Source organism: Hypanus sabinus (genome assembly GCF_030144855.1).
Source record: "Hypanus sabinus isolate sHypSab1 chromosome 1 unlocalized genomic scaffold, sHypSab1.hap1 SUPER_1_unloc_1, whole genome shotgun sequence".
In the NCBI taxonomy this organism is placed as follows: Eukaryota; Metazoa; Chordata; class Chondrichthyes; order Myliobatiformes; family Dasyatidae; genus Hypanus; species Hypanus sabinus.
In genome coordinates this window covers 839,315-905,556 of record NW_026778903.1, presented here as the reverse complement: position 1 = coordinate 905,556, position 66,242 = coordinate 839,315, and the positions used below count along the sequence as shown (strand labels likewise).

Genomic DNA, 66,242 nt, shown 5'->3' with positions numbered 1-66,242 from the left:
TTTTGCTATCTTCCTTTATGTTCCTGGCTAGCTTGCATTCGTACCTCATTTTTTCTCCCCGTATTGTCTTTTTAGTTAAGTTCTGTTGTTCCTTAAAAACTTCCCAATCATCTGTCCTCCCACTCACCTTAGCTCTGTCATATTTCCTTTTTCTTAACCAATCTCTGACTCCCTGATGAGGGGGTGGAACAAACGTTCCATGAATACGATGACTCATGAAGGTGACTTGAAGGTGCGTAGGCCGGATGCTGTGATCCAGCGATTAGGATGCCCTCTGCTGTGCATCTGTAGAAACAGAATCAGGTTTCGTATCAACGGCACGTGGCATGAAATTTGTTAACTTTACAGTACAATGCAAAACAAGTATTAGAAAAGAACTCAATTACACAAAGTGTATATATAGGCATTAAACAGTTAAGTTAAATAAATAGTAAAAGAACAAATAAAAAAGGTAGTTAGGTACTGTTTCTGGGTTCAATGTAAATTCACAAATCTGATGGCAGAGGGGAAGAAGCTGTTCCTGAATCACTGAGTGTGTGACTTCAGTCTTCTGGACCTCCTTCCTGATGGTAACAATGAGAAGAGGGCATGTCCTGGGTGGTGGGGATCCTTAACGGTGGACACAAACCTTTTTGAGTCACCGCTGCTTGAAGATGTATTGGATATTACAAAGGCTGGTGTCCATGACTAACTTTACAACTCTCTGCAGCTCACTTCCATCCTGTGCAGTGGCACTCCAGCCCACCCCCCTCCAGACCAGACGCTGATGCAACCAGTCTGAATGCTCTCCACGGAACATCCGTGTATAGTAATCCTTTGTAGTAATCGTAGTAATCCTTTAGTCTTCCAAGCTGAATAAGCTTGGTCTATAATAGAAGGATAAAAAAAGCAATCGGATATAATAGGAATATTGAAAACAAACTGAGTCAACCCAAAAAATTTCCAAAATTGAAACCATATACGTAAAGTATGTTTAACTATCGGGTTGTCGATTCGTTTCGGCAATTTAGAAAGAGCAAAGGGAAGAGAAGCCCTAAAATAGAACCCAATGCAAATTCTTTCCAGGTTCCAGGTTCCAGGTTCTTTAATTTCCAGGTTCACCCAATGAGGGCTAAAAGATCCATCCCAATCCTTTAACCAACATATCAAGTATCAGATATTAACTGCCCAATAATAAAATCTAAAATTAGGCAATGCCAATCCACCTTCCTTCCTTGCCTTCTGTAAATATATTTTACCTAACCTAGGATTTTTATTCTGCCATATATATGAGGAAATTTTTGAATCAACATTAGCAAAAAAAGATTTTGGAATAAAAATTGGGTAAAATAACCATTTTAATAGCATTAATTTTAATAGCATTAATTTTTTAATAGCATTTTAATAGCATTAATTTTTAATAGCATTAATTTTGGAATAAAAATTGGGTAAAATAACCATTTTAATAGCATTAATCCGACCTATCAGAGATAAAGGTAGTGGTGACCACTTAGTAAACAAACATTTAATTTGATCGATTAAGGGTAAAAAATTAACCTTAAATAAGTCTTTATAGCTTTTTGTGATTTTAATCCCTAAGTAAATAAAAGAGTCATTAACTAATTTAAAAGGTAAATTTCCATAAATTGGAACCTGTCTATTTAAAGGAAACAATTCACTCTTATTAAGATTTAATTTATACCCAGAAAAATCACTAAATTGAGCCAACAATGATAAAACTGCAGGAATGGGTTTCTCAGGATCAGAAATAAATAATAATAAATCATCTGCATATGATAATTTATGTATATCTGTCCCACAATTAATGCCAAAAATGTTCTGTGATTCTCTGATAGCAATTGCCAAGGGTTCTAAAGCAATATCAAATAATAATGGACTAAGAGGACAGCCTTGTCTAGTACCCCGAAATAAACGAAAAAAGGGAGATCTTTGATTGTTAGTAAGCATCGAGGCTACTGGAGTATGATATATCAGTTTAATCCAGGAAATAAATGTCGGACTAAAATTCAACTTCTCAAGCTCATTGAATAAGTATGGCCATTCAACTCTATCAAATGCTTTCTCTGCATCTAATGAAATAACACATTCTGAAGTGGTATGCGAAGGAGTATAAACAATATTCAATAATCTCCTAACATTGATAAAAGAGTAGCGATTTTTAATAAAACCGGTTTGATCTTCCGAAATAATTTGGGGTAATACCTTCTCCAGCCTGGATGCCAGTAACTTGGAAAAGATCTTGGAATCTATATTCAATAAGGATATTGGTTATAGGATGCACAGTCAGTAGGGTCTTTATCTTTCTTCAATATTAAAGAAATGGAAGCTCTATAAAAAGATTGTGGCAGATTGCCCAATCTAATTGCTTCTTCAAAACCCTGCATAACCAAGGAGAAAGAGTAGCGGAAAAACATTTAAAAAATTCTACTGTATACCCATCTGGACCTGGTGCTTTTCCAGAATTCATAGAGGAAATAACCCCTTTAATTTCTGCATCCATAATAGGAGTTTATAATATTGAAAGATCATCTGATGATAATTTTGGAAAATTCAATTTCCCAAGAAAATCACACATGGTATTACAATCATGAGGGAATTCGGAATGATACAGGGAGGTATAAAAATCTTGAAATGATTTATTTATCTCATCGTGGTTAACTGTCAGATCCCTGTTCTGCTGACGGATCTTAGTAATTTGACGTTTAACCGAAGCATTCTTCAATTGATTATCTAACAGTTTACCCGATTTATCACTATGTATATAAAAATCAGATCTGGTTTTCATTAATTGATTTTCAATCGAAGATGTAAGTAATAAACTATGTTCTGTTTGAAGTTCAACCCTTTGTTTGTAAAGCTCCTTACTAGGAGTAATTGAATATTTCTTGTCACTCTCTTTAATTTTATCAACCAATGAAAGAGTTTCCACCTTAATGCGTTTTCTCAGACCAGCAGAGTAGGAGATAATCTGTCCACGTATATATGCTTTAAAAGTGTCCCAAAGTGTCCCAAAGTGTTCCGCAAGAAATATCATCCATGGAATTAGTTGAAAAGAAGAAATCGATCTGTTCCTTCATAAATTTAATAAAATCCGGATCTTGCAGTAAGGTAGAATCAAATTGCCATTGTCTAGCACTAGAAGCTGTATCTGTAAATGTAATAGAAAGTTTTAATGGAGCATGGTCAGAGATGGCTATAATATCATAATTACAACCAATTACCGATGGAATAAAACAAGAGTCAATAAAAAAATAATCAATTCTCGAGTAGGAATGATAAACATGTGAGAAAAATGAAAACTCTTTGTCCTTAGAATGCCAAAATCTTCAAATATCAATAATTCCATTATCAGTCAAATCCATCAGTCAATTCCATTATCTGGGTTTCCTTAGTTTCCGTTCTGGCTGCTGATTCTCTTTCAGTTGGTAGATTTCAGAAAACCTGAAAAACTAAGGGGGGGGGAGAGAGGGAGAGGGAGAGGGAGAGGGAGAGGGAGAGGGAGAGGGAGAGGGAGAGGGAGAGGGAGAGGGAGAGAGAGAGAGAGAGAGAGAGAGAGAGAGAGAGAGAGAGAGAGAGAACAGGGTTTTAAGCTTTCAGTAGATAAACCACTAATTGTATGTTTTACTAAGAGGATGAATAGACGAGCACACAATTTAAAATGTTTGCTGTGCCACAAGCTCAGGCTTTAAGACTGTGTTGTGGTTACAGTAAAGTCATTTCCTGTTTCAGCTTCACTGGTTGAAATGGGACAATTACCCTTACAGTTGCGGAGTTTGTAGTTATTGTTATCACAGTGGGTTAAATTGAGGGGGCAGAGTCATAATAATCCTGTTAAAAGTGTGTTGGAAGACTGTTGGGAACATGAAGGGTATTTTTAGTTTTCAGTGGTTGGATTCTCATCATGCTGGGTCTATGGGTTTGCTGGGTCATGCAGTATGTCCCATGGTAACTTTTTGGTAACCCCACCATGTTTTTTCCCAATGCCTATAGTTGATTTTTGGTTGCAAGATTTAATGGTCCAAGGATCCTGATATGCCCAAAAGACATTTGGTTCATCAATATGTTAAGGAAAATTATTGTGATATGTTAACTATTTGTACTGATGGGTCCAAAGATAGATTAACTGGGAATGTCTGGATTACAGGAACAATACACAAACAGCTCACTGATCATCTATCAGTGTATACAGCAGAATTAGTTGCCATCATTTTAGGTTTACAGTTAGAACCATAGAACCATAGAATATTACAGCACAGAAACAGGCCTTTTGGCCCTTCTTGGCTGTGCTGAAACTTTTTATTTGCCTAGTCCCACTGACCTGCATCTGGACCATATCCCTCCAAATCCCTTTCATCCGTGTCTTTCTTAAATGTTAAAAATGAGCCCACATTTACCACTTTATCTAGCAGCTCATTCCACACTCCCACCATTCTCTCTGTGAAGAAGCCGCCCAATATTCCCTTTAAACTTAACCCCCTTCACCCTTAACCCCTCCATGTTCCCTTTAAACTTAACCCCCTTCACCCTTAACCCCTCCATGTTCCCTTTAAACTTAACCCCCTTCACCCTTAACCCATGTCCTCTTTTTTTTTTCTCCCCTAGCCTCAGTGGAAAAATCCTGCTTGCATTCACTCTATCTATGCCCATCATAATTTTATAGACCTCTATCAAATCTCCCCTCATTCTCCTACACTCCAGGGAATAAAGTCCTAACCTATTCAACCTTTCTCTGTAACTCAGTTTCTCAAGTCCCAGCAACATCCTTGTAAACCTTCTTTCAACCTTATTACTATCCTTACTGTAATTTGGTGACCAAAACTGCACACAATACTACAAATTCGGCCTCACCAATGCCTTATACAACCTCACCATAACATTTCAACTCTTATACTCAATACTTTGATTTACAAAGCCCAATGTACCAAAAGCTCTCTTTCTGACCCTATCCACCTGTGATGCCACTTTTAGGGAATTTTGTATCTGTATCCCAGATCCCTCTGTTCTACTGCACTCCTCAGTGTCCTACCATTTACCTTGTATGTTCTACCTTGGTTTGACCTTCCGAAGTGCAATACCTCACACTTGTCTGTATTAAACTCCATCTGCCATTTTTCAGCCCATTCCTCCAACTGGTCCAGATCCCTCTGCAAGCTTTGAAAACCTTCCTCACTGTCCACTACACCTCCAATCTTTGTATCATCAACAAATTTACTGATCCAATTTGCCACATTGTCATCCAGATCATTGATATAGATGACAAATAACAATGGACCCAGCACTGATCCCTGTGGCACACACACCACTAGTCACAGGCCTCCACTCAGAGAATCAATCCTCCACTATCACCTCTGACTTCTCCCATTCAGCCAATGTCTAATTGGTGAAAGAAATTTGTCCTTCTAAAGTTGTAATTTGTTCAGATTATTTTTTGGCCTTGACTAGTCTTAAAAAAGGTCATTCTAGCAGTCGGTCAGATTTATTGCAGGAAGTTCCTCAAACTTCACTTCATATTCAAAGTATTGCTCTACATGTCTCTTCTTATGGGTCCCTGCACACAGAGGTGTTGAGGAGAATGCCCAGGTTGCTTGTCTGGCCAAAATAGCTGTTAAAAGTTCCTACCATTTACCTTGTATGAAACATTTGTATGCATTCTTTTACAACGTAAACCATGTAAGGTTGAAAGAAAGCAAATGCAGGCTGCACTACTAGCTTTGGGAGGTGATGGTTTTCATTTAAACACTTTACCAAATTATGGAAGTGGCTTTAATTTCATTCACAATGTTGTCTTACATTTCTTACCTTTTACAGGGCTTTATGGGGTAATTTAGTCTTCATCTGATAAAAGGAGCAGGTATTTATTTCCCAACTCTCTACAACACACTGCAGTCCAGTTGGTGGTGGTAATGCACCATTAGGTTGGGCTGCAACCGCCAGTAAAATCGGAAGAAGAGGTTCAGTTGGAGGTTCGAGGCTTGGCTGGGAGGTGTGGTGGCTGGTGTTGCTGGGAGATAGTGTGGGTTCAGGTCGGGGCGAGAATCTGGGCAGGGAACTGCAAATGGAGGATTCGAGTGAACGTGGGTTGGTGGAAGGAGGTTGGAATGAAGTTGAATCTAATCTGGAAAACGAAAAAAGGAACATAATATTGGAATATATTTGAAGCGATTGAGAGCAAGGGCGGGGTATATTGAAAAAAATACGGGAAGAAAGCTTCAAAATATTGTTTAAACTTGACCCGGAACGGCCTTCTTCGATCAACTACAGAGTTAAAATCGCCCATCGGGAATACAGATCATGCTCGTGCTTTAGGAGGAAGCGATGTGTTCATCATTTGTAGTGAGAAGGCATTCCGTTTGAAGACATTACTTGCAAAAGGTAGTATCTATGTTGCATAATGAAAATAGAGACATTAGGAGAGTTATCCTGGAGTTCTGGTGGAGATTTCGACAGAAAAGGTTAAATCTCATTTCTCGGGAGGAAAAGAGATTGCAAGTTGTCTGAACTGGGGAAAGGATGGGTAGTTTATCTGTACTGATTTATTTTGATGAGGTGAAGCTCCCTGATAAAGTTAGTTTGGGGTACGTCAGTTATAATGTACGAGTGTGTCCCACTTCCTCTTAAATGTTACAAATGTCACAGGCTCGGGAATGTTGCGGCAGTGTGTCGTGGGAAACTAAGATGCAGTAAGTGTGGCGGCAAAGATAAATATGAAGATTGTGAACGTGTAATGTTAATTGTTATAATTGCAGAGGGGAACATAGTGCAGCTATATCCTCTCTAGTGTGGCCCTTTATTGTTTCATAACATGATGAATGATATTTTCTCTGAGATGGGTGGCTAAATCACTTTTTGCAGATGATGGAGCTATGTGGATTAGAGGTAGAAGTTTAATTGTAACAGTATATGGAATGCAATTAGTGATTAATAAGGTCGAACAGTGTGCAAGTAGATGGGCTGTGAAGATTTTGGTAGCTAAAACACAAGTTATGTGTTTTACAGAGGATCAATATTGGGACCTGCACTTGGTTTGAAATTTGTCAAACTCTGGAAGTGTCAGTGATCAGATTATTTGGAATGTGGCTGTAGAATAACCTGAAGCACCATATCAGTAAAATAATTGATAACTGTAAAGGGGCATTAAATATCCTTGGGTCTATGTGGTAACTCCTGGGGTGCTACACAAAAATCTCTGTGGATCATTTATATCTGTTTAAATTGGTACTTGATTATGGCTGTGTGACTTATGGATCAGCTTCATCTTCAAATTAAAAATGATTGGATGTGATACCAGCTCGGGCTTTAAAACTGTGTTAGACCATAAGACCATAGAAATAGGAGCAGCAGTAGGCCATTCAGCCCATCGAGTCTGCTCCACCATTTAATCATGGGCTGATCCACTTCATCCTGTCATCCCCACTCCCCTGCTTTCAGTCCTTCTCCATTGATGCCCTGGCTAATCAAGAACCTATCTATCTCTGCCTTAAATACATCAATGACTTGGCCTCCACAGCCGCTCGTGGCAACAAATTCCACAGATTTACCACCCTCTGACTAAAGTAATCTCTCCACATCTCTGTTCTAAAAGGACGTCCTTCAATCCTGAAGTCGTGCCCTCTTGTCCTAGAATCCCCGACCATGGGAAATAACTTCCCGATATCTAATTTGTTCAGGCCTTTTAACATTTGGAATATTTCTATAAAATTCCCCCTTCATTCTCATGAACTCCAGGGAATACAGCCCAAGACCATTCCTCATGCAGTAACCCTTTCATTCCTGGAATCATTCTCATGAATCTTCTCTGAACACTCTCAAATGTCAGTATATCCTTTCTAAAATAAGGAGCCCAAAACTGCACACAATACTCCTAGCGTGGCCTCACGAGTGCCTTATAGAGCTTCATCATCCCATCCCAGCTCTTATATTCCAACCGCCAGAAATGAATGGCATTCGCCTTCTTCGCAACCGACTCAACTTGCAGGTTAATCTTTAGGGTATCCTGCACAGGGACTCCCAAATCTCTTTTCATCTCTGCATTTTGAATTCTGTCCCAATCGAAATAATAGTCTGCCCATTTATTTCTTCCACCGAAGTGCATGACCATACACTTTCCAATATTGTATTTCATTTGTCACTTCTTTGCCCATTCCCTTAAACTATCCAAGTCTCTCTGTTTCCTCAACGTTATCGCTCCTCCACCTATCTTTCTATCATCGGCAAATTTTGCCACAAATCCATTAATACCATGGTCCATATCATTGACATACATTGTAAAAAGTAACGTTCCTAACACCGACACCTATTGGTATCCAGCAGTCAGCCAGAATAGGACCCCTTTATCCCCACTCTTCTTTCTGCCGACCAACAATGCTCCACCCCTGCTAGTAACTTCCCTGTAATTCCATGGGCTCTTACCTTGCTACGCAGCTGCATGTGCAGCACCTTGACAAAGGCCGTCTGAAAATCCAAGTGCACCACGTCTACTGCATCTCCTTTGCTTGTAATTTCAGTAGGTTTATCAAGCAGGATCTTTCTTTCAAAAAGCCATGCTGGCTTTGGCCTATGTGCCATAATCTCAAGCCTAACAATCGCTTCCAACAACTTCCCAACCACTGATGTCAGGCTAACAGGTCTATAGTTTCCTTTCTGCTGCTTCCCATCCTTCTTAAATAGCGGAGTAACATCTGCAATTTTCCAGTCACCCGGTACAATGCCAGAATCTATCGATTCTGGAAAGATCACTGCAAGAGAGCTTTCGCAATTTCTGCAGCTGCTTCCTTCTGAACCCAAGGGTGCATTCCATCAGGTCCAGGAGATTTATCCACCCTCAGACCATTAAGCTTCCTGAGCACCTTCTCAGTTGTAATTTTCACTGCACAAACTTCACTTCCCTGACGCTCTTAAATCTCTGGTATATTGAAGACATCTTCAAATGTGAAGACTGATGCAAAATACGCATTCAGTTCCTCTGCCATCTTTGCATCCAGCGTCATTTTGTATTAGTTCTATATCTACCCTCGACCCTCATTTACCCTTTATATACTTAAAAAAAACTTTTAATACCTTCTTTGATATTAGTTGCCAGCTTCCTCTCATAATTCATCTTTTCCTTCCAAATGACCTTAGTTTCCATCTGCAAGTTTTTAAAAGCTCCCCACTGGCTTCCCACTGGCTATCTTTCCCACTGGCTCTGGCTTCCTTGAATGTCTTCTCTTTTGCTTCTACTTTGGCTCTGACTTCACTTGTCAGCAATGGTAGTCTCCTTCTTCCATTCAAAAATTTCTTCTTATTCGAAATATATCTGTCTTGCTCTTCCCTCATTTTTTGCAGAAACTCCAGCCATTGCTGCTCTGCTGTCCTTCCTAGTGTCCCTTTCCAGTCAACTTTGGCCAGTTCCCCTCATGCCATTGTAATTTCATTTATTCCACTGAAATACCAACACATTAGATTTTATTTTTTCCTTCTCAAATTTCAAAGGGAACTCGATCACACTGTGATCACTGTTCCCTAAAGGTTCCTTAAGCTTAAACTCTCTTGTCACTTCCCAACCATTGCACAACACCCAATCCAGCACAGTCGATCCCCTAGTGTTCTAAAAAGCTATCCCTTAGACATTCTACAAATTCTCTCCCTTGAGTTCCAGTACTAGCCTGGTTTTCCCAATCCACCTTTATGTTAAAATCCCTAACGATTATCATGGCATTGCCTTTCTGACATGCCTCTTCTATCTCCTGCTGTAATTTGTAATCCACATCCCGGTTGCTGTTTGGAGACCTGTATACAACTGCCATTAGGGTTCTTTTATGCTTGCCATTTCTTAATCAACCCACAGAGACCTTCTAATCTTATGTCATCTCCTTCCAGTGATTTAATATTATTTCTTATACTCAGAGCCACACCACCCCCTCTGCCAACTAACCTGTCTTTCCGATACACCGTATAGTCTTGGAGGGTCTGCTCCCAATGGCAGCCGTCCTTTCGCCAAGTTTCAGAGATGGCCACAACATCATACTTGCCAATCTGTAGCAGAATTTCAAGATCGTCCATTTTATTTCTCATTCTGCGTGCATTCAAATATAACACTTTCAGTCCAGTACTTGTTGCTTTCTGTTTTAACTGCACCATGTCTCTGTTACCCTGTAATACATCCCACTGGCTGTGATTAAGCCTCAGCATCTGCCAAATTAGTTTAAACCCTCCCTTACAGCTCCATTAAATTTGCCCGCAACAATATTGGACCCCTTTGGGTTCAGGTGTAACCCGTCCTTTTTGAACAGGTTGTACCCCCCCCCCCCCACCCAGAAGTGTTGTGGTGCAGTGAGGTCATCTCCTGTTTCAGCTTTACTGGTTGAAATGGGACCATAACCCTTACAGTTGTGGAGGTCGCAGTTAGTGTTAACATACTGGGTTAACTTGGTGGGGCAGAGGAATGATCACCCAGTTGTTGGAAGACTGTTGGGAACATCACAAGAAGAGTGTTTTCAGTTTTGGGTGGCTGGGATCTCATCTCACTAGGAATATGGGTTTGCTGGATTTTGCAATATGCCCCACTGTCACTTTTTTGGTAACCCCACCCTGGTTTTTCCCCAATCACTTCAGTTGATATTAGGTTGCTTGTTTTAATGAAGTCCAAGGATCCTTGTATGTCTGAGAGTCTGTTGGTTAAGGGAAATTATTGTGATATGTTAATTACTTTTACTGATGGATAAAAATATAATTAAGCTGGGACTGTTTGTGTGGTTATTTTTTGTGCTAGAATTACAGGTAGCCATAAAGAAATGTCTTACTAATCATTTATCAGTATGTACAGCAGAACTGGTTGCCATCATTTTGGGCTTACAATGGATTGAAGAAATTTTTCTTTGCAAAATTGTAACTCTCTACGCCACATTGCAGTTCTGTCAGTGGTGTTAATGCACCTTTGACTTTGCAGTTAAAAGTCAGAAGAAGAAAGATGTTCAGTTGTTCAGACCAAACATCAGAATGGGGAGGGAATGTGATTTAACTGAATCTAGTCGAGGAATGATTGTTGGTGCCAGACGGGCTGGTTTGATTATCTCAAACTGCCGATATCCTGGATTTTCATGCACAAGTCTCTAGAGTTTAAAGAGAAATGTCTGAAAAGCAAAACTACACCTAGTGAGTGACAGTTATATCAGGAGGTTATAACAGGCAGCCTTCATAAATTGTCACAGTCTGTGATTATACGTGTACCTTTCCCAATGTGTAGACTCCAGAAACCATACATCATTAATTGTAACTTTCAGAAATGATGCCAGTAGTTTTCAAATCGTGGCGATCAGAAATCGTAGCATTCTCCAGCAATCCTCCTCCTCCTCCACCACCCACCCCCCGGCATCTTTTTAGTCTGTCATTTTCCCCTTCCTTTTCAGTCCTGAACAAGGGTCTCGGCCCGAAATGTTGACTGTTCGTTCACTTCCAGATGTTGCCTGACCTGCAGAGTTCCTTCAGCATTTTGTATGTGTTGCTTTGGATTTCCAGCATCTGCAGAATTTCTTGTGTTCAGATTGTACCGGTAAGTTTCACAAATTGCAGTCTCTACGAGTGATACATGCAGCTTTCCAAAATTATAAAGTTCACGTTATATATGTAACTTCTCTGAACTGTAGCATCACAAATTGCTGATGTAGCTGTCAGAAATTCTAATATTCATGAAGAATATATATACTGTTTGGAAAATCGTAAACTCAAGGGATTTGTAGAAATGATAGTGGGATAGGTGGCAGGAGCAATGGCAAAGTCTCAGGAATGCAGGTCACTGGAGGAAAAACTGAAATTAACCGGCTCTGTTGCGAAGCGGGAAACAGAACAGAGAACTGAACAACACTGGGACTGGTTTTGGCAAACTTATTAACCTGTGCCCACCAGATAGACACGATCAAAATTTTCAAAACTTCAAAATTGTTTAACATCATTTCCAGTACACAATTGTAAAGGAGAACAAAATAATTGTTACTCTGGATCCGATGCGGCACAGAAAAACAAACAAAAAGTGAACACAATAATACTAAAAAAGCACACACAATACATATAAATGCATAAACAGCTTATAGACTTAGACTGAATGTGACATTAGGCTGTACATAATGTGACTGAAGGCAATAATAAAGTAGTGGTGGTATTAGTGGACATGCTGAAATAATTATCATTGCCCATAACAAAATCATATAAGTACAGTAACTGGGCCCAGAACACTCGGACTCAAGCATTTTATTAATTTTACTTGTAGACAAGGAGTACAACCTAGCCCCTGTCAGTATTCTGAACTCTGAATATTCAAATTGACTTATTAGCTCTGGATATTGATCATTATAAGTTGTATATATGTGAATTCCTTATTTACAAGATCATTCGCCATTCACAATAGACGTGTTAAACCCAACCGAAACTTCAAATGGACAGCCGATGATATTTAAAAAGTCAGTGAGGACAATAGAGCCTTTGTTGTTGGAGATGCTTAACGTCTTTCTGTTATATTGTCACTAGTTTGGATTGAGACTCCGAAAGTGACACTTGTCTACAGCTGCCCTGGGCTAGCATTCTCTTTAACCCTTGCCTTACTGCAACTTCCAGAGGTGAAGACATTGATCAGCCTTACTTCTTGGGGAATGTAACTATTTTTGAGTCTGGCGGTCCTGGCGTGGTTTGTGTTGCCTCCTCCCTGATGGGGGTGGGACAAACAGTCCATGAGCATGGTGAGTCAGAACCTTCATGATGTTATTGGCCCACCTGAGGGTGGGTAGGCCGGATGCTGTGATCCAGCGATTAGGATGCCCTCTGCTGTGCATCTGTAGAAACAGAATCAGGTTTCGTATCAACGGCACGTGGCATGAAATTTGTTAACTTTACAGTACAATGCAAAACAAGTATTAGAAAAGAACTCAATTACACTAAGTGTATATATAGGCATTAAACAGTTAAGTTAAATAAATAGTAAAAGAACAAATAAAAAAGGTAGTTAGGTACTGTTTCTGGGTTCAATGTAAATTCACAAATCTGATGGCAGAGGGGAAGAAGCTGTTCCTGAATCACTGAGTGTGTGACTTCAGTCTTCTGGACCTCCTTCCTGATGGTAACAATGAGAAGAGGGCATGTCCTGGGTGGTGGGGATCCTTAACGGTGGACACAAACCTTTTTGAGTCACTGCTGCTTGAAGATGTATTGGATATTACAAAGGCTGGTGTCCATGACTAACATTACAACTCTCTGCAGCTCACTTCCATCCTGTGCAGTGGCACTCCAGCCCACCCCCCTCCAGACCAGACGCTGATGCAACCAGTCTGAATGCTCTCCACGGAACATCCGTAGGCATTTGCGAGTGCTTTAGGTGACAGACCAAATCTCCTTAAACTCTGAATGAAATACAGACACTGTCTTGCCTTCTTTACAGTTCAATCGATATGTTGGCACCCGGTTATTCCTCAGAGGATATCACTCAGGAACCTGAAATTGCTCACTCTCTCCACTTCTGATCCCACTGAGAATCTCTCGGCCATGTTCCCTCGTCTTATCCTTTCAAATCCGCTCTTTCATCTTGCTGACGTTGAGTGCATCACTCAACTAACTCCTGTACGCCCTCTCGTCACCACCTGAGATTTTGTCAACAGTAGTTGGATCATCAGCAAATTTATAGATGGTATCTGAGCTGTGCCGAGCCTCACATCATGGGTGTAGAGAGAGTAGAGCAGTGGGCTAAGCACCCATCCCTGTGGTACATCAGCATTGATTATCAGTGAGGTGGAGATACTGTTTCCAATCTGAACAGATTGTAGTCTTCCCGTTTGGAAGTCGAGGATCCAGTTGCAGAGGGAGGGACAGAGGCCCAGGTTCTGTAGCTTTTCAGTCAGAACTGTAGAGATGATGGTGTTAAACACTGAGCTATAGTCATTAAACAACACCCTGGCTTAGATACTGTATTATCCAGGTGATCCAAGGCCATGTGGAGAGCCAATAAGGCTATGTCTGCCGTAGACCTATTGTGGCAAGAGGCATATTGCAGTGGGTCCAGATCCTGGCTGAAGCAGGAGTTGATTCCAGTCATAACCAACGTGTCCAAGCACATCGTAGATGTAAATGCTACTGGATGATAGTCACTGAGACATCTCACACTGCTCTTCTTGGGCACTGGTAGAACGGTTGCACTGTTGACGCAGACATGAGTGTAAATGAGCAAGGCTGGGGCACACCAGAAGCCAGTTTCCAGAAGCCAGTTTCATTGATACAACTTTTAGGATGCCCTGTACTGCACATCTCTGGAATAATGTACGTGTAAATATGCAAGACTATTCTTCAATGAGAGTTTGAGATTTGGTAAAGTCACTAAATGCTCTAGCAATGAAGAACAATCTGACTGGTTACATCAGCACCTGGTGTGGAAGCCCCAATGCATGGGATCGCAAGAGGCTGCAGAGGGTCATAGACACAGTCAGATTCATCATGGACACAACCCTCCCCCACCGTCACGGAAACAACCCTCCCCACCATCACCGACACAACCCTCCACTCCGTCACGGAGACAACTCTCCCCTCCATCATTGACACAACCCTCCCCACCGTCACTGACACAACCCTCTCCACCATCACGGACACAACCCTCCCCACCATCACCGACACAACCCTCCCCTCCGTCACGGAGACAGCTCTCCCCTCCGTCACCGACACAACCCTCTCCACCGTCATGGACACAACCCCCCCCCACACCGTCACGGACACAGACACAACCCTCCCCACCATCACCGACACAACCCTCCCCTCCGTCACGGAGACAACTCTCCCCTCCATCATTGACACAACCCTTCCCACCGTCACCGACACAACCCTCCCCACCGTCACCGACACAACCCTCCCCACCGTCACTGACACAACCCCCCCACACCGTCACGGACACAGACATAACCCTCCCCACCGTCACCGACACAACCCTTTCCACCATCATGGACACAACCCTCCCCACCGTCACGGACACAACCCCCCGCTCCATCATGGACACAACCCTCCCCACCGTCATGGACACCACCCTCCCCTCCATCATTGACACAACCCTCCCCTCCATTCAAGAAGGCAGCATCCATTCTCACTCACCATTCGGGACATACCGTCTTCTCATTACTGGCATCTGGAAGCTCACACACAACCTCTTCCCCTCTGACATCAGATTTCTGAACGGTCCATGAACACGGCCCTCATCAACCGTGGGATTGAGTTTAAGAGCGTCTATACAGGACCCTGGTCAGACCCCACTTGGAGTACTCTGCTCGGTTCTGGTCAGCTCACTACAGGAAGGATGTGGGAAGTATAGAAAGGGTGCAGAGGAGATTTACAAGGTTGTTGCCTGGATTGGGGAGCATGCCTTATGAGAGTAGGTTGAGTGAACTTGGCCTTTTCTCCTTGGAACGATGCAGGATGAGAGGTGGTCTGCTGGAGGTGTATAAGATGATGAGAGGCAATAATCATGTGGATCGTCAGATTCCTTTTCCCAGGGCTGAAATGACTATCATGAGAGGCCACAGTTTCAAGGTGCTTGAAAGTAGGTACAGAGGAGATGTCAGTTTTTTACGCAGACAGTGGTGAGTGCGTGGAATGGGCTGCTGGCAATGGTGGTGGAGGTGGATACGATAGGGTCTTTTAAGAGACTCTTGTACAGGTAAATGGAGCTTAGAAAAATAGAGAGCTATGGTAACTTTAGTTAATTTCTAAAGAAAGTGCATGTTTGGCACAACATTGTGGGCCAAAAGCCTGTATTGTGCTCTAGTTTTTTCTATGTTCCATGTATTCTCTACAAATTGAAGTGTGTCTGCCTAAGAGCATCTGAACGGCCTGTATTGTATCTGCCTCCACCAACTCCCTTGGCAGCACACTCTAGGCAGCCACTGCTCTCTACAATTTCCAATATAGTTACCCCTCAATATACCAATTTATGTGGAACGTGTGCCCTCTAGTGTTAGACTGGGGGAAGGACACTGGCTGTCTGCTCTCTCTGCCTCATCATCTCATCACTGGGATGAGATGTCTGCGGGGATGGACGGAGGTAAGGTGCTGGACACCACTACGAGTGCAATCTACAGATGGTAATTCCAGGTGAGGCTTCCCATTCCCTACCTGGAGGCTGAAGAGAGCTTCTGGAGGATGTAGGAGCAGAAGGAGGCCATTTGGCCCATTGACTCTACTGCTCCAATCAGTCAGGAGTTATATTTCTCAATCCCATCCTCCCAGCTCCTCCTCGAGAAGAAAAAGTGGATATCTGTCTGCTGGAATATGATACTGGATGTCTCCAGTTGATGTCATGATGGGAGATTTTGATTTCCCAAATATCAATTGGCATCTCCCTAGAGTGAGGGGTTTAGATGGGGTAGAGTTTGTTAGGTGTGTTCAGGAAGGTTTCTTGACAGAATATGTAGATAAGCCTACAAGAGGACTTGATTCGATATTGGGAAATGAACCTGGTCAGGTGTCAGATCTCTCAGTGAGAGGGCATTTTGGAGATAGTGATCATAATTCTATCCCCTTTACAACAGCACAGGAGAGGGATAGGAACAGACGGGTTAGAAAAGTGTTTCATTGGAGTAAGGGGAATTATGAGGCTACCAGGCAGGAAATTGGAAGCTTCAATTAGGAACAGATGTTCTCAGGGAAAAGCACAGAAGAAATGTGATAAATGTTCAGGGGATATTTGTGTGGAGTTCTGCGTAGCTACGTTCCAGTGAGACAAGGAACTGTTTTCTCCCAGTAGGGAGTAGTTTTTAGTTCCAAGTGCTCCTGTCACGTTTTGTCACCCTGTAACCTTATCCTTCAATCTCTCTGAATTATGGAGGATAGCATGTGTATAAATGTCTCTCTCCAGCAGACCTCATCACATTCATCAGGACTCCAGTATTTCTACTATTTTTTACTGTTTCTTAATTGTACATATGATGTTTTTATGTTCTATCGCTGAGCAGCGTGAACCGTCTGACTAGCCTATCAGAGTTCTCTTTGGGAACGAGTCGACTTCATCAGCATTTGTGATCTGGCTATTGTTCACGATTGCACATAATTAAAAATTGGAGGAAATAGCAGAGGTACTTAATGAATACTTTACTTCAGTATTCACTATGGAAAAGGATCTTGGTGATTGTAGTGATGACTTGCAGCAGACTGAAAAGCTTGAGCATGTAGATATTAAGAAAGAGGATGTGCTGGAGCTTTTGGAAAGCATCAAGTTGGATAAGTCACCGGGACCAGGTGAGATGTACCCCAGGCTACTGTGGGAGGCGAGAGAGGAGATTGCTGAGCCTCTGGCGATAATCTTTGCATCATCAATGATAGGAGAGTTCCGGAGGATTGGAGGGTTGTGGATGTTGCTCCTTTATTCAAGAAAGAGAGTAGAGATAGCCCAGGAAATTATAGACCAGTGAGTCTTATCTCAGTGGTTGGTAAGTCAATGGAGAAGATCCTGAGAGGCAGGATTAATGAACATTTGGAGAGGTATATTATGATTGGGAATAGTCAGCATGGCTTTTTCAGCAGGCCTGATTGAATTTTTTGAGGATGTGACTGAACACATTGAGTAAGGTAGAGCAGTAGATGTAGTGTGTATGGATTTCAGCAAGACATTTGATAAGGTACCCCGTGCAAGGCTTGTTGAGAAAGTAAGGAGGCATGGGATCCAAGGGGACATTGCTTTGTGGATCCAGAACTGGCTTATCCACAGAAGGCAAAGAGTGGTTGTATTCTGCATGCATGACATATTCTGCATGCAGGTCAGTGACCAGTGGTGTGCCTCAGGGATCTGTTCTGGGACCCTTAATCTTCATGATTTTTATAAATGACCTGGAAGAGGAAGTGGAGGGATGAGTTAGAAAGTTTGCTGATGGAGGTGTTGTGGATAGTGTGGAGGGATGTCAGAGGTTACAACGGGACATTGATAGGATGCAAAACTGGGCTGAGAAGTGGCAGGTGGAGTTCAACCCAGATAATTGTGAAGTGGTTCATTTTAGTAGATGGCAGAATATAGTATTAACGGTAAGACTCTTGGTAGTGTGGAGGATCTTGGGGTCCGAGTCCATTGGACACATAAAGCAGCTGCTCAGGTTGATGCTGTGGTTAAGAAGGTGTAATTGAATTCAGGAGGTGTGAGGTAATGTTGCAGCTGGTCAGGACCCTGGTCAGACCCCACTTGGAGGACTGTGCTCAGTTCTGGTCGTCTCACTACAGGAAGGATGTGGAAACCACAGAAAGGGTGCAGAGGAGATTTACAAGGATGTTGCCTGGATCAGGGTGCATGCCTTATGAGAATAGGTTGAGTGAACTCAGTCTTTTCTCCTTGGAGCGATGGAGGATGAGAGGTGACCTGATAGAGGTCTATGAGATGATGAGAGGCATTGATCGTGAGGATAGTCAAAAGGCTTTTTCCCAGGGCTGAAATGGCTGCCACATGAGGGCCCAGGTTTAAGGTGGTTCAGAGTAGGTACAGAGGAGATGTCAGGGTAAGTTTTTGACCAGAGAGTGGTGAGTTCGTGGAATGGGCTGCTGGCAACGGTGGTGGAGGCGGATACGATAGTCTTTTAAGAGACTTTTGGATAGGTACATAGAGCTTAGAAAAATAGAGGGCTATGGGTAACCTTAGTAATTACTAAGGTAGGGACATGTTCGACACAACTTTGTGGGCCAAAGTGCCTGTATTGTGTTGTAGGTTTTCTATTTTTCTATCTAAAACATAGTATCAAATTAAAAGCTAATTTGTACAAACTCACATACAGTAGTGGGAGACTGGAGAATTGGGAAAACTTTAAAAAGCAACAGAAACAACAAAACAAGAAATAAGGAAAGGGAAGAAAGAGTATGAAAGTAAATTAGCACAAAATATAAAAACAGATAGCACAAGTTTTTTATAAATTATAAAGCTGAAGAGAGTGGCTAAAGTCAACGTAGGTCCCTTGGAAGTCAAGAAGGGGAAATTGATATTGGGTGATAAGGAAATGGCTGAGGCATTGAACGACTATTTTGTGTTGGTCTTCACGGTGGAGGACACGTCTAATATGCCAAAGAAAGATGTTATGGACGAAATGGGAGGTGAGGACCTCGATAAAATCACTGTCACTACAGAGATAGTGATGAGCAAACTAGAGGGTTTGAAGGTAGATAAGTCCCCTGGTCCTGATGGGATGTATCCTAGGGTGCCGAAGGAATTGGCAGAGGTTATAGTAGACACATTGGTAATCATTTATCAAAATTCTCTGGACTCTGGGCAGGTCCCAGCAGAACGGAAGACTGCAAATTTTTATACCTCAATCACTAGAGCGCGATTTGCTGACCTCTTCCGTGGCACTCTTGACCCTGTAGAGAAATCCTTGCGAGATGCCAAGCTTGACAAGGCTCAAATCCATGATATTGTGCTGGTTGGTGGATCCACCCGCATTCCCAAAATCCAGAAGTTGTTGCAAGATTTCTTCAATGGCAAGGAATTGAACAAGAGCATCAATCCTGACGAGGCTGTTGCATATGGTGCAGGTAATCACCAAATTGACATTGTTTTGTAGTACAATCTTAATAACTTGTTTAACTTGTAAGTAAACTCTTTTAATGTTCTCTTAGCTGTCCAGGCGGCTATCTTGGCTGGTGACAAGTCTGAGGCTGTGCAAGATCTGCTGCTGTTGGATGTTACTCCTCTGTCCCTGGGCATCGAGACAGCTGGCGGTGTCATGACAACATTAATTAAGCGTAACACCACCATTCCAACAAAACAAACACAAACCTTTACTACCTATTCTGATAACCAGCCTGGTGTGCTGATCCAGGTAAATGCCAATGTTACATATATCTAAATTAGCTGCTTGATTCTCTGATGCCATTTGTGTTAAATTTACTGTCTAGCATTTCCTGAATCTCTTGACTCGGTGTCTTACCTAATTAGTTTGTTTTCCTGACAATGCCAAATATTGTTTCGAATTTAGGTGTTTGAGGGTGAGAGAGCAATGACGAAAGATAACAACTTGCTGGGCAAGTTTGAGCTGACTAGAATTCCACCTGCTCCCAGGGGTGTGCCTCAAATTGAGGTGACTTTTGATATTGATGCCAAGGGTATCTTGAATGTGTCTGCAGTGGACAAGAGCACCGGAAAAGAAAACAAGATCACCATCACAAATGACAAAGGTAAGAAGCTTTAGAAATCAGATGAATATGGTTTCTGCTATGATGAAGAATTCCAAAGTCATTCGTAGTTTCCACCAGAAATAGAGATGTTGGCAAAGAACCTTCCTTGGATGTCTGAGCGGTTGACATAAACAAGTTGTTAGTTGGTTAACCAGGGAGCAATACTACAGTTTTTTAAAATTAAGCGTACAGTGACAATATGATACAAAGAAAGAGAATTTTAAAAAAAGCACCTAAATTGAAGACGTAAACTCAGTATCCTCCCCCAACCCCAAAACACAATAAAAAAAACTCCAGACCAACCACAACACAATATAGAGAATATAAATCAGGACAATCAAACTCCCAGACTGTGAATACACTCAGTAACAGAGGATAATAATGCCTTCTACCAGAAAAAAAAAGGGAGCTGAAAGTAAGGGACTGAAAAAAAGAAAAAAGAACCCTAGTCAAGAGGAAGGTTATGAAAGTACTCGATTAAAGGTCCCCAGACCTTATGGAACTTTAAACCCGAATTAAGAACTGAATAATGGATTTTTTCGAGGTCCAAGCAGGCCATAATGTCGTTAAGCCATTGAGCATGAGTGGGCAGGGCAGCATCTCTCCATCTGAGGAGGATCAAGCGTCTAGCCAGGAGAGAGGCAAAGGATAATATTCGGCATTTGGTCGGACCCAGACATAAATCTGTCTTGCCCCAGAAACCGAACAAAGCAATTAAGGGGTTTGGTTCTAGGTGTTGATTCAGAATATATGATAACATAGTGAAGACATCTTTCCAAAATTTCTCCAAGCTAGGACAGAACCAGTACATATGAATAAGAGAGGCCTCACCCCTCTTGCATTTATCACAGAGCGGACTAATGTCAGGGTAGAATCGAGATTGTTTAGATTTAGACATATGTGCTCTATGAACCATCTTAAACTGTAAAAGGCAATGGCGAGCACAAAGAGAGGTTGAGTTAACCGATTTGAGAATCGAGTCCCAACTCTCATCAGATAAGGAGATATTTAAATCCTGCTCCCATGCCATTTTAATTTTACCCACAGGGGCCCGTCGTAAGGTTGCTAACTTATCTTGAATAATTGATATTAAACCTTTACCTAGTGGATTAATGAAAAGAAATAAGTCCATAGCATTTTTCGCAGGCATTTCAGGGAAGTTAGGAATTAAAGGAGCAATAAAGTGTCGGATTTGGAGATATCTGAAAAAATGAGCATTGGGCAGATTGAACTTAACAGAGAGCTGCTGAAAAGAAGCGAAGCGATTATCAATGAAAAGATCTTCAAAATGTCTAATGCCCTTCCTATACCAAACCTGGAATGCTGAATCGTATGTAGTAGGTAGAAAAAGGTGATTATGTACGACAGGGCTGGAAACGGAAAAACCATGGAAACCATAGCATTTCCTAAACTGAGCCCATATACGCAAAGTGTGTCTAACAAGAGGATTAGCTATTGATCTGGACAGACTACTAGGGAGTGCAGAGCCAAGAAGTGCAGAGATAGATAGTTCTTTAGTGGAGCTCAACTCCATTGCCACCCACTTAGGGCACTCGGGTTGGCCATGGAAAAAAGACCAAAAGGTAGCACAACGTATATTAGCTGCCCAATAATATAAATAAAAGTTAGGTAAAGCCATGCCACCCTCTTTTTTAGGTTTTTGGAGATGGATTTTACTAATTCTAGAGCACTTATTCTTCCACAGAATGACAAAATAATAAGAGTCTAAGAAGTCAAAAAAAGATTTAGGAATAAAAATTGGGATAGATTGAAATAAGTATAAAAATTTGGGGAGAACATACATTTTAACAACATTAATACAACCTACCAAAGACATAGATAGAGGTGACCATTGTACCAGACTCTGTTTTATAGACCATGAAAGATTGGCAAAGTTTTCAAGAAAGAGATCTTTAAGCTTCCTTGTGACTGTAATTCCAAGATAAGTAAATTGATTATGGACTACTTTAAAAGGGAGATCATGAAATGTTAATTCTTGTGCTTCTTTACTAATTGGGAAAAGTTCACTCTTATGTAAACTAAGTTTATAGCCAGAGATCTGGCTAAACTGGTCAAGAAGTGAAAACATTGGAGGTAAGGATGTAGACGGATTTGAGAGAAAAAGTAGTAAGTCATCAGCATAAAGAGAAACTTTATGCTCAACACCCCCTCTCCAAATCCCGGTCAATTCAGGACAATTTCGAAATGCTATCGCCAAAGGTTCTATAGCCAAATCAAAGAGAAAGGGAGGGACTTAAGGGGCATCCCGGACAGGTGCCACGTTTGAGATTAAATACCTGGGATTTCTGAAAATTAGTTAAAACAGAAGCAGTAGGACACAGGTACAGCAATTTGGTCCGAGAGATGAAACTTTGGCCGAGGTCAAATTTTTCTAAGACTGTAAGAAGGTAGTCCCACTCTATACGATCAGATGCTTTCTCCGCATCGAGGGAAATAACACATTCAGAGATCCCAGTTGGGGGTGAATATAAAATATTAAATAAACGCTGAATGTTAAAAAAAGGGAGACGGTTTTTAATGAAACCTGATTGGTCATCAGAGATAATAGAGGGAATAACGGTTTCTAATCTATAAGCCAAAACTTTAGCTAAGATCTTTACATCAACATTGAGTAAAGAAATCAGCCTATACGAGGAACACTCTGTTTGGTCTTTACTCTTTTTTAATAGGAGAATAATAGATGCCTCATTAAAAGAGGGTGGCAGTTTGCCGTAATTAAATGAGTCAGATAATACTGAAAGTAACTGAGGAGAAAGAAGTGAAGAGAATGATTTATAAAGTTCTACAGAGAACCCATCAGGTCCAGGAGATTTCCCTGAGGACAGTGCAGAAATTGCAAAAGATATTTCTTCTGATGATATAGGCGCATTAAGTTTGGCTTTAAAATCAGATGAAAGTGAAGGAATATTCAGATTATTTAAAAATTGATCAACAGAGATATTGTCATTCAAAGATTCAGAGGAATAAAGCTGAGAATAAAAATTTTTAAGTGCATCATTAATTTCCAAATGATCTGATGTAAAGTCTCCGTTCTCCTTCCGGATCTTTGTAATATGTTGTTTGGCTTTGGAACGCCTCAGCTGATTGGCTAGAAATTTACCAGACTTATCCCCATGAATGCAAAAGCGACTCTTTCTTTCGAGAAGTTGGCGTTCAACAGGTTGAGTAGACAGAAGATTAAATTTAGTTTGGAGTTCTACACGCTTCTTGTATAGTTCAGGGTTCTTAGTTTGAGCATACAGTTGATCCAATTCTTTAGTCTGGTTAATGAGGTCTAATTGGTTTGCACAGGATCTTCTGTTGAAATTTGCTGTGTAAGAGATTATTTGACCCCTCAGATATGCTTTCATGGCATCCCAGACAATCTGGGATGACACTTCAGGTGATGTATTAGTGTTAAAATAAAAGGTTATCTGATCCTTAATGAATTTTAGAAAATCATCATCTGATAATAAAGTTGAATCAAACTGCCAGTGTTTATTCCTCTGAGGGAGACCAGGAAAGTTCAGCGAGAGAGTAATTGGGGCATGGTCAGAAATCAGTACACTCTGATATTCACAAGAGTGGGCAAATGGAATAAGTTGGTTATCGAGTAAGAAATAGTCAATTCTAGTGAAGGTATGGTGAACATGTGAAAAAAAAGAATAATCTCTCTCCGTAGGATGAAGGAAACGCCATATATCAGAGATACCAAAATTAGAGAGAAACGATTGGATAGCTAAGGCAGATTTAGTAGGTGATCTGGTAACAGAGGATGATCGATCCAAATTAGGATCTAACCAACAGTTGAAGTCGCCACCCAGTATAAGAGTGTATGAGTTTAAGTCTGGTAGTGAGGAAAAAAAAACGTTCAAAAAAGTTAACATCATCAAAGTTGGGGGCATACAGGTTTGCTAGTGCAACTTTAGTGTTATATAGTTTGCCAGAAACAATAATAAAACGACCATTTGTATCAGATATTTTATTATGGAGTTCAAACGGAATATTTGAGTTAATAAGAATGGAGACACCCCTAGCTTTAGTGGCAAAGGATGAATGAAAGTACTGACCCGCCCACTTTGACAGAAGCCGGGAGTTATCAAAACAACGAATATGAGTTTCTTGAAGGAAAGCAATGTCAGCTTTGAGTTGTTTAATATGTGAGAATACCTTCCTCCTTTTAACAGAGTGATTCAATCCCTTTACATTCCAGCTCACAAATTTAAGTGCACTAGCCATTATCAATTACTAATGCATAAAAGGCAGCAGGCATATAAAAAGTCAAGCAATACAATAGCAGTCTGGGAGCAGAAATATAAACATAGATTTGTAAAATCAAAAGATAAACATGTCCTGAGCAATAAAGAAAAACAATAAATACAGTGAATGATGTTGGAACTGGAAAATGCACCCCACCCACACAACCCAAAACTAGATGGCTACCAAAAAGAGCAGCTAGCTCTACCAAAAAAATTAACCCAAATATAACTTCCAGATCTGTGTCATTAACAGCAGTTCCATATAAATATTATAGCAAATAGTAACTAGTTTATGCACTAGAAAACATAACTGCAAATTGGAACATTTTCTGCAGAAACATAAAACTTAATACAGAGAAAATCGGAAGAAAACCAAAACTAACCTACCCGCGAAAAATTATGGAAGAATAAAGGAAGAAAAAGGGGGAAAAAAGGGAAGAAAAAAGAAGAGGGAGGAAGGGGAAAATTATAGATTCAGGAAGAGTACTTATCAACCATTTACAGAGAGGGAAAAAAATCAAAAATTAAGAAATAGTGGAAAAAAATAATAAATAAAAAAAGAATAATAAAAAAATAATCAGCAGTTAAACTGTGAACCAGCAAACAGGGAGACCTTCAATAAAGACTTCAAACCTCCAAAACAAGTTAGAGTCAACTGTAGAACTCTATAGATAAAGTTATACAAGAATAAGATAGATTACACAAGTACTGTTTAACGTCCATAGGGAAACATTAAGCACAGAATGTCTATTTAAAAATAAGACACACCAAATCCAGGGAGAGATTGCCAACAACCCTTAGAGTTTCAGTGGGGGGGGGGGGGATATGTTTGTGGAGTTCTGCACAGGTACATTTCAATGAAACAGGGAAGATTTGGTTGGGTACAGGAACCGTGGTGTACAAAGGCTGTATTAAATCTAGTCAAGAAGAAAAGCTTACAAAAGGTTCAGAGAGCTGGTTAATGTTAGCCATCTAGAAGATTACAAGGCTAACAGGAAGGAGCTTGTGAAGGAAATTAGGAGAGCCAGAAGGGGCCATGACAAGGCCTTGGCGGACAGGATTAAGGAAAACCCCAAGGCATTCTACAAGTATGAGAACAGCAAGAGGAGAAGACATGAAAGAATAGGACCAATCAGGTGGGAAAGTGTGTATGGAACTGTTTTCTCCCAGTAGGGAGTAGTTTTTAGTTCCAAGTGCTCCTGTCACGTTTTGTCACCCTGTAACCTTATCCTTCAATCTCTCTGAATTATGGAGGATAGCATGTGTATAAATGTCTCTCTCCAGCAGACCTCATCACATTCATCAGGACTCCAGTATTTCTACTATTTTTTACTGTTTCTTAATTGTACATATGATTTTTTTATGTTCTATCGCTGAGCAGCGTGAACCGTCTGACTGGCCTATCAGAGTTCTCTTTGGGAACGAGTCAACTTCATCAGCATTTGTGATCTGGCTATTGTTCACGATTGCACATAATTAAAAATTAGAGGAAATAGCAGAGGTACTTATTGAATACTTTACTTCAATATTCACGATGGTAAAGGATCTTGGTGATTGTAGGGATGATGCAGCAGACTAAAAAGCTTGAGCATGTAGATATTAAGAAAGAGGATGTGCTGGAGCTTTTGGAAAGCATCAAGTTGGATAAGTCACCGGGACCAGGTGAGATGTACCCCAGGCTACTGTGTGGGTGAGAGAGGAGATTGCTGAGCCTCTGGCGATGATCTTTGCATCATCAATGGGGACAGGAGAGTTCCGGAGGATTGGAGGGTTGCGGATGTTGTTCCTTTATTCAAGAAAGGGAGTAAAGATAGCCCAGGAAATTATAGACCAGTGAGTCTTACCTCAGTGGTTGGTAAGTTGATGGAGAAGATCCTCAGAGGCAGGATTTATGAACATTTGGAGAGGTATAATGTGATTGGGAATAGTCAGCATGGCTTTTTCAAGGGCATGTTGTGCCTTATGAGCCTGATTGAATTTTTTGAGGATGTGACTAAACAAATTGATGAAGGTAGAGTAGTAAATGTAGTATATATGGATTTCAGCAAGGCATTTGATAAGGTACCCCATGCAAGGCTTATTGAGAAACTAAGGAGACATAGGATCCAAAGGGTCATTGCTTTGTGGATCCAGAACTGGCCTGCCCACAGAGTGGTTGTAGATGGGTCATATTCTGCATGGAGGTTGGTGACCAGTGGAGAACCTCAGGGATCTGTTCTGGGACCCTCACTCTTTGTGATTTTTATAAATGACCTGGAAGAGGAAGTGGAGGGATGGGTTAGTAAGGTTGCTGAAGACACAAAGGTTGGAGGTGTTGTGGATAGTGTGGTGGGCTGTCAGAGGTTACAGCATGACATTGATAGGATGCAAAACTGGGCTGAGAAGTGGCAGATTGAGTTCAACCCAGATAATTGTAAAATGGTTCATTTTAGTAGATGGCAGAATATAGTATTAGTGGAAAGACTCTTGCCAGTGTGGAGGATCAGAGAGGTCTTGGGGTCCGAGTCCATAGGACACTCAAAGCAGCTGCGCAGGTTGACTCTGTGGTTAAGAAGGTGTACGGTGTATTGGCCTTCATCAACCGTGGAATTGAATTTAGGAGCTGAGAGGTAATGTTGCAACTATATCGGACCCTGCTCAGACCCCACTAGGACTACTGTGCTCAGTTCTGGTCACCACACTACAGGAAGGATGTGGAAACCATCGAAAGGGTGCAGAGGAGATGAACTCTCGGTCTTTTCTCCCTGGAGCGATAGAGGATGAGAGGTGACCTGACAGAGGAGTATGAGATGATGAGAGGCATTGAACGTGTGGATAGTCAAAGGCTTTTGCTGAAGGCTGAAATAGCTGCCACATGAAGGCACAGGTTTAAGGTGTTTCAGAGTAGGTACAGAGGAGATGGCTGGGTTAAGTTTTTTTTACCAGAGAGTGGTGAGTTCATGGAATGGGCTGCTGGTAACGGGGGTGGAGGTGGATATGATAGGGTCTTTTAAGAGTCTTTTAGATAGGTACACGGAGCTTAGAAAAATAGAGGGCTATGGGTAAGCCTAGTAATTTCTAAAGTAGGGACATGTTCGACTCAACTTTGTGGGCCGAAGTGCCTGTATTGTGTTGTAGGTTTTCAATGTTTTTATCTAAAAGATAGTATCCAATTAAAAGTTAATGTGTACAAAGTCACAAAGCGTAGTGGGAGACTGGAGAATTGGGAAAACCTTAAAAAGAAACAGAGAACAACTGAACAAGAAAGAAGGAAAGGGAAGACAGAGTATGAAAGTAAATTAGCACAAAATATAAAAAGATAGCAAAAGCTTTTATAAAGATAGAAAGCGGAAGAGGGTGGCTAAAGTCAACATAGTTCCTTGGAGGTCAAGAAGGGGAAATTGATATTGGGTGATAAGGAAATGGCTGAGGCATTGAACGACTATCTTTTGTCGCTCTTCACGGTGGAGGACACGTCTAATATGCCAAAAAAAGATGGTATGGACGAAATGGGAGGTGAGGACCTTGATAAAATCACTGTCACTAAAGAGATAGTGATGAGCAGGCTAGAGGGCCTGAAGGCTGATAATTCCCTGGTCCTGATGGGATGCATCCCAGTGTGCTGAAGGAATTGGCGGAGGTTACAGTAGACACGTGGGTAATCATTTATCAAAATTCTCTAGACTCCGGGCAGGTCCCAGCAGATCGGAAGACAGCAAATGTCACGCCACTTATTAAAAAAGGATATAGGCTAAAGACGGGCAACTATAGGCCAGTTATCTTAACATCTGTAGTCAGGAAAATGCTTGAAGCTGTCATTAACAAAGAAATAGTGGAAAATTTAGAAAGGAGCGGTTGCATTAGAGAGACGCAGCATGGATTCAGAAAGGGCAGGTCCTGTTTGACAAAGTTACTGGAGTTCTTTGAGGACATAATGAGTGCAGTGGATAGAGGGGAACAGGTGGATGTCGTATACTTGAATTTCCAGAAGGTGTTCAATAAGCTGTCACACAAGAGACTTGTATATAAGATACGGATGCATGGAGTCAGAGGAAGTGTATTGGCATAGATAGTGGATTGGTTAACCAATGGAAACAGTGAGTTGGTATAAATGGGTGTTTCTCCGGTTGGCAGTCAGTGGTGAGTGGGGTGCTGCAGGGGTCGGTGCTGTTTACCATTTACGTCGATGATTTGGAAGAGGGGACTGAGTGTAGCATCGCAAAATTTGCTGATGCCTCTAAACTGAGTGGAAAAGCAAATTGTACAGAGGATGTAGAGAGTCTACAGAGGGACATAGATAGGTTATGTGAGTGGGCCAAGGTCTGGCACCTGGAATACAACGTTGGTAAATGCGAGATGATGCACTTTGGAAGGAATAATAGAAGAGTAGATTATTACTTAAATGGTGAAAGATTTCAGTATGCTGTTGTGCAGATGGACTTGGGAGTGCTTGTTCATGAATTGCAAAATGTTGTCTTGCAGGTACGACAGGTTATTAAGAAGGAAAATGGAATGTCGGCCTTTATTGCTAGAGGGATTGAATTCAAGAGCAGGGAGGTCATGCTGCAACTATACAGGGTACTGGTGAGGCCGCACCTGGGGTACTGTCTGCAGTTCTGGTCTCCAGACTTGAGGAAAGATATACTGGCTTTGGAGGCAGTGCAGAGGAGATTCACCAGGTTGATTCCGGGGATGAAGGGGTTAACCTATGAGGAGAGATTGAGTCACCTGGGACTATACTCTCTGGAGTTCAGAAGAATGAGGGGGGGATCTTATAGAAACATATAAAATTTTGAAAGGGATAGATAAGATAGAAGTAGGAAAGTTGTTTCCATTGATAGGTGAGACTAGAAGCAGTGGACATTGCCTCAAGATTCAGGGGAGAAGATTTAGGACGGAGATGAGGAGAAACTGTTTTTCTCAGAGAGTGGCGAATCTGTGGAATTCTCTGCCCAGGGAAGCAGTTAAGGTTTCTTCACTATATATATTTAAGCGACAGTTAAATAGGTTTTTCCTTAGTAAAGGAATGAAAGGTTATTGGGGGAAACGCAGGTAGATGGAGCTGTTTAGGGACAGATCAGCCATGATCTGATTGAATGGCGGAGCAGGCTCGATGGGCCAGACTCCTGCTCCTATTTATGTTGATTATGTTTATGTTCTTTATTGTCACCTTTCTGTCGGCGTAAACCAGTTGGCATTCTCCTCCGGTCTCCCTCATTAACAAGACATTTTCACCCAAAGAACTGCCGCTCACTGCAAGCAGTTTGTTGGTAGTTTTTCAGCATCATCCTCCATCAGAGACTGCTGTGCTTGAAAATCCCAGGAGATCAACATATCCTGAGATACTCAAACCACCCCATCTGGCACCAACAATCACTCCACAGTCAAAGTCACTTTGATCACATTTCCTCCCCTTTCTAATGATTGGTCTGAACAGCAACTGAACCTCTTGACCATGCCCGCATGCTTTGCTGCATTGAGTTGCTGCCACATGATTGGCTGATTAAATATTTGCATATATGAGCAGATTTACAGGTGTACCGAACACAAGGTCCCTGAGTATATTTGAGCCAGAGGCTGATAGGTTCAAGGTAAGTACGGGGTTAAGAGTTACCTCAAAGATGGTGTGACACAGGAGCAGAATTAGGACATTCGGACGATCAAGTCTACTCTGTCACTCCATCAAGGCGGATGTACTGTCCTTCTCAACTCCGTTCTTCTGCCTTCTCCCACAACTTTTGATGCCCATACTAATTGACAGACAGACAGACAGACATACTTTATTGATCCCGAGGGAAATTGTGTTTCATTACAGCCGCACCAATAATAGTGAAGAAATATAGCAATATAAAACCATAAATAATTAAATTATAATAAGTTAATCATGCCAAGTGGAAATAAGTCCAGGACCAGCCTATTGGCTCAGGGTGTCTGACACTCCGAGGGAGGAGTTGTAAAGTTTGATGGCCACATGTAGGAATGACTTCCTATGACGCTCAGTGTTGCATCTCAGTGGAATGAGTCTCTGGCTGAAGGTACTCCTGTGCCTAACCAGTACATTATGGAGTGGATGGGAGTCATTGTCCAAGATGGCTGCAATTTGGACAGCATCCTCTGTTCAGATACCATCATCAGAGAGTCCAGTTCCACCCCCACAACATCACTGGCCTTACGAATGAGTTTGTTGATTCTGTTGGTGTCTGCTACCCTCAGCCTGCTGCCCCAGCACACAACAGCAAACATGATAGCACTGGCCACCACAGACTCGTAGAACATCCTCAGCATCATCTGGCGGATGTTAAAGGACCTCAGTCTCCTCAGGAAATAGAGACGGCTCTGACACTTCTTGTAGACAGCCTCAGTGTTCTTTGACCAGTCCAGTTTATTGTTGATTCATATCCTCAGGTATTTGTAATCCTCCACCATGTCCACACTAACCTCTCGGATGGAAACAGGTCACCGGTGCTTTAACCCTCCTCAGGTCCACCACCAGCTCCTTACACATTAAGCTGCAGATGATTCTGCTCGCACCATGTGACAAAGTTTCCCACCGTAGCCCTGTACTCAGCCTCATCTCCCTTGCTGATGCATCCAACTATGGCAGAGTCATCAGAAAACTTCTGAAGATGGCAAGACTCTGTGCAGTAGTTGAAGTCCGAGGTGTAGATGGTGAAGAGAAAGGGAGACAGGACAGTCCCCTGTGGAGCCCCAGTGCTGCTGACCACTCTGTCTGACACACAGTGTTGCAAGCGCACGTACTGAGGTCTGCCAGTCAGGTAATCAATAATCCATGACACCAGGGAAGCATCCACCTGCATCACTGTCAGCTTCTCACCCAGCAGAGCAGGGCGGATGGTGTTGAACGCACTGGAGAAGTCAAAAAACATGACCCTCACAGTGCTCGCCAGCTTGTCCAGGTGGGCGTAGACATTGTTCAGCAGGTAGATATGGCATCCTCAACTCCTAGTCGGGGCTGATAGGCGAACTGGAGGGGGTCTAAGTGTGGCCTAACCATAGGCCGGAGCTGCTCTAGAACAAGTCTCTCCAGGGTCTTCATGATGTGGGAGGTCAATGCCACCAGTCCGTAGTCATTGGAGCCACTGGGGGTGCGGCGTCTTCGGTACAGGAACGAGAATCAACAACCTATCAGACTCCTTTAAGTATACCCAATGATTTTGCTTCCACAGCCATCTCAGCAATTCATCACCTTCTTGCTAATGATTCTGAGGTTGTGCCTTCTGGTCCTAGACGTCCGCACCATCGGTAACATCCTCTCCACATCCACTCTATCGCAGCTATTCAATATTCAATAGGATTCACTGGGATCTCCCCTCATTCTTCTAAACTCCAGCGAGTACAGGCCCAGAGCATTTGCTCCTCATACATTAATCCTTTCATTCACAGAACCTCCTCTGGGCCCTCTCAGATGCCAGCACAACTTTTCTTAGATAAGAGGCCCAAAACTGCCCATAATACTCTGTGCAATCTGTCCAATCACTTTTAAAGTCTCACCATTGCTGAGTTCTTGTCCCTTCAAAACAAGTGCTAACATTATATTTGCCTTCCTTACCACTGACTCAAATTCCTTTAGGGCAGAATGTCCCAACCTGGGGTCCGCAGACACCTCGGTTAATCGTAGCGGTGGGGATCCCCTGCTTTTGAGAATCCTACACAAGGACTCCCAAGTCCCTTTGCACCTCTTTCCCCATTTAGAAAACAGTCCGTACCTTTGTTCCTTCTACCAAAGTGCATGTCCATACGCTTCCCAAGATTGTATTCTCTCTGCCACTTCTTTGAGGAAAGAGAAGCAGAATAAAGGGTGTAAAGGTGGTAAGGTAGAAGGGCTAAAGTGTGTGTACTTCAATGCAAGAAGCATCAGGAACAAAGGTGATGAACTGAGAGCTTGGATACGTACATGGAATTATGATGTAGTGGCCATTACGGAGACTCGGCTGGCACCAGGGCAGGAATGGATTCTGAATATTCCTGGATTTCAGTGCTTTAAAAGGGACAGAGAGGGGGGTAAAAGAGGAGAAGGGGTGACATTACTGGTCAGGGATACTATTACAGCTGCAGAAAGGGTGGGTAATGTAGCAGGATCCTCTTTTGAGTCAGTATGGGTGGAGTCAGGAACTGGACGGGAGCAGTTACTCTACTGGGGGTACTCTGTAGGCCCCCTGGTGGCAGCAGAGATACCGAGGAGCAGATTGGGAGGCAGAATTTGGAAAGGTGCAAAAATAACAGGGTTGCTATCATGGGTGACTTTAACTTCCCTAGTATTGATTGGCACTTGATTAGTTCCAAGGGTTCAGATGGGGCAGAATTTGTTAAGTGTGTCCAGGATGGATTCCTGTCACAGTATGTGGACAGGCCGACTAGGGGGAATAAGAACATAAGAGATAGGAGCAGGAGTAGGCCAATCGGCCCCTCAAGCCTGCTCCGCCATTCAACAAGATCATGACTGATCCAATCTTAACTCTAGTTATCACCGAATCCCACAAGGCAACAGTGCCAACCAACAGGGCACCATGCCGCCCATTTTATTTTATTATTCATCCCGCCCAAACCCATGAGATCACCCGGGGAAAAAAAAACAATTTGCCAATTGAGGAGAAAAAATCTGGAAAATTCCTCTCCGACCCATCCAGGCTATCGAAAACTGGTCCAGGAGATCACATGGCTGATCTAAACCTAGCCTCATGTCCACTTACCTGCTCGCTCATCGTATCCCCTAATGCCATTTTTATCCAGGAAAATGTCTATCTCCGTTTTGAATTTATTGAGTGTAGTAGCTTCCACAGCTCTCTGGGGCAGTAAATTCCACAGCCCCACTACCCTCTGAGTGAAGAAATTTCTCCTCATCTCAGTCCTGGAACGGCATCCCCTTATTTTAAGATTATGCCCCCTAGTCCTAGTTCCACCCATCATTGGGAACATTCTCCCCGCATTCACCCAATCAAGCCCCTTCACAGTCTTATATGTTTCAATAAGATCGCCTCTCATTCTTCGGAACTCCAATGAGTAGAGTCCCAATCTACTCAACCTCTCATCATACATCAACCCACCCATCCCCGGAATTAACCTAGTGAACCTTCTCTGCACTGCCTCGAGAGCCAGTACGTCCTTTCTTAAATATGGGCACCAGAACTGCACGCAATACTCCAGGTGTGGTCTCCCCAATACCCGGTACAACTGCAGTAAGACCTCCCTGTTCTTATACTCCGTCCCCCTAGCAATAAAAGCCAGCATTCCATTGGCCTTCTTGACCACCTGCTGCACTTGCATACTAACTTTTTGTGTTTCCTGCACCAGGACCCCCAGATCCCTTTGCACAGAAGCACTTTCCAGTTTCTCTCCATTTAGATAATAACTTGCTCTATTACTTTTCCTGCCAAAGTGCAAGACCTCACACTTGTCAGTATTATATTTCATCTGCCAAATGTCCGCCCAATCACTCAGCCTATCTATGTCCCCCTGCAGGGTTTCAATGTCCTCCGCACTCATTACACTCCCTCCCACCTTTGTGTCATCAGCAAACTTCGATACATTGCACTTAGTCCCTTTCTCCAAATCATTAATATAGATTGTAAAGAGTTGGGGTCCCAACACTGACCCCTGCGGAATGCCATACTAGATCCAGTATTAGGTAATGAAACGGGTCAGGTCACAGATCCCTCAGTGGGTGAGCATCTGGGGGACAGTGATCACTGCTACCTGGTCTTTAGCATTATCATGGAAAAGGATAGAATCAGAGACGACAGGAAAATTTTTAATCGGGGAATGGCAAATTATGAGGCTATAAGGCTAGAACTTGCGGGTGTGAATTGGGATGATGTTTTTGCAGGGAAATGTACTATGGACATGTGGTCGATGTTTAAGGATCTCTTGCAGGATGTTAGGGATAAATTTGTTCCAGTGAGGAAGATACAGAATGGTAGGGTGAAGGAACCATGGGTGACAAGTGAAGTGGAAAATCTAGTCAGGTGGAAGAAGGCAGCATACATGAGGTTTAGGAAACAAGGATCAGATGGGTCTATTGAGGAATATAGAGTAGCAAGAAAGGAGCTTAAGAAGGGGCTAAGAAGAGCAAGAAGGGGGCATGAGAAGGCCTTGGTGAGTAGGGTAAAGGAAAACCCCAAGGCATTCTTCAATTATGTGAAGAACAAAAGGATAACAGGAGTGAAGGTAGGACCGATTAGAGATAAAAGTGGGAAGATGTGCCTGGAGGCTGTGGAAGTGAGTGAGGTCCTCAATGAATACTTCTCTTCGGTATTCACCACTGAGAGGGAACTTGATGATGGTGAGGACAATATGAGTGAGGATGATGTTCCGGAGCATGTTAATATTAAGGGAGGGGAGGTGTTGGGAGTTGTTAAAATACATTAGGACGGATAAGTCCCCGGGGCCTGATGGAATATTCCCCAGGCTGCTCCACGAGTCGAGGGAAGAGATTGCTGAACCTCTGGCTAGGATCTTTATATGCTCGTTGTCCATGGGAATGGTACCGGAAGATTGGAGGCAGGTGAATGTTGTCCCCTTGTTCAAGAAAGTTAGTAGGGATAGTCCAGGTAATTATAGACCAGTGAGCCTTATGACTGTGGTGGGAAAGCTGTTGGAAAAGATTCTTAGAGATAGGATCTATGGGCACTTAGAGAATCATGGTCTGATCAGGGACAGCCAGCATGGCTTTGTGAAGAGCAGATCGTGTCTAACAAGCCTGATAGAAGTTCTTTAAGGATGTGACCAGGCATACAGATGAGGGTTTTGCAGTGGATGTGATCTACATGGATTTTAGTAAGGCTTTTGACAAGGTTCCACATGGTAGGCTTATTCAAAAAGTCAGAAGGCATGGGATCCAGGGACGTTTGGCCAAGTGGATTCAGAATTGGCTTGCCAGCAGAAGGCAGAGGGTTGTGGTGGAGGGAGTACATTCATATTGGAGGATTGTGACCAGTGGTGTCCCAGAAGGATCTGTTCTGGGACCTATACTTTTCATGATTTTTATTAATGATCTGGATGTGGGGGTAGAAGGGTGGGTTGGCAAGTTTACTGACGATACAAAGGTTGGTGGTGTTGTAGATAGTGCAGAGGATTGTCGAAGATTGCAGAGAGACATTGACAGGATGCAGAAGTGGGCTGAGAGGTGGCAGATGGAGTTCAACCCGGAGAAGTGTGAGGTGGTACACTTTGGAAGGACAAACTCCAAGGCAGAGTACAAAGTAAATGTCAGGACACTTGGTAGTGTGGAGGAGCAGAGGGATCTCGGGGTACATGTCCACAGATCCCTGAAAGTTGCCTCAGAGATAGATAGGGTAGTTAAGAAAGCTTATGGGATGTTAGCTTTCAGAAGTCGAAGGATAGAATTTAAGAGTCGCGATGAAATGATGCAGCTCTATAAAACTCCGGTTAGGCCACACTTGATGTACTGTGTCCATTTCTGGTCACTTCACTACAGGAAATATGTGTAAACTATAGAAGAGGTGCAGAGGACATTTACAAGGATGTTGCCTGGATTGGGGAGCATGCCTTATGAGAATAGGTTGAGTAAACCTGGCTTTTTCTCCTTGGAGCGACGGAGAATGAGAGGTGGCCTGCTGGAGGTGTATAAGATGATGAGAGGCATTGATCGTGTGGACCGTCAGAGGCTTTTTCCCGGGGATGGACGGAGATAAGGTGCTGGACACCACTACGAGTACAATGTACAGACGGTAATTCCAGGTGAGGCTTCCCATTCCCTACCTAGAGGTTGAAGAGAGCTTCTGGAGGATGTAGGAGCAGAAGGAGGCCATTTGGCCCATTGACACTACTGCCCCATTCAGTCAGGCGTGATATTTCTCAATCCCATCCTCCCAGCTCTTCCTCGAGAAGAAAGAGTGGATATCTGTCTGCTGGAATATGATACTGGACGTCTCCAGTTGATGTCATGATGGGAGATTTTAATTTCCCAAATATCAATTGGCTTTTCCCTAGAGTGAGGGCTTTAGATGGGGTGGAGTTTGTTAGATGTGTTCTGAAGGTTTCTTGACACTATATGCAGATAAGCTGATAAGAGGAGAGGCTGTACTTGATCTGGTGTTGGGAAATGAACCTGGTCAGATGTCAGATCTCTCAGTGAGAGGGCATTTTGGAGATAGTGATCATAATTCTATCTCCTTTACAACAGCACTGGAGAGGGATAGGAACAGACAGGTTAGAAAAGCATTTCATTGGGTTAAGGGGAATTATGAGGCGATCAGGCAGGACACTGGAAGCTTCCATTAGAAACAGATGTTCTCAGGGAAAAGTACAGAAGAAATGTGGCAAATGTTCAGGGGATATTTGTGTGGAGTTCTGCGTAGCTATGCTCCAGACAAGGAAGTTTTGGTTGGGAACAGCAACCGTGGTGTACAAAGGCTGTATTAAATCTAGTCAAGAAGAAAAGCTTATAAAAGATTCAAAGAGCTGAGTAATGTTAGCGATCTAGAAGATTATAAGGCTAACAGGAAGGAGCTTGTGAAGGAAATTAGGAGAGACAGAAGGGGCCATGACAAGGCCTTGGCAGACAGGATTAAGGAAAACCCCAAGGCATTCTACAAGTATGAGAAGAGCGAGAGGATAAGACATGAAAGAATAGGACCAATCAGGGGGGAAAGTGTGTATGGAACTGTTTTCTCCCAGTAGGGAGTAGTTTTTAGTTCCAAGTGCGCCTGTCACGTTTTGTCACCCTGTAACTTTATCCTTCAATCTCTCTGAATTATGGAGGATAGCATGTGTATAAATGTCTCTCTCCAGCAGACCTCATCACATTCATCAGGACTCCAGTATTTCTACTATTTTTTTACTGTTTCTTAATTGTACATATGATGTTTTTATGTTCTATCGCTGAGCAGCGTGAACCGTCTGACTGGCCTATCAGATTCCTCTTTGGGAACGAGTCCACTTCATCAGCATTTGTGATCTGGCTATTGTTCACAATTGCACATAATTAAAAAGGAGGAAATAACAGAGGTACTTAATGAATACTTTACTTCAATATTCACGATGGAAAAGGATCTTGGTGATTGTAGTGATGACTTGCAGCAGACTGAAAAGCTTGAGCATGTAGATATTAAGAAAGAGGATGTGCTGGAGCTTTTGGAAAGCATCAAGTTGGATAAGTCGCTGGGAGTGGGTGAGATGTACCCCAGGCTACTGTGTGGGTGAGGGAGGAGATTCCTGAGCCTCTGGTGATAATCTTTGCATCATCAATGGCGACAGGAGAGGTTCCGGAGGATTGGAGGGTTGCAGATGTTGTTCCTTTGTTCAAGAAAGGAAGTAGAGATAGCGCAGTAAATTATAGACCAGTGAGTCTTACCTCAGTGGTTGGTAAGTCGATGGAGAAGATCCTGAGAGGCAGGATTTATGAACATTTAGAGAGGTAAAATATGATTAGGAATAGTCAGCATTGCTTTTTCAAGGGTAGGTTGTGCCTTACGAGCCTGATTGTATTTTTGGAGGATGTGACTGAACACATTGATGAAGGAAGAGCAGTAGATGTGTATATGGATTTCAGCAAAGCATTTGATAAAGTACCCCATGCAAGGCTTTTTGAGAAAGTAAGGAGGCATGGGATACCTTATCAAACATAGAAAACCCACCAACACAATACAGGCACTTTGGCCCACAAAGCTGAGTCGAACATGTCCCTACCTTAGTAATTACTATGGTTACCCATAGCCCTCTAGTTTTCTAAGCCCCATGTACCTATCCAAAAGTCTCTTAAAAGACCCTATCGTATCCGCCTCCACCACCATTGCCAGCAGCCCATTCCACGCACTCACCACTCTCTGGTAAAAAAACATTGCTTTGTGGATCCCGAACTGGCTTGCCCACAGAAGGCAAAGAGTGGTTGTATTCTGCATGCATGACATATTCTGCATACAGGTCGGTGACCAGTGGTGTGCCTCAGGGATCTGTTCTGGGACCCTTAATCTTCATGATTTTTATAAATGACCTGGAAAAGGAAGTGGAGGGATGAGTTAGAAAGTTTGCTGATGACACAAAGGTTGGAGGTGTTGTGGATAGTGTGGTGGGCTGTCAGAAGTTACAGCAGGACATTTATAGTCTGCAAAACTGGGATGAGAAGTGGCAGGTGGAGTTCAACCCAGATAATTGTGAAGTGTTCATTTTAGTAGATGGCAGAATATAGTATTAACGGTAAGACTCTTGGTAGTGTGGAGGATCGGAGGGATCTTGGGATCTGAGTCCATAGGACACACAAAGCAGCTGCTCAGGTTGATGCTGTGGTTAAGAAGGCGTACGGTGTATTAGCCTTCATCAATGGTGGAATTGAATTCAGGAGGTGTGAGGTAATGTTGCAGCTGGTCAGGACCCTGGTCAGACCCCACTTGGAATACTGTGCTCAGTTCTGGTCGTCTCACTGCAGGAAGGATGTGGAAACCATAGAAAGGGTGCAGAGGAGATTTACAAGGATGTTGCCTGGATTGGGAGGCATGCTAACTTATGAGAATAGGTTGAGTGAACTCGGTCTTTTCTCCTTGGAGCGATGGAGGATGAGAGGTGACCTGACAGAGGTCTATGAGATGATGAGAGGCATTGATCGTGTGGATAGTCAAAGGCTTTTTCCCAGGGCAGAAATGGCTGCCACATGAGGGCCCAGGTTTAAGGTGTTTCAGAGTAGGTACAGAGGAGATGTCGGGGTAAGTTTTTGACCAGAGAGTGGTGAGTTCGTGGAATGGGCTGCTGGCAAAGCTGGTGGAGGCGGATACGATAGGGTCTTTTAAGAGACTTTTGGATAGGTACATAGAGCTTAGAAAAATAGAGGGCTATGGGTAACCTTAGTAATTACTAAGGTAGGGACATGTTCGACACAACTTTGTGGGCCAAAGTGCCTGTATTTTGTTGTAGGTTTTCTATGTTTCTATCTAAAACATAGTATCAAATTAAAAGCTAATTTGTACAAACTCACATAGAGTAGTGGGAGACTGGAGAATTGGGAAAACTTTAAAAAGCAACAGAAACAACTAAACAAGAAATAAGGAAAGGGAAGATAGAGTATGAAAGTAAATTAGCACAAAATATAAAAACAGATAGCACAAGTTTTTATAAATTATAAAGCTTTAGAGGGTGGCTAAAGTCAACCTAGGTCCCTTGGAGGTCAAGAAGGGGAAATTGATATTGGGTGATACGGAAATGGCTGAGGCAGTGAACGACTATTTGGTCTTCACGGTGGAGGGCACGTCTAATATGCCAAAGAAGATGTTATGGATGAAATGGGAGGTGAGGACCTCGATAAAATCACTGTCACTAAAGAGACAGTGATGAGCAAACTAGAGGGTTTGAAGGTAGATAAGTCCCCTGGTCCTGATGGGATGTATCCTAGGGTGCCGAAGGAATTGGCAGAGGTTATAGTAGATGCGTGGGTAATCATTTATCAAAATCCTCTGGACTCTGGGCAGGTCCCGGTGGATCAGAAGACAGCAAATGTCATGCCACTTTTTAAAAAAGGATGTAGGCAAAAGACGGGCAACTATAGGCCAGTTATCTTAACATCTGTAGTCAGGAAAATGCTTGAAGCTGTCATTCACAAAGAAATAGTGGAACATTTAGAAAGGAGTGGTTGCATCAGAGAGACGCAGCATGGATTCAGAAAGGGCAGGTCCTGTTTGACAAAGTTACTGGAGTTCTTTGAGGACATAATGAGTGCAGTGGATAGAGGGGAACAGGTGGATGTTGTACACTTGGATTTCCAGAAGGTGTTCGATAAGCTGTCACACAAGAGACTTGTATATAAGATACGGATGCATGGAGTCGGCGGAAGTGTATTGGCATAGATAGTGGATTGGTTAACCAATGGAAACAGTGAGTTGGTATAAATGGGTGTTTCTCCGGTTGGCAGTCTGTGGTGAGTGGGGTGCCGTAGTGGTTTGTGCTGTTTACCATCTACATCGATGATTTGGAAAAGGGGACTGAGTGTAGCGTAGAAAAATTTGCTGATGACACTAAACTAAGTGGAAAAGCAAATTGTACAGAGGATGTGGAGAGTCTACAGAGGGATATAGATAGGTTAAGTGAGTGGGCCAAGGTCTGGCACCTGGAGTACAATGTTGGTAAATGCGAGATCTGGCACTTTGGAAGGAATAATAGAAGAGCAGATGATCATCGAAATGGTGAAATATTACAGCATGCTGTTGTGCAGATGGACTTGGGAGTGGTTGTGCATGAATCGCAAAACGTTGGCTTGAAGATACAACAGGTTATTAAGAAGGCAAACGGAATGTTGGCCTTCATTGCTAGAGGGATTGAATTCAAGAACATGGAGGTACTGCAACCATACAGGGTACTGGTGAGGCCGCACCTGGGGTACTGTCTGCAGTTCTGGTCTCCAGACTTGAGGAAAGATATACTGGCTTTGGAGGCAGTGCAGAGGAGGTTCACCAGCTTGATTCCAGAGACGAAGGGGTTAACCTATGAGGAGCGATTGAGTTGCCTGGGACTATACTCTATAATTAAGGGTTATTGGGGGAAAGGCAGATAGATGGAGCTGAGTTTGGGGACAGATCAGTCATGATCTTATTGAATGGTGGGACAGGCTCGATGGGCCGGATGGCCTACTCCTGCTCCTATTTCTTATGTTCTTATATTCTCATAGATTTAAGGTGCCAGGAGGTATGTACAGAGGAGATATCAGGGGTACGTTAATTGCCAGAGTGGTGAGTGCGTGGAATGGGCTGCTGTCAATGGTGGTGGAGGTGGATACGATAGGGTCTTTTAAAAGACTCCTGGACAGGTACATGGAGCTTAGAAAAATAGAGGGCTATGGGTAACCCTAGGTAATTTCTAAAGTGAGTCCATGTTCCGCACAGCATTGTGGGCCAAAGGGCCTGTATTGTGCTGTTGTTTTTCTCTGTTCAATATATTCTCCAGAAATTGATGTGTGTCTGTCTAAGAGCATCTGAACGGCCTGTATTGAATCTGCCTCCACCAACTCCCTTGGCAGCACACTCTCGGCAGCCACTGCTCTCTGCAATTTCCAATATCGTTATCGTTCAATATACTAATTTATGTATAAATCACATAAATATAATTATACATAATTATTTACCGGCCCAGATGGCATCCCAGAACGGGATCTCTGGGCCTGTGCAAGTGAGCAAGCTGGAGTGTTTGCTGAAATCTTCAACTGCTCCCTGCTTCAGTCTAAGATCCCCTCGTGTTTTAACAAGGCAATGATAATCCCGGTGCCAAAGACAAGCAAGGTGGCATGCCTGAATGACGACCGACCTGTGGCTCTAACATCAATTGCTATGAAGTGCTTCGAGTGATTGGTTATGGCACACATCAACCATAACCTAACAGTCAGCCTCGATGCTTTGCAATTCGCCTACCGGAGCAACAGGTCAATGGCAGATGCCATCTCTCTGGCACTACATTCCTCCTTAGAACACCTGGAGAATAAAGACTCATATGTCAGGTTCCTTTTCACCGACTACAGCTCTGCCTTTAATACCATCGTTCCAAATAAACTGATTCCTAAACTCCTGAACCTGGGTCTCAGCACTCAGATCTGCAGCTGGATCTTCAACTTCCTCACAGACAGGACCCAGGCTGTAAAAATAAGGGACAGGCTCTCCTCTACAATCACTCTGAGCACTGGTGCCCCACAAGGCTGTTTACTCAGCCCCGTGCTGTACTCACTGTACACCCACGATTGTGTAGCCAAGTTTTCATCAGACTCAATATATAAGTTTGCTAATGACACCACAATTGTAGGCCGTATCTTGGGTAATGATGAGTCTGAGTACAGAGAGGAAATTAAGAACCTGGTGGCATGGTGCGAAGACAATAACCTATCCCTCAATGTCAGGAATTGGTTGTTGACTTCAGGAGTAGCGGACTGCACGACCGCATCTACATCGGTGGTGCACAGGTGGAACAGGTCAAAAGCTTGTTCCTCGGGGTGAATATCACAAATGACATGACTTGGTCTAACCAAGCAGAGTCCACTGCCAAGAAGGCCCACTGGTGCCTTTACTTCCTGAGAAAGCTGAAGAAATTTGGCCTGTCCCCTAAAACCCTCACTAATTTTTATAGGTGCACCGTAGAAAGCATTCTTCTAGGGTGCATCACAACCTGGTATGGAAGTTGTCCTGTCCAAGACCGGAAGAAGCTGCAGAAGATTGTGAACATAGCCCAGCACATCACACAAACCAATCTTCCACCCTTGGACTCACTTTACACCGCACGCTGTTGGAGCAGTGCTGCCAGGATAATCAAGGACACGACCCACCCAGCCAACACACTTTTTGTCCCTCTTCCCTCTGGGAGAAGGTTCAGGAGCTTGAAGATTCGTACGGCCAGATTTGGGAACAGCTTCTTTCCAACTGTGATAAGACTGCTGAACGGATCCTGACCCGGATCTGGGCCGTACCTTCCAAATATCCGGACCTAACTTGCACTACCTCACTTTCCCTTTTCTATTTTCTAATTATGATTTATAATTCAAATTTTTATTATATTTACTTGGATTTGTACATCAGGGAGCACAAAGCGCAGAATTAAATATTGCTGTGATGATTGTACTCTCTTGTATCGATTGTTTGGTGACAATAAAGTATGGGCAAAGTGTGCCCTCTAGTGTTAGACTGGGGAAGGACACCGGCTGTCTGCTCTCTCAGCCTCTCATCATCACATCACTATCAGGTCTCCCGTCAGATTCCGCAGCTCCAGAGAAAACAAATCCAGTTTGTCCAACCTCTCCTTCTCGTCCAATCGAGACAGCAGGTTGGAACGTTGTTCATTGGAGTTTATGGGGCTGAGGGGTGACCTTACAGAGGGGTATAAAATCATGAAGGGGATGGATGGGGTGAATGCACAGTCTTTCACCCGAGGTGATGGAATGCAGTACCAGAGGCAACGGGCTTGAGGTGAGAGGTTTAATGGGAACCTGAGGGGCAACATTTTCAATGAGAGGGTGGTCCGTACATGGAATGAGCAGACTGAAGCAGGTACGGTAACAATATGTAAACGCCTCTCGGAGAGGTACATGGATAGGAAAGGTTTTGGGATAAATGCATGCAAGTGGAACTGGCTCTGTTGAGCATCTGGGCTGACAGGGACCAGATGGGCCGAAGGGCCTGTCTCTGTGAAGTGTGACTCTGTGTCACCGATCCTGGGAGACAAGCCGTGTGGGATAGACGTTCTTCCTGCTCCCGTTGTCCTGAGTTCACAAACCCTCCCCAGGAGACCCGTCCAACCACCGGAGAACGTGGATCTACAGAGAGCAGCTCACCCCTGAGACAGACCGGCCGTGTTTTACAGCTGTGGTGTGGCCCCATCCAGACAGGGGAATGTGGGAGACGGGTTGTCTACCCACCTCAGGCGATGTCTCGGAAGCCCGTGTCTGCTGGGATGGACGGAGGTAAGGTGTGGGACATCACTACGAGTGCTGATGTACAGACGGTAATTCCAGGTGAGGCTTCCCATTCTCCACCTGGAGGTTGAAGGGAACTTCTGGACGATGCAGGAGCAGAATGAGACCATTCGGCCCATTGAGACTACTGCTCCATTCAGTCAGGAGTGATATTTCTCAATCCCATCCTCCCACCCTCTCCTCTGGAGGCAAGAGTGGATATCGGACTGCTGGAATATGATACTGGAGAGGTAATAATGGAGGGGGGAGGGGGGGTGATTGTTGGGTGAAGTCGAAGTATTTTGCATCTGTCTTCACTGTGGAAGACAGCAGCAGTTTGTCAGAACTCCGAGAGTGTCAGGGCAGAAGTGAGTGTTATTACTATTACACAGAAGGTGCTTGGGTAGCTGAAGGTAGATAAGTCACCTGCACCATGTGGACACTTAGGGTCCTGAAAGAGGTGGCTCAATGGATTATGGAGGGACAAGTAGTGATCACTCAGTTAGTCTGACCTCAATGATTCAGATGATATTGGAGGAACAGGTTTATTGACGATAATGTTTTGGAGTGCTGACAGCCACATGATAAATAGACCATAGTCAACATGGTTTCCTTCGGGAGATATCTTTCCTGACAAATCTGATGGGATTTGATAAGGAAATGACAGACAGGACAGACAAGGATGAGTCATGGATGTTGCTTATTTGGATTTCCAGAAGGTCTTTGACAAGGTCCCACTCATGAGGCTGCTTAACCGGATAGGAACCCGTGGTTTTACAGGAAAGGTACTAGCATGGATGGAAGATTGGCTGACTGGCAGAAGGTAAAGAGTGGACTTTGCTGTGAGAGTCTGCAGACGGACGCATAGATATAGATTAAGTGAGTGGGCAAGGGTCTGGCCGATGGAGTACAATGTTGGTAAATGTGAGGTCATCCACTTTGGAGGAAAAACGAAAGAGCAAATTGCAGCATGATGCTGCGCTGTGCTTGTGCATGAATCACAAAAGGTTGGTTTGCAGGTACAGCCGGCCATCAAGAAGGCAAATGGGATGCTGGCCTTTATTGCTAGAGGGATTGAATTCAAGAACATGGAGGTCATGCTGCAACTATACAGGGTACTGGTGAGGCCGCACCTGGAGTACTGTGTGCAGTTCTGGTCTCCTTACTTGAGGAAGGATATGTTGGCTTTGGAAGCGGTGCAGAGGAGGTTCATCAGGTTGATTCCAGACATGAGAGGGTTAGACTATGAGGAGAGATTGAGTTGCCTGAGACTGTACTCACTGGAATTCAGAAGATTGAGAGATCTTATAGAAGCATATAAAATTATGAAAGGGATTGATAAGACAGAGGCAAGGAAGTTGTTTCCACTGGTAGCTGAGATTAGAACTAGTGGACATAGCCTCAAGATTCAGGGAGTATATTTTGGACGCAGACGAGGAGGAACTGCTTTTCTCAAAGAGTGGTGAATCTGTGTGATCCTCTGCCCAATGAAGCAGTGGAGGCTTCCTCAGTGAATATATTTACGATAAGGTTGGATGGGTTTTTTCATAGTGGGGGGAATTAAGGGTTGTAGAGAAAAGGTGGGTAGGAGGAGATGAGTCCATGATCAGATCGCCATGATCTGATTGAATGGCGGAGCAGGCTCGACAGGACAGATGGACTACTCCTGCTCCTATTTCTCATGTTCATTAAGTTTATGTTCTTTATTGTCACATTTCTGTCAGCGTAAGCCACTCTGGTATTCTCTTCCGGTCTCCCTCATTAACAAGACATTTTCACCCAAAGAACTGCCACTCAATGGAAGCATTTTGTTGGTTATTTTTCTGCATCATCCTCCATAAGAGACTGTTGTGCTTGAAAATCCCAGGAGATCAGCATATTCTGAGATACTCAAACCACCCCATCTGGCACCAACAATCACTCCACAGTCAAAGTCACTTTGATCACATTTCCTCCCCTTTCTAATGATTGGTCTGAACAGTAACTGAACCTCTTGACCATGCCTGCATGCTTTGCTGTATTGAGTTGCTGCCACATGATAGACTGATTAGATATTTTCATTATTGAGCAGATTTACAGGTGTACCGAGCATGAGGCCACTGGATGTATTTGAGGCAGAGGCTGATAGGTTCAAGATAAGTAAGGATCTCTTGCAGGATGTTAGGGATAAATTTGTCCCAGTGAGGAAGATAAAGAATGGTAGGGTGAAGGAACCATGGGTGACAAGGGAGGTGGAAAATCTAGTCAGGTGGAAGAAGGCAGCATACATGAGGTTTAGGAAGCAAGGATCTGATGGGTCTATTGAGGAATATAGGGTAGCAAGAAAGGAGAAGAAGGGGCTGAGAAGAGCAAGAAGGGGCCATGAGAAGGCCTTGGTGAGTAGGGTAAAGGAAAACTCCTGGGCATTCTTCAATTATGTGAAGAACAAAAGGATGACAGGAGGGAAGGTCGGACCGATTAGAGATAAAAGTGGGAAGATGTGCCTGGAGGCTGTGGAAGTGAGCGAGGTCCTCAATGAATACTTCTCTTCGGTATTCACCACTGAGAGGGAACTTGATGACGGTGAGGACAATATGAGTGAGGTTGATGTTCTGGAGCATGTTCATATGAAGGGAGAGGAGGTGTTAGAGTTGATGAAATAGATTAGGAAGGACAAGTCCCCGGGGCCTGACGGAATATTCCCCAGGCTGCTCCACGAGGCGAGGGAAGAGATTGCTGAGCCTCTGGCTAGGATCTTTATATCCTCGTTGTCCACAGGAATGGTACCAGAGGATTGGAGGGAGGCGAATGTTGTCCTCTTGTTCAAAAAAGGTAGTAGGGATAGTCCTGGTAATTATAGAACAGTGAACCTTACATCTGTGGTGGGAATGCTGTTGGAAAAGATTGTTAGACATAAGATCTATGGGCATTTAGAGAATCATGGTCTGATCAGGGACAGCCAGTACGGCTTTGTGAAGAGAAGATTGTGTCTAACAAACCTGATAGAGTTCTTTGAGGAGGTGACCAGGTATATCGATGAGGGTAGTGCAGTGGATGTGATCTACATGGATTTTAGTAAGGCTTTTGACAAGGTTCCACATGGTAGGCTTATTCAGAAAGTCAGAAGGCATGGGATCCAGGGAACTTTGGCCAGGTGGATTCAGAATTGGCTTGCCTGCAGAAGGCAGAGGGTCGTGGTGGAGGGAGTACATTTGGATTGGAGGGTTGTGACTACTGGTGTCCCACAAGGATCTGTTCTGGGACCTCTACTTTTCATGATTTTTATTAACGACCTGGATGTGGAGGTAGAAGGCTGGGTTGGCAAGTTTGCAGATGACACAAAAGTTGGTGGTGTTGTAGATAGTGTAGAGGATTCTCGAAGATTGCAGAGAGACATTGATAGGATGCAGAAGTGGGCTGAGAAGTGGCAAATGGAGTTCAACCCGGAGAAGTGTGAGGTGGTACACTTTGGAAGGACAAACTCCAAGGCAGAGTACAAAGTAAATGGCAGGATACTTGGTAGTGTGGAGGAGCAGAGGGATCTGGGGGTACATGTCCACAGATCCCTGAAAGTTGCCTCACAGGTAGATGGGGTAGTTAAGAAAGCTTATGGGGTGTTAGCTTTCTTAAGTCAAGGGATAGAGTTTAAGAGACACAATGTAATGATGCAGCTCTATAAAACTCTATTTAGGCCACACTTGGAGTACTGAGTGCAGTTCTGGTCACCTCACTATAGGAAGGATGTGGAAACATTGGAAAGGGTACAGAGGAGATTTACCAGGATGCTGCCTGGTTTAGAGAGTATGGATTATGATCAGAGAGCAAGGGAGCTAGGGCTTTTCTCTTTGGAGAGAAGGAGGATGAGAGGAGACATGATAGAGGTGTACAAGATATTAAGAGGAATAGACAGAGTGGACAGCCAGTGCCTCTTCCCCAGGGCACCACTGCTCAGTACAAGAGGACATGGCTTTACGGTAAAGGGCGGGAAGTTCAAGGGGGATATTAGAGGAAGGTTTTTCACTCAGAGCGTGGTAGGTTCATGGAATGCACGGCCTGAGTCAGTGGTGGAGGTAGATACACTAGGGCCTGTAATGTGCTGTACTATTCTATGTGTCTGTGTTCTTTGCCCATTCTCCTAATTTGTTCTTCTGCAGACTCCCAGCTTCCTCAACACTACTCGCCCCTCAACCTATCTTTGTATCATTCTTAAACTTGGCCAGAAAACTATCAATTCTGCCACGCAAATCATTGGCCTATGCTGTGAAAAGAAGTGGTCCCAACGCCGGCCCCTGTGGAACACCACTAGTCCCTGGCAGCCAACCAGACAATGCTCTCCTTCAATCCCACTCTTCACCTTCTGCCAGTCAACCAATCTTCTGTCCATGTTAGTACCGTTCCTGTAATGAACTCCATCTGCCCTCTCTCGGAACAACTTTCCATGTGATCTGTATCCATGACAACCTTCCTTTCTCTCCACAACACCACCAACTTGTGTTAGTCACAAACCCACCAGTCATATCTCCAACATTCACAACTCAGGTTTAACACTTTACACATTAGGTACCCTGTAGTGAACCACAGGCCAATGTTCAAAGTAAACTTTAATATCATAGTGCATATATGTCACTATACACAACCCTGAGATTCACTTTCTTGTGGTCACACGCTCGGAATAACCATAACAGAATGAATGAAAATCCACCCACTGGGGCTGTCAGCCTGAGTGCAGAAGTCAACACACTGTGCAAATACAAAATTAAGAATTAATAATAATAAATAAATAAGCAAAAATATCAAGAACATGAAATGAAGGGTCCTTGAAAATCTCATCGGTTGTAGGAACATTTCCATGATGGGACAAGGAAAATGATCACATTTGGTTCAACAACCTGATGGCTGAGGGGTAATAACTGTTCCTGAACCATGGGTGTGAGTCTTAAGGTTTCTGTTCCTAATTCCTGATGGCAGCACCGAGAGGAGAGCATGTCCTGGGTGATGGGGTGGTCCCTGATGAAGGATGCTGCTTTCCTGCGACAACATTTCATGTCAATGTGCACAACAGTTGGGGTTGCTGACCCATGGTGGACTGGGCCATATCCACTACTTTTTGTAGCATTTTCCATTCGAGGGCATTGGTGTTTCCATACCAGGCTGTGAAGCAGCTGGTCAATATACTCTCCACCGCTCATCTATAGAAGTTTGTCAAAGTTTTAGAGGTCATGCTGAATCTTGCTGCCATGCTTTCTTCATAATTGCATTTATTTGTTAACCCAGGACAGGTCATTTGAAATACTAACACCTCGGAATTTAAAGTTGCTGACCCTCTCCACCTCTGACCTTCCGATGAGGACTGGCTCATGACCCTCTGGTTTCCCTCCGACAAGGTCAGTAACACCGGACAACAAAGAATTGCTTCCTGAATACTTTTGGTGTACTTTATGGATTTTGGGCTGCTGATCAAGCAAAATCACCATGAAATCTCCCTATCACTCACCATTTTTCAAAAATCACCTATATTTGTTATTTCAATTCATTATTCAAATCAATTAAAATGTTGCCCGCAATGTAAAGTGAAAAGATCTCCATCGTGTCCAGGTATTCCTGGGCTTGCTTAGGCAGGGTGGATGCTACAAGGCAGGACAGGTTTTCGAAAGGGAATAAAGCATCACACACACACCATTCTATGCATTGTGTTTACATGATATTGGTTTGCAATCACATTGATGTTCATCTACTGTATTCATTATAATAAAGTATTTTCAGGAGTATTTGTGATTGCAGAATGTCTTGCCAATGTTGCAACAACTACGACTCTCTGTCACATTTCTGACGAGTATACACTAAGATCTCAAAGAAGGAAATTGACTCCTCTTATTGAGAAAGCCTTTACTGTTCTTTGGGTGGAAAATTGGCGATTCAGACAAAGCCTGGGCTCCTCACGTTGTTGCACAACATGCACTGTCCATCGTAAAGCTTGGCTCGGAGGTGCTCGGAAGTCAATTCTGCGCTGTCCTGATGATATGGCGGGAGCAGAAGGATCATGTGACAGACTGCTACATCCGTCTGACCAGCGTGTCTGGTGTCTCGGCTAAAAACAAGAAATCCATTGAGTGCCCCGATCTCCCTTCTTCAACCTGCAGTCACCCTCACACAAACACACAACCAAAACACACCCTCACACACAACCCATAACTTGTTGCCACAGATGGCTGTGTTGGTCAAGTCACTGGGTATATTTAAGGCAGAGATTGATGGATTGGTCAGGGATGAAGGGATATGGGAGAAGGCAGGAGTTTGGGGCGGAGAGGGAAAAATGGTTCAGCTATGTTGGAATGCTAGAGTAGACTTGATGGGCCAAATGTCCTAATTCTGTTCTTATATTTCATGGTCTATGTCAGCAAAGCCAAGAGCTGATTACAGACTATAGGAGGAAACCGGAGGTACATGAGCCAGTCCTCACTTGGGCAGAGGGAGTCAGTACGGTAAAAATTCCTTGGCATCATCACATCAGGGGATCTATTCTGGGACCGGCACGTAAGCGTCATCACAAAGGCTCAACCGCACCTCTACTTTCTTACTTGTGTAGATTCACATGTCAACAAAAACTGACAAAGTTCTAATGACGTGGAGTGGAGAACATTCCAGCTGGTTGCATCGCAGCCTGGTGTGGAAACTCCAATGCCCAAGGACGGAAAATGCTGAAGAAAGTGGTGGATACAGTCCAGTCCATCACAGGCATTCCCAGGAATGGGCACATTTACAAGGAACACTGCCACAAGGAAACAGCGTTCATCATCAAAGACCCTCGCGGTCCTGACAACACCCTCATCTCACTGATACAATCAGGCAGAAGGGTCAGAAGCCTTTGGTCCCACACCACCAGCTTCAGGAACAGGTATTACCTTTCAACTATCAGACTCCTGTACCGGCGTGGATAACTTCACCCTGAACTGATTCTACGACCTACAGGCTCACGTTCAAGGACTCTTTGCAACTCAAGATCTGAGTATTACTGTTTACCTTATTCATTTTCCTTTGAAAACTTTCATTCAACTCTTACATAGCTCCTCAGGTTAATAAACCCTTTCAGCGTTTGAGGGGCTTCCACACCTGACTCAGCCACTCCGTGTGCAGGAGCAGAAGGAGCCCAGGCCATGAGCAGCACTGGACGGGGGAAGGATCATCCATTTGGTGGGGGTGGCACGTCTGAGCTGGAGGAAGTGACCGGTTTCAAGGGAGCTAGAAGGAAGTACCTCAGGGCCAATGAGGGAGCACCTCTGAGCCAAAAAGGGAGTGGCTGTGGGCTGGGTACAGCAACAGGTAGGCAGCAGGGCCATGAATGGTGGAGACCTCATTTAGATCCCTCCAGATAAAATGTATGTTCTCCCCAAATTTTTATACCTATTTCAATCTATCCCAATTTTTATTCCTAAATCTTTTTTTGATTCCTTAGATTCTATTATTTTGTCATATCTGTGGCAGAATAAGCGCTCTAGAATTGGTAAGGTCCATCTCCAAAAATCTAAAAAGGAGGGCGGCATGGCTTTACCTAGCTTTCGTTTATATTATTGGGCGGCCAATATACGTTGTGCTACCTTCTGGTCTTTCTTCCATGGCCAACCTGAGTGCCCTAACTGGGTGGCGATGGAGCTGAGCTCCACCAAAGAATTATCTATCTCTGCACTCCCTAGTAGTCTGCCCAGATCAATAGCTAATCCTCTTGTTAGCACACTTTGCGTATATGGGCTCAGATCAGGAAATCCTATGGTTTCCAGGGGTTTTCCGTTTCCAGCCCTATTGCTCATAATCACCTATTTCTACCTACTACATACGATTCAGCATTCCAGGTTTGGTATAGGAAGGGCATTAGACATTTTGAAGATCTTTTCATTGATAATCGCTTCGCTTCTTTTCAGCAGCTCTCTGTTAAGTTCAATCTGCCCAATGCTCATTTTTTCAGATATATCCAAATCCGACACTTTATTGCTCCTTTAATTCCTAACTTCCCTGAAATGCCTGCGAAAAATACTATGGACCTATTTCTTTCCATGAATCCACTAGGTAAAGGCTTAATATCAATCATCCGAGATAAACTAGCGGCCTTACGACGGACCCCCATGGATAAAATCAAAATGGCCTGGGAGCAGGATTTAAATATCTCTTTATCTGAGGAGAGCTGGGATTCAGTTCTCAAATCGGTTAACTCAACCTCTCTTTGTGCTCGCCACTGCCTTTTACAGCTTAAGATTGTTCATAGAGCCCATATGTCTAAATCTAAACAATCTCGATTCTACCCTGACATTAGTCCGCTCTGTGATAAATGCAAGAGGGGTGAGGCCTCTTTTATTCATATGTACTGGTTCTGTCCTAGCTTGGAGAAATTTTGGAAAGATGTCTTCACTATGTTATCATATATTCTGAATCAACACCTAGAACCAAACCCCTTAATTGCTTTGTTCGGTTTCTGGGGCGAGACAGATTTATGTCTGGGTCCGACCAAATGCCGAATATTATCCTTTGCCTCTCTCCTGGCTAGACGCTTGATCCTCCTCAGATGGAGAGATGCTGCCCCGCCCACTCATGCTCAATGGCTTAACGACATCGTGGCCTGTTTGGACCTCGAAAAAATTCATTATTCAGTTCTCAATTCGGATCTAAAGTTCCATAAGGTCTGGGGACCTTTTATCGAGTACTTTCATAACCTTCCTCTTGACTAGGTTTTTTTTTTCTCTTCGGTCCCTTGCTTTCAGCTCCTTTTTTCTTCTGGTAGAAGGCATTATTATCCTCTGTTGCTGAGTGTATTCACAGTCTGGGAGCTTGGCTGTCCTCTCTATATTGTGTTGTGGTTGGCCTGGAGTTGCTGTTGTTTTTTCTTGTGTTGTGGGGCTTGGGGAGGACACTAAGCTTACTTGTCTTTAATTTAGGTGCTTTTTTTTTTGCTAAATTCTCTTCCTTTGTAACATATTGTTATTGTATGCAGGGCCAATGAGGGAGCATCGGGGGAGGGAGCACCTCTGAGCCAAAGAGTGGGTGACTGTGGGCTGGGTACAGCAACAGGTAGGCAGCAGGGCCACGAATGGTGGAGACCTCATTTAGATCCCTCCAGACCATTACTTCACATAAGCCATTGGGTGGGTGAGATACACGGTGGGGACAAGCTGTGGCCAAGAGGATTGACATGGCAAGGCAGATGTTGTCTATGGGGTCTTTGAAAAGATGTCATGTTGTAGCTAGTCTGGAAGGTGAGAACACGTAGGATCGAGGGTGAGATAAGGAAATGGACACAATATTGGCCTTGGTAGTTAAGAGTTGCGATGGGAATGGAGTTCCTCTAAAGTGGGGGCCTGTGACCAATGGTGTACCGAAGGGATTGTGCAGTGTCCCTCTTCAAATAAGTTTACCCGATCAACAAAGTTGGTGAGGTAGTGCACAGTGAAGAGGGTTATCTCGGAATACACGGAATTCCAGATGACCTGGGGAACAGGGCCAAGGAATGGCAGCTGGAGTTAAACTCGAAAACTTTGCATCTAGTGATCATTATGTCATTAGCTTGGACTGACACCTTGCCCTATTGTCCAGCTTATGATTTATTGTAAAGCCTGCACTATTTTTGTGCTCTTTACGCAGTCATGTGTACGTCTGCAGTCTAGTGTAGCTTTCTCTGTTTTTTTTATTACGTACTTCAGTCTAGTTTTTTGTACTGTGTCATGTAAACCATGGTCCTGAAAAACGTTGTCTCATTTTTACTATGCACTGTACCAGCAGTAATGGTCGAAATGACAATAAAAGTTGACTTGACTTGAATTTCAAGGCAATGCAAGAGAACACTTAAAGAAACAAGGAAGGCTAAAAGAAGGCATTAAGTTGCTCCAACAGACCAAGTAGCAGGAGAATCCTAAGGGCTTCTACAGACACAGTATGTTAAGAGCAAAAGGATTGCAAAGGACAAAATTGGTCCACTGCAAGATCACAATGGTAATCTAGGCTTGAAGCCAAAAGAAACGGGGAGATCTTAAATTGATTTTACGCATCTGTATCAACTTGGGAGATGGACACAGAGTCAAAAGAAGTGAGGCCAAGCAGCAGTGAGGACCTGGAGCCTGTACAGATTACAGAGGAGGTGCTCACTCCTCACAAGGTATTTCCTCGGACCCTGTGGAATGCAAGTGCTGAAACTGCAGGGGTCCTAGTTAAATCATCCTTCATGACAGGTGAGGTACGAGATGAGTGAAGAATAGCTGATGCTGTTCTGCTGCTTACGAAAGGCTCTAGGAATGAACCAGGAAATTATAGGCCGCTGAGTCTGACATCAGTAGTGAGAAAGTTATCGGACGGTATTCTTAAATATGAGTATTTAATAGACGGGATTGATTAGGGATAGTCAGGATGGCTTTGTGTGTGGTAGGTCGTGTCTAACCAATCTTATAGAGTTTTTCGAGGAAGTTACCAGGAAAGTTGATAAAGGCAAGGGAGTGGATGTTATCTATGTGGATTTCAGCAAGGCCTTTGACAAAGTCCCACATGGGACATTGGTCAATACGATCAAGGCAGTGGATGTTATCTACGTGGACTTCAGCAAGGCCTTTGACAAAGTCCCACATGGGACATTGGTCAATACGATCAAGGCAGTGGATGTTATCTACGTGGACTTCAGCAAGGCCTTTGACAAAGTCCCACATGGGAAATTGGTCAATACGGTCAAGGCAGTGCATGTTATCTACGTGGACTTCAGTAAGGCCTTTGACAAAGTCCCGCATGGGACATTGGTCAAGACGATTCCATTACTTGACATTGAAGATGAGGTAGTAAATTGGATTATGGAAGAAGCCAGAGATCGGTAACAGATAGTTTCCTCTGTGACTAGTGGACTGCTGTAGGGGTCGGTGATGTGTCTGTTGTTGTTTGTCATCTGTATCAACATTCTGGATGATAATGTGGTAAACTGGATCAGTAAATTTGCAGATGATGCCAAGATTTGTGTTGTAGTGGACAGTGAGGAAGATGATCATAGCCTACAGTGGGATCCATACCAGCTGGAAAAATGGGATGAAAAATGGCAGATGGAATTTCATGCAGACAAGTACGAGGTGTTGAATTTCAGTAGGACCAACCAGGGTACGTCTTACATTGAATGGTCGGGCACTGAGGAGTGTGGTGGAACAAAGGGGCCTGGGAATGCACAACCATAATTCATTGAAAGTGTGTGTTGCAGGTAGCTAGGGTCTTAAAGAAAGTATTTGGCATATTGGCCTTCATCGATCAAAATAGTGAGCACAGGAGATGGGTTGCTATGTTCAAGTTGTATGATGTTGGTGAGGCCTAATTTGGAGAACTGGGTGCAGTTTTGGTCACCTACCTACAGGAAAGATGCAAATAAGATTGAAAGTTTGCAGAGAAAATTTACAGGATGTTGCCAGGACTGGAGACATGAGGAACAAGAAAAGATTGAGTCGGTTATAACTTTATTCCCTGGAACATAGAAGACTGAGGGGAGATTTGATAGAGGTATACAACATTATGAAGGGTATAGATAGGGTAAATACAAGCAGACTTTTTCCACTGAGATTGGGTGACACGACAACTGGAGGTCATGGGTTAAGGGTGAAAGTGAAATGTTTAAGGGGATCATGAGGGGAAACCACTTCACCGAGGTGGGGGGGGGGGAAAGAGTGTGGAACAAGCTGCTGGCAAAAGTGGTGGATGTGATTTTGATTTCTATGTTAAAGGGCCTGTTTCTATGCTTTAGCTTTCTATGATTCCATGATGCTAAGTGTGAGGTGTTGATTTTGGGAAGATATCCCAGGGCAGGGTGCAGACAAAAATGTCAGGGAAATGGAATTGGTAGATCCGACAGACTTATACATAACACACAACAAAATAAACACTGACATTTGAACAAGTTCAGAATCAGATCAGGTTCATTATCACTGAGATACACATGACAGTTTTTTCTGTTGAAGCACCAACGCAGTGGAATACATAAAAAAGTAGAATAAGAAATGTGTAAAAAGTAGATTATGCAGAAAGGGAGATGATAGTGAGCTGGTGTTCATGGGTTCACGGACCATTCAGACATCTGATGAACATTAGGAAGCTGTTCTAAAACTGGTCTTTAATTTGTAGAGAAATAAACCACAGTAACAGGGTCTTCCAACCCGATGAACCTGTTCTGCTAAATCACACCCATCTGACCAATTAACCCATTCATCTGGGTGTCTTTGGAAGCTGGGAGTAAACCAGAAACCTGAGCACCCTTCGGATCCCGTGCGGTGACGGGAAGAACATACATCTCTTTACAGATGGTGGTGGGAATCGAACCAGTGTCCCTGGCTCTGTAATAGTGACCTGCTACCCGTTATGCTACTGTTCTGTCCATGATGAGTGTCCGTCCTCAGGCTCTGCTACCTCCTCCCTCACAGCAGTAATGAGGAGAGGGGGTGGTGAGCAAGGCGACTTAGACCAAAAGACAGAGGAACAAATTAGGCCATTCGGTTCTTCAAATCAACTCCACCGTTTGATCATGACTGATCCATTTCCCTCTCGACTCCATTCGCTTGCCTTCCTCCCGTAATCTTTCACGCCCTGACTTATCAAGAACCTATGAATCTCTGCCTTAAATACACCCAGTGACCTGGCCTCCACAGACCCCTGTGGCAATGAATTCCACAGATTCACCACCTTCTGGCTGAAGAAATTCCTCCCGATCTCTGTTATAAATGGACAACCCTGAGGTTGTGCCCTCTCGTCCTAGGCTCCCTCACTATAGGAAACATCCTCTCCACACCCACTCCATCTTGGCCTTCCAACATTCAATAGGATTCAGTGAGATCCTCCCCCACCTTCTATTTCCCTAAATTCCAGCAAGTGCAGGCTCAGAGCCAAACTTCCCTCATTTGAGAAGCCTTACATTGCTGGGATCAATTTCCTGAACCCCCTTTGAACCCTCCCAATATCAGCACATCCTTTCTTAGATAAGGAGCACAAAACTGCTCACAATAATCCGAATCAGGCCTCACCAGAGCCTTACAAAGCCTCAGCATTACATCCCTGCTTTACTAGTCTAGTCCTCTCGAAATGAATGCTAAAATTGCATTTGCCTTCCTTCCCACCGATTCCATCTGCAAGTTAACCTTGGGAATCCTGCACAAGGACTAGCATGTCCTTTTGCACCTCATGATTTTTACATATTCTCTCCATTTGGAAAATTGTCATTTCTTTGCCTATTCTCAGAATCAATCCAAGTCCTTCTGCACCCTCTCTCCTTCCACAATTCTACCTGCCCCTCCATCTATCTCTGTATCATCCACAATCTTGGCCACAAAGCCAGAGATCCTGTCAGCCAAATCACTGATATACAATGTACAGAGAAGTAGTCCCAAAACTGACCCCTGAGGAACGGCAGCCAATCAGAAAAGGACCTCTTAGTTCCCACTCTTTGCCCCCTTCCAATAGCCAAAGCTCTATCCATGCTCGTATTTCTCCTGAAATGCCATGCACTCTTGCTAAACTCGCTTACCTTCATACTTCAACTTTTCCTTCCTTGTGGCTGTTGTCGTTGCCCTCTGTTGTTTTTTCGAACGTTTTCCCGTCCCACTTGGTGGTAAGTTTCACCTCACTGGGACCTTCAAGGAGACACATTTGCAAATTGATAGTCGACAGTGATTGGGTAATCAGGTAATGAACAGCAGCTACTAGAAAGAAGTTGGGGTCAAGCAGTCTGGAGACTTTGGAGTTGGGAGTGAGAGGCTCTGGCGTGAAGAGGGTGAGTAAGTGACCCAGGTGTGGGGAGGGGGAGCAGGTAAGACCTTCCTTAAGGTGTTTTATTTTGCTGTTGACCTTTGACATTCTTTCAGTGCAGACAGGAAGGTAGTGTTGGATTAGAGTAACATTGTTCTTGTTCTTCCAGTTTGCTAATAATGCTTATATAATCACCTGTATGAGTAATTGTTCATTGAATTTTCAGTAACAGTAGTACAGGTGATTCTGTACTTTTCCAGAAGCTCCTTTGCAGTGTGTGTCATACAATTGAACCTGACCAGTTGATAGGTTATTCTGTATCACTGGAAACTCTGTTTTTATCCGAATGTTTCTCCACTTTGTAATAAATGCAACTCTGCTGATGCCTCTTTAATTCATGTTTTGGTTTTGCCCTAAAATTGAAAAGTTTTGGCGGGAAGTATTCCATACCTTCTCACAACTTTTTAGGGTCCAATTTGACCCAAATCCCCTTACCATCTTGTTTGCTATTATTGCAAATGAAGATACAACTTTAAATACTCCTAACTTACAGGTTTTAGTTTTTACCTCTCTTTTAGCAAGGAGAGCAATCTTACTTAAATGGAAGGAGTCTACCCCTCCTACACATCTTCAATGGCTACGTGATATTATGTTTTATTTAAACTTAGAGAAGATCCGCTGCTCAGTCTTAAATTTGAAACAATCTTTTTATGATTATCTGGGGACCTTTCCTAAATTACTTTTCCAATTTATAAAGCATAACAGAGCACAGACTTTTATGTATATTTCTATCTTCTTAAGCGAATATGTTTTTTTTTCTAATTATCCATTATCATCCATCAGCTTTTTTCTTTGGTAGTTGGTAGGGGGTTGAATTTTTTTATATAAAAAATTTCTTTTATGATGTATGACCTACCTTTAAATTTTTGATTACTGAGTGGTATACCTTTATGTATAACATTTTGATCAATTTTATTACAATATATGAATGTACACAATTTATGTCGATATGTATCTATGTGTTGCACTCTGTAAATCTTGTTTTTTCTTCGGAATAAAAATATTGTGAAAAGAAAAGGACCAGCAGGAGAAAACTGTGAGCTCCAACTTGTGCCCACTTGACTGTTTCATTAAAATTGGCCCTTTTCTTTTTGTTTTACTTTACTAATCCTTTAGTCAGATGGAGAATTAAAGAGTTAAATCATTTAATTGTACTTGCTGTTATTTCGTGGTACTGATTTGTAACGGGGGAACAGATCACACAGCATCCACACAAACAAGAGGTTTTCCACCTCAGGTTTCTCTAGACCAACACTGCCAGCCGATCTTTCAGCACTCTGAAGATTAAAATAAATGATGCCCACAAAGCAGGAGAATGCTATAAGATAGCAAAGCGTTTTCAGGTAGCCGTTTCCTTAGTTCGTGATGTAATTAAGAAATGGCAGTTAACAGGAATGGTGGAGGTCAAGTTGAGGTCTGGAAGACCAAGAAAACCTTCCAAGCAAAACTGCATGGAGGATTGCTAGAAAGGCAACTCAAAACCCCTGTTTGACCGCAAAAAGACCTTCAGGAAGATTTAGCAGACTCTGGAGTGGTGGTGCACTGTTCTACTGGGCTGTGACACCTGCACAAATATGACCTTCATGGAAGAATCAGCAGAAGAAAACCTTTCCTGCATCCTCACCACAAAATTCAGTGTCAGAAGTTTGCAAAGGAATATCTAAACAAACCTGATGCATTCTAGAAACAAGTCCTGTGGACTGATGAAGTTAAAATAGAAATTTTTGACCACAATGAGCAAAGGTATGTTTGGGGGGAGAAAAGTGTAGAATTTCATGAAAAGAACACCTCTCCAACTGCCCCCTCCTCTTCTCCTCCACCCCCCCCCCGGGCTTGTGTTGCAGCCAGTGAACAGTGAACGGGGAACATTTCACTGGTAGAGGGAAGAATGAATTCAATTAAATACTAGCAAATTCTGGCTACAGAAAGTGTTTACGATCTGTGATACTTGCCAACGGGGGTGTTACTAAGTACTGACCATACAGGATGCCCAAACTTTCCTTCGGGCCCTTTTCTTTTTTTTGTTGTTTTGAAACTGTGAAAGATGGAAATAAAAAAGTAATCTTGCTTAAAATATTAAGGAAATGTGTCATCTTTAACTTCATGCCTTTTGGAAATCAGGTCATCTTTTACTCACTTAGCTATTCACAGTAACAGAAATTTTGACCGGGGTGCCCAAACTTTTGCATGCCACTGTATAGGGATTTCACCAGGACATTTGAGAAGGTTCCCCATGCAAGGCTCATTCAGAAAGTAAGGAGGCATGGGATACAAAGAGACCTTGCTTTGTGGATGCAGAATTGGCTTGCCCACAGAAGGCAAAGTTTGGTTATAGATAGCTCGTACTCCTGCGTGGAGTTCGGTGACCAGCGGTGTGCTTCAGGGATCTGTTCTGGGACCCCTGCTTCTTGTGAATTTTATAAGTGACCTGGATGAGGAAGTGGAGGGATGGGTTAGTACATTTGCTGATGGCACAAAAGTTGGGGGTGTTGTAGACAGTGTGGAGGGCTGAATGATGGGAGCTGTGAGAAGATTGCATGGCCCAAAAGTGGGGATCTTTGATGATGGTTGTTGCCTTCTCAAGGCAGCTCCTCCTGTAGATACTCCCAATGATGGAACGGGAATGTGTGTGTGAGTGGGAGAGACGTACAGATCCTATGTCCAGGGAGCGGTAGCGGATCTTGTGTCAGATCTGGAAGAAGGGACCGAGTGTAGTGTATCTAAGTTTGCTGATGATGCTAAATTGAGTGTAAAAGCAAATTGTGCCAAAGATACATAGAGTCTGCAGACGGATATAGATAGGTTAAGTGAGTGGGCAAGGGTCTCACTGACGGAATACAATGTTGGTAAATGTGTAAATGCTTGGGAAGGAAAAATGGAAGAGCAGATTATTAGTTAAATGGGGAAAAATTACAGCATGGTACTGTGCACAGGGACCAGGGAGTGATTGTGCATGAATCACAAAAGGTTGGTTTGCAGGTGCAGCAGGCTATCAAGAAGGCAAATGGGATGTTGGCCTTCATTGCTAGAGAGATTGGATTTAAGAGCAACGAGGCTATGCTGCATCTGTACAGTGTACTGGTGAGGCCGCACCTGGAGAACTGCATGCAGTTCTGGTCTCCCAACTTGAGGAAGGATGGACTGGCTTTGGAGGTGGTGCTCACCAGGCTGATTCTAGAGATGAGGGGATTGGACTATGAGGACAGATTGAGTCGCTTGGGAATGTACTGACTGGAATTCAGAAGAAGCAGAAGACATAAAACAATCATCCATGAATAAATCATGAAAACATGTTATTCCTTTTGGTTTCCTCAAAACAAAAGCTTGGTCAATTGTAGACGGTTGGAAAAAAAAGTTACAATAGCAATTGACAGGATAAATTTATTCAATCCAAAATATTTATGAAATTGAAACCATATTTGTATTGTATGTTGGATTAATCATTTGTTTATTCAATTTAGTAACTGCAAAGGGAAGCACAGCTCCTAGACTAGAAGCCAATGAAAACCCCTGAAGAGAATCCCACTCAAGGTTCAACCATCTTAGGGATTAAGTTTCATCCAGCACGTGTCCAAAACATTATATATCGAATATAAATTGCCCAATAATAAAATCTAAGATTTGGCAAAGCCAAACTGCCTTCCTTTTTTGATTTCTGTAAATATTTCTTTCTTAAGCTGGGATTTCTATACTGCAATATATATGAAGAAATTTTAGAATCAATAATATCAAAAAAAGATTTGGGAATAAAAATTGATACCTCCTGAAATAGTTACAGAAATGTAGGTAAAATAAACATCTTAATCGCATTAATTCTACCAATCAAAGATAAGGACATTGGGGACTATTTAGTAAACAGTTGTTTAACATGATCAATTAAAAGGTAAAAAAAAATTAACTTTTAGTAGATCCTTATACTTAGCAATTTTAACCCCCAAGTAAAATAATCAGTAACCAATCTAAATGGTGATTGTCTGTAAATTGGAATTTCCATACTTAATGGGAAAAGCACACTCTTATCAAGACTCAATTTGTAACCAGAAAAGCTACTAAACTGGGCAAGTAGTGTTAGAAATCCATTCCTGCAGTTATGAGTTAGAAATATATAACAGGTCATCTACATATAGTGATATTTTATGCGTCCTATTCCCCTGCATAATGCCAAATATCAGGTAAATCATGAATAACAATTGCCAAGGGCTCCAAGGATATCAAATAGTAAAGGGCTAAAAGGACAGCCCTGTCTGGTACCTTGAAAAAGCCCAAAAGAAAGGGGATCTCTGATTATTGGTTAATACAGCAGCCAAGGGTATAACAGTCGAATCCAAGATGAACTAAAATTAAATTTCTCAAGTATATTAAATAATCCCATTCATGTCTATCAAACGCCTCAGCTTCAAGCAAAATAACACATTTTGAAGTATTAGATGATGTAGTGTACACAATGTTCATCAACCTCCTAATGTTAAAATGTGAGTAACGATTTTTAATAAATCCTGTCTGATCCTCAGAAATAATTTGAGGCAATATCTTCTCTAATCTAATTGCTAATATTTTGGAAAAGATCTTAGAATCCACATTCCACAAAGATATGGGCTGGTATGACGCACATTCAGTGAGGTCTTTAGGAATTAAAGAAATAGTTGCTTCATAAAAGGATTGTGGTAATTTACCTACTAATAAAGCATCTTTAAACATTCTGCATAACCAGGGAGAGAGTAAATCTCAAGAAGTTTTTTTTTAAATTTCAGCTGTATATCAATCTGGGCCAGGTGCTTTACCAGAATTTATTGAAAAAATTGCCTTCTTCAGTAATGGGTGCATCTAATGCAAAACATTCATGAACTGGTAATTTCAGAATATTTAATTTCCTTAAAAAAATCATGCATTATATTAGGATCAACCAGAAATTCTGATTGGTATAAATTAGTATAAAATTCTTGAAAAGATTTATTAATTTCATCATGGTTAACCGACAAAGTACTGTCCCGTCTACGAACTTTATTAATCTATTAATCTGTCGTTCCGCCAAAGTAGCTTTCAATTGATTAGCCAATAATTTATTTGATTTATCACCACGTATATAAAATTGACTCCTAGATTTAAGTAATTGGTTTTCAATCAGCGATGTTAATAACAAGCTATGTTGTATCTGAAGTTCAACTCTCTCTGTAAAGCTCCAAATTGGGAGCAATAGAATATTATTTATCAACTGCTTTAATCTTATCAACCAATGTATGTATCTCACTATTAATTCATTTTTTCCAATCCCGCAGAATATGAAATAATTTGTCCATGGATAAATGCTTTGGAGGTATCCCATAATATCCCACCGGAAATTTCTTCCGTTGAATTAGATGAAAGGAAAAATTCAATCTGTTCTTTAATGAAATTAACAAAATTTGAATCTTGAAGCAAGATAGAATTGAACCACCATTGTCTAGTACTAAAAGTCACATCATTAAATTTAATTGATAATTTCAAAGGGCATGATTGGTAATGGCGATTGCATCATACTCACAGGTAGTAACAGATGAAACTAAATGAGAATCAATAAAGAAATAATCAATTCCAGAGTAATTGACAAATGCGAGAAAAGAAAGAACTCTTTTTCATTAGGATGTAAAAACCCTCCAAATTTCTAAAATTCCTGAGTCAACTAAAAAGGAATTAATAAAGGTAGCAGATTTGTTTGGAAGTACCTGATTGGGTGCAGACATAACCAACATAGGATTCAAACAGCAATTAAAATCTCCGCCCATTATTAACCTATATTCATTTAATTTAGGAAGAGATATAAATAGCTGCTTAAAGAATTCAGGGTAGTCTGTATTTGCTGCATAAACATTAACCAAAACTACTTTTTGGTTATAGAGTAAACCAGTCATTAACCATAAGGATCTGAGATTATGTCATGACGAACAAGTGAGATTGAAGGGTCTATAAAAATGGAAACACCTTTCACTTTGGTTGATGAGTTTGAGTGAAACTGTTGCCCTATCCAAAACCTAAAATAAAAGCTAATTATCCTCCTTCCTCATGAGTCTGCTGCGCAAAAATAATCTGAGCATTCAAACTATGAAAAATTTTGAAAAACTTCTTTCGTTTAATTGGATGATTCAAACCATTCGTGTTCTATGAAACAAAGTTAATAATATTATCCATTTTCCTTAAATAAGCCATATGTTATGTAAAGGGTTAACCAAGTTGCATAGGAAACTCATGAACAAGGAAGAGGAAAAAAGTTTAAACAGGAACCGAAAGTTACAACAATACAGATAGTTTTGTAATTTCAAGGCAGCCCAAAAGAAAACAAAATACTCTGCAGATGCTGGAGTCAAAACAACACATACAACACATTGGAGGAACTCAGCAGGTCAGGCAGCATCCGTGGAAACGAACAGTCAATGTTTCGGGCCGAGACCCTCATCAGGACTGAAGATGGAGGGGGCAGGGGCCCTATAACGAAGGTGGGGGGTGGGGGGAAAAGGAGAAGGCTGGTAGGTGCCAGGTGAAAAACCAATCAGAGGAAAGATCAAGGGATGGGGGGGGGGAAGCAGGGAGGGGATAGGCAGGAAAGATGAAGAAGGAATGTAAGGGGACAGTGCTGTGTAGTAGAAGAAGGCAGAATCATGAGAGAGTTGATAGGCAGTAGGAGGAGGAGGACGAGTGAAAATGGGATGGGGGAAGGGAGAGGGAGGGAATTACCAGAGGTTGGAGAATTTGATGTTCATGCCAAGGGGCTGAAGACTGCCCAGACGGTATATGAGGTGTTGTTCCTCCAATCCAAGTCTGGCCTCATCATGGCAGTAGAGGAGGCCATGTATGGACATAACCAAATGGGAATGTGAAGCAGAGTTGAAGTGGGTGGCAACCGGGAGATCCTGTCTGTTGTGGCGGATGGAGCGGAGGTGTTTGACGAAGCGGTCCCCCAATCTGCGTCGGGTCTCGCCGATGTAGAGGAGGCTGCACCGGGAGCACCGGATGCAACAGATGACCCCAACAGACTCACAAGTGAAGTGTTGCCACACCTGGACGGCTTGTTTGGGGCATTGAATGGTGGTAAGGGAGGAGGTGTAGGGACAGGTGTAGTACTTACACTTGCAGGGTTAAGTGCCAGGTGGGAGATCTGTGGGGAGGGACGTGTGGACCAGGCAGTCATGGAGGGAACGATCCCTGCAAAAAGCTGATAGGGGTAGAGAGGGAAAGATGTGCTTGGTGGTGGGGTCCTGTTGAAGGTGGCGGAAGTTGCGGAGGATAATATGTTGGATCCAGAGGCTGGTGGGGTAGTAGGTGAGGACAAGGGGGACAGTCCCTGTTGTGGTGACGGGAGGACGGGGTGAGGGCCAAAGTGTGGGAAATGGAGGAGATGCAGGTGAGGGCATCATTCATGATGGCAGAAGGGACACCACGACCTTTAAAGAATTTAGACATTTGAGATGTCCTGGAATGGAAAGCCTCACCTGGGAGCAGAGAGACAATAGACAATAGGTGCAGAAGTAGACCATTCGGCCCTTCGAGCCTGCACCACCATTTTGAGATCATGGCTGATCAATTCCTATCAATACCCGGTTCCTGCCTTGTCCCCATATCCCTTGATTCCCCTATCCATAAGATACCTATCTAGCTCCTTCTTGAAAGCATCCAGAGAATTAGCCTCCACTACCTTCCGAGGCAGTGCATTCCAGACCCCCACAACTGTCTGGGAGAAGAAATTTCTCCTTAACTCTGTCCTAAATGACCTACCCCTTATTCTCAAACCATGCCCTCTGGTACTGGACTCTCCCAGCATCTGGAACATATTTCCTGCCTCTATCTTGTCCAATCCCTTAATAATCTTATATGTTTCAATCAGATCCCCTCTCAATCTCCTTAATTCCAGCATGTACAAGCCCAGTCTCTCTAACCTCTCTGCGTAAGACAGTCCAGACATCCCAGGAATTAACCTCGTGAATCTACGCTGCACTTCCTCTACAGCCAGGATGTCCTTCCTTAACCCTGGAGACCAAAACCGTACACAATACTCCAGGTGTGGTCTCACCAGGGCTCTGTACAAATGCAAGAGGATTTCCTTGCTCTTGTACTCAATTCCCTTTGTAATAAAGGCCAACATTCCATTAGCCTTCTTCACTGCCTGCTGCATTTGCTCATTCACCTTCAGTGACTGATGAACAAGGACTCCTAGATCTCTTTGTATTTCTCCCTTACCCAACTCTACACCGTTCAGATAATAATCTGCCTTCCTGTTCTTACTCCCAAAGTGGATAACCTCACACTTATTCACATTAAACGCCATCTGCCAAGTATCTGCCCACTCACCCAGCCTATCCAAGTCACCCTGAATTCTTCTAACATCCTCATCACATGTCACACTGCCACCCAGCTTAGTATCATCAGCAAATTTGCTGATGTTATTTTCTATGCCTTCATCCAAATCATTAACGTAAATGGTAAACAGCTGTGGTCCCAATACTGAGCCCTGTAGCACCCCACTAGTCACCACCTGCCATTCCGAGAAACACCCATTCACCGCTACCCTTTGCTTTCTATCTGCCAACCAGTTTTCTATCCATGTCAATGCCTTCCCCCCGATGCCCTGAGCTTTGATTTTACCCATCAGTCTTCTATGTGGGACCTTATCAAATGCCTTCTGAAAATCGTGGTACACTACATCCACTGGATCTCCCCTGTCT

General features: G+C 43.0%; 1 protein-coding gene and 1 non-coding gene across 2 annotated transcripts; both read left to right on the top strand.

The window, feature by feature from the left end:
• The first annotated feature begins 18,956 nt into the window (after window positions 1-18,956).
• LOC132385347 (heat shock cognate 71 kDa protein-like) lies at window positions 18,957-49,055 on the top strand. Its single transcript, XM_059957386.1, has 4 exons — window positions 18,957-19,503; window positions 19,588-19,790; window positions 19,947-20,145; window positions 49,027-49,055. Exons 1-4 carry the CDS (start codon window positions 18,972-18,974, stop codon window positions 49,038-49,040), a joined length of 948 nt encoding a protein of 315 aa, XP_059813369.1. The 5' UTR covers window positions 18,957-18,971; the 3' UTR covers window positions 49,041-49,055.
• Window positions 20,180-20,267, top strand: LOC132385368 (small nucleolar RNA SNORD14). The gene has a single exon (XR_009509167.1). It is a non-coding gene; the product is annotated as a small nucleolar RNA SNORD14 (small nucleolar RNA).
• Window positions 49,056-66,242: the final 17,187 nt, after the last annotated feature.

Excerpts from the sequence above, each read along its gene's own strand:
- LOC132385347 (XM_059957386.1), top strand. The coding sequence starts at position 18,972 with ATGGCTGAGGCATTGAACGACTATTTTGTGTTGGTCTTCACGGTGGAG. Across the intron at positions 19,504-19,587 it reads GGCTGTTGCATATGGTGCAG|CTGTCCAGGCGGCTATCTTG; the intron begins GTAATCACCAAA and ends ATGTTCTCTTAG. Across the intron at positions 19,791-19,946 it reads AGCCTGGTGTGCTGATCCAG|GTGTTTGAGGGTGAGAGAGC; the intron begins GTAAATGCCAAT and ends TTTCGAATTTAG.